The following is a 55,967-nucleotide window of genomic DNA, read 5'->3' as shown; positions in this document are numbered from 1 at the left end:
TAGATCTAACATAATTAAGCAAAATAGATTGCACGCCTAGAGATAGGGTGGCATAATTTTGCCGGATTAGGGTGAAACCTAATAAGGGAATCCATAGATCGAGTTAATACAACACTAGGGGTTTTAATTAGAAAGAGATTTCAATTAATCAACCTAGGGTTAGATGTTGTTAGTCTCGAGAGAGATAATAAAATAACTTAGGGATTTCTACGGATCAAGTCAAGTGAATAAATTGTCTGATTTAAAGTCAATAACAAGTGAAGTCTACGTGGATTTTTCCCTTAGGTATTGTCCAAATCATTCAGTTTTCCCAAAAGTTATTTCCTCAATTTACTTTTTGTGCATTCTTAGTTTAGTAATTAGTTTAGATAAAACAAACCCCTTTATTTTTAGGCTAGATAATAAAAAGAAAGTTAATACTAGTACTTTTAGTTCCTTTGGGTTCGACATCCCGGTCTTGCGATAAGCCATACTACTATTCGATAAGGTGCACTTGCCTTTGTCTTGATAATAGTTAGTTTTCAAGAACAGACATTCATAAATTATAAAACTTATCACGATTTACATCACATCACATCCTCACTAAAGATTCACTCAAATCACTCAAAGTATTTAAGGTTTAATAATTAAGTAGTCAATAGTCAAATGATCGCGTTATTTCGTGATAGGTTTTAAATATTTATAATTAATCATTCTTGAAACTAACTATTATCACGATGTAGGCAAGTGTACCTATCGAACAGTAGTATAGTTTTAGCAAGACCGGATTGTTGAACCCAAAGGAACTAAAAGTACTAGTAATGACTGTCTTTTTATTATCTAGCCTAAGAATAAAGAGGTATTGTTTTGACTAACTAATTATCTAAACTAAGAACTCATAGAGAATAGAATTGGGGAATTGCTTTTGGGAAAATCGATTGAATTAAGAAAATACCTAAGGAAAAATCTACCTAGACTGTACTTGTTATTCTGGCTCCAAATCGGACGATTTATTCATTTAACTTGTTCCGTGGAGATCCCTAAGTTATGTTATTATCCATATTCAAGACTAATAACGTCTAATCCCTAGATTGAATAATTGAGACTTTTCTTTAATTAACACCCTAGGGTTGCATTAACTTAATATATGGATCCCCTTATTAGGTTTCACCTTAATCCGGCAAAATCTTGTCACCCTATGTCTAGGCGCGCAAACAACTCTGCTTAATTATTTCAAAGGTACTCTTAGACAGGGTCTATTCCTCCTCTGTATAAGAGCTTATCTTGAATCAGTGTTCTGGGATATCAAAACAAGAATTAAGAACACATAATTAAGAACAAGTTAAATATTTATCAAACAATTCAGAAAATAATAACAAGATTCATCTTAGGTTTCATTCCCTTTTAGGTATTTAGGGGTTTTAGTTCATAACTAAATAAGAAAATATCTCAAAATAATAAAGAATACAAAACATAAAGAAAACCCAAAACTCCTGAAGGGGAAATTGAGGAAGGATCTTCAGTCTTGATGATGAATTCGACTTCTGAGATGGATCAATCGGCTTCCTTGGAGTAATTTCTTACTCCCTCCCTGTGTGTCCCTCTTTCTTCCTCCTCTAGGGTGTATTTATAAGCTTTGGAATGCCTAAGAGCCCTCAAAATTAACCTTTTCCAAATTGGACTCAACTTGGGCTCGGTAGGGACACGCCCGTGTACAATTACTTCAGGCCGCGCTCGAGCCTGCCAAATTGACACGGCCGTGTGGTCTACCCGTGTGAGGAGGTCCAGGCCGTGTTGATTTTGTACTTTGGCCCATTTTCTCCGTTTTTGGCCCGTTTCTCATTCTTTTTGCTCTCCTATGCTCTCCTAAGTATAAAACATGAAATTAAAGCATTAGGAGCATCGAATTTACCAATTCTAATAGGAAATCATCCATAAAATGCGTTAAACATGGGGTAAAAATATGTATAAATTACGGTTTATCATCGAACATGAAAAGTTATTACCATAGCCTTACATGAAGATCAAATATCTACCACTATAAATGAGATGAAACACAAATCAAAAGGTCTTTAACAGGGTTGTAATGGGGCTTTGGGTTAAAGGTGTGGATAAAGGCTGAAAAAGAGGGTTAGAATCGAGATTAATTTAATAAATTACCAAACTTAGAACAATAAAGCTAATTACTGAATTACAAACAAGTGCCAGAATTAAAACTATCCAAAGCTAATGAAGTGAGATTTTTCTCAATATAATAACTTTAACTTATCCAAGCTCTTTATAACATTATGTAATTATATGCATATGAATATAAGGTTTTTTTTTTAAGAATAAGAACAAGTACAATACGGAGAGTACATAATAAGAAATAATTCAGCAACTGAAATGAACGAATATAGTTAGGTAACTAATCAAATCAATTCTCGATAAAAAGGGAGTCAATAAAAAGGAAGAAATTCTTAACGAATCAGAAAAGGTTAAGTTATGGGTTAACCTTTAATGGGGAAATATCAAGAAATGGTGTTTTAGGCTCAAAAGGGTTCACTAAGGATCAATTATGTGGGTAGGCTTTTTATGGAATGAGTGGATTTAAAACCTAAGTGCCTTTATCATCTCAGTATATCAAATCAAAGGTGTGGTCTTGACATGCATAATCGAAGCAAGTTCTAGAATAACAAATCAATGTGACACACTCATAACCAATAAAATAAGTGAGCAAGAAAGATATATGCTCTAAAAAGCTCAAAATCTCGCGAAAATTATGGGTATTTGATGTCAATCTTGTAAATTCAAAACTTTAAGATAATACCTCAATTCAAGGAAACAACCTAGCAATTTTAATTCTCAAAAGTCAACTTATCATGCTTGATTCTCTATTGTCCTAAAGTTTAAATAATCAATGCACAATTACTTATGTTTTAATCCAAAACATATCACTAAAAAATCATAAATCAATCAAAATTCATTCTAATAGCAATATGTTAAAATTATTTGAGAATAAGATATAATTCAGGGATTTTCTGATAGCCATATAAATAACCTCCCTACACTTAAGATGTACATTATCCTCAATGTATAAAGATAAATAATAACAATATAAGCATAATATCATAAAAGAGCGGGAGAAGCAAAACTGCCCTGAATTTAGATGTAATCCTTAGAATAGCGAAAATGGATTTATAAACATTGGACATGAAGTGCATACGTAACTAGGCAAAGATGAAGGTGGGGTAGGATACTCCGGTGGTGGTAGAGGTTAAGTTCCACAATGACAGTGCCAAGTGAAGAGGTTATAGCGGTGGTTGGTGTTGTGGTGGCTATGGTCGTGGTCGAGCAGGACATGGCAGTCATGGATTATTTTTCCCCAGAGGATTGTTTGTATATTCTTGAGTAGCACCAATCGACCGAACCCTTTGAAACTGCGATATCACCAGTAATGTTTTAGGGAGTTATATTGATGGGGTTGTTATGGTTACTCAAAAAGGAATAGCCATATAAATAACGCGTTCAAAATATACTAGTAAAAGTCTTGTAGAACATGATAAATAAAAATAAAAATAAAAACAAAAGAAAAAGAAAAAGAAAAACAAAGTGAAAATAAAAAGACTCAAAAGTCCTCATCGGTAGCTAGATCGTGAGGTGGTGGTGTTGGAGGCAAAATGTGGAAATGCTGGCATGTAACACCCCTAACTCGTGGCCGACGCCGGTGTCGGACACGAGGGGTTAACGGCCAAACCCTCTCAAGATACCAACCAATTTGACATTACCAGTCAGGCTGGAAAACTGCGTCCCCGTCGCCTTAAAAATCATATCTCGAGTTTCAAAACTCGGAAACTGGTTTCGTAAATTTTCCCTGAATTTAGACTCATATACCCATCCATGGATTTATTTCTAGAATTTTTGGTCGGGCCAATTGGTACAGTTTATTAGTTAAAGTCACCCATGTTACAGGGATCGACTGCTCTGACCTTTGCGCGTTACAACTTGAATATCTCTCTGTACAGGGCTTTAATACTGGTTCTGTTTGATTCTAATGAAACTAGACTCAAAATGGAATCCGTACATATAAGGAATGACTCCTAATTCTTTCTGGATAATTTATGGTAAATTTTCAAAGTCGCGTCAGGGGACCCAGAAACCGTTCTGGCCCTGTCTCACGAGAACTTTAATATTTCTCAGTATACTGCTCATATGGTCGTTTCGTTTCATCCATATGAAAATAGATTCATCAAGGTTCAATTTCATAATTTACCCACTATTTAATTCTACTTCTACTATTTTTAGTGATTTTTCAATCTCATCTCACTGCTGCTGTCCGCGACAGTTACTGCAGTAGACTATGCCAATTTCATGAATCTTTCCTTGGCCTTAATCATCCATCATACATGACACAAATTGTGGCCACCTTATCAAAATTAGAGTTTCTAAGACTCGTGGCTATAGGTTCTAGCATCCCACTCGGCGACCACATAGGCCATTTTCACAGGGCTTAAAGTTTACAACCCACAATTCGACAAAATATAATAGCCTATACATGCCAAATGTTCTTCAACAACGAAAACAATACCACAAGATTTCAGCCGGTGTGATGACTTCAACGACGGTCCCGATCACGCAAGCAATACGAATCCGAGAGACCTAAAATGGGTGACAAGAAAAAAACACCGAGTGAGTTTACAACTCAGTAAGTCATAAGCATTCATCAATCCACTGATACAGTCACTACAACATGTACAAAGAAGCGAGGCTAGGTACTCATCCATATCGAATCTATACCATAATACCTCGGACCTTTCGGTCCAATCTCGTACCAAGTCATACATCCACATTTCATATTCTACACAACAAGATAATCGAAGCATTTTTACACATTAACTCATTTTCCAGCACAACCATACAATTTCAATCATCACATAGATTTAAGGCTTACCAATTCAACCCCAAGCATGGACGTATTTTCTATTCATCATGAGCTCGAGGTACTTACCCGATCCGCTGTCCGGGATTAACTCGATAATGTCGCACACTCAGTGCCAATTGTAATACAAGAGCATATAGTGAATCCGCACACTTAGTGCTATATATTTTCAGCTCGCACACTTAGTGCTATATAATTTTCAGCTCGCACACTTAGTGCTATATAATCAAACTCGCACACTTAGTGCTGTACAATTTTAAACCCGCACACTTAGTGCCAATCTTGTCACCGTGTCCATTTATACCCGCACACTTAGTGCCGAGACCAATACCTTATGCATTTTGCTGCCTTTATACATTCAACAATGGCATCATTCCATACACATACATTCCCATTTACACATCAATTCATTTAAACACAATTGTGTATATATTATGGTCATTTACATCAACACCAAATATATGCTTAATGACTTACCTTATATTGGATGAAACGATTTCCAATCGACTACTCGATTATCTTTCCTTTGCCTTTGCTTGATTCTCCACCTCTAGCTTCTTGAGCTAAATTTAACAAATAAATTGGTTTTATCATTTGAGCATCGGAAGAGGAATTCAAGATGCCTAGCCAATATATAAATATCTACTCATTAGGCATCAAAGTCGCATATGTACAAAATCATGAATCGAACTCAACACCTTAGTTAGTATTCCTCTTAGCCGAATTTTCTAAGCCAAGAATAGGCATCAATATGCTTGCCTCTAACCGAATGCATGCACACCAATTTCCCCTCATGTGGCGAATATGCATGTCCATGTTGAGGCCGATTATGCACTTAATACCACACAAAAACAGCATGCATTTTACTAACTAACGATTACATATTGTAGCTCAATACACATCTCTCATGTACTACATAACCGAAAACATCATCCCAAGCAAATATATACCTTGAAATAGTATATATGTCATACCAATTCATCATGTGCAAACACATATTCAAAGCTCAAATCTTACCTACCATGCAACATGCATGAATCATACTTGTGGATATACCATGACCGAATACATCACAACACCATCATTTTGGTCATGATTAAGCAAAGAACTTAATGTCTCACTCAAAATACTAAAAAGAAAGTCCAAGAGCCATCAATCCCCATCACATACACCATTAACAAGCTTCATATTTAACATGTAATGGCATTAACACAAAATCCACCTTGGCCAAATACCATTTCCATGGCATAACAAGGATTTGAACCATGGCTAACATGCACATCAAGTTAGCAACCAAAACAAGCATGAATCTCATGACACAACCTCAAACATACCTTAATCTTGATGCAAGTATAGCCAAATCTCCTTCTAGTTCTCTTCTAAACCAAGCATGAAGCAAAAATCCTCCCTTTTCCTTAGTATTTTCGGCCAAGAAGAGAAAATGGATGAACAAAATTTTTCTTTTCTCTTCCACAATGCACGGCAAGGGGGGGGGGTTTCACTCACACACACACATTTTTTTTCTTTCTTTATTACCCATACTCATTTGTTTATTGTTTCTCCCTAGTGCACCAACAAAACATGTTTCATGACATGTTTAGCCCATGATTCCTTGTCATGGCCGGCCACTTCATGTTAGGGGGGGAAATTTGACATGCAAATCCCTTATTTTTGCATGCATTATCAACTAGTCATCCCACATTTCCCCATCATACTTTCAATGTTTACTACTAGGCCCTTTCTAGTGAAATTCACATTTATAACTCTAAATCGAAACATCAAAAATGTCACACATGAATTAACACATATTATAGGCATCAAAATAAATTATAAATTATTTTTATGCCTCAGTTTTGTGGTCCCGAAACCACATCCCGACTAGGGTCAATTTTGGGATGTCACAACTCTCCCCCACTTAAGAAATTTTCGTCCCCGAAAATCTTACCGGTAAATAGGCTCGGGTATCGCTCTCTCATAGAGTCCTCAAGTTCCCAAGTGGCTTCTTCAATTCGTGTTTATGCCACAACACCTTCACTAATGGGATTTTCTTGTTTCGTAGGTCTTTTACTTCACGCATCGAATGCGAACCGCTCTTCTTCATAACTCAAATTAGGTGAACCTCGACCTCGGATGGAGGAATTACGTGCGTCGGGTCGAGACCTATATCGTCAAGCATCGAAACATGGAAAACGTTGTGAATCTTTTCGAGCTCGGGGTAAAATTAATCGATGCGCTCATCGCCCAATTCGTTCGAGATACTTCATACGGACCGATGAACCTCGGACTCAATTTGCCCTTATGGCCAAATCTAAGCACCTTCTTCCAGGTGAAACTTTGAGAAATACCTTGTCTCCAACCCGATATTCAATGTCTTTCCTTTTCAAATCCGCATACGACTTTTGGCGATCCGTAGCATCCTTCAAACTTTCACGAATCACTCGAACTTTTGCTTGGCATCCTTCACCAAATCAACCCGAAGAATTTACCTTCACTAAGTTCACCCGAAATAATGGGTGCGGCATTTACGAATCGTATAAAGCCTCGTAAGGCGCCATCTTAATACTTGATTGAAAGCTATTGTTGTAGCGAATTCAATCAAAGGCGATACCGCTTCCCATGAACCACTAAACTCAAGGATACAACATCTCAACATATCCTCGAGTATTTGAATTATCCGTTCGGATTGACCATCGGTTTGGGGTGAAAGCGGTCTTGAAATGCAACTTGGTACCCAAAGCTTCTTGAAATTTCTTCCAAAATCGCGAGGTAAATCTCGGATCTCTATCCGACACAATAGAAATCGGTACCCCGTGTAATCTCACAATCTGAGAAACGTACAATTCGGCTAGTTTATCCAATGAAAAATCCGTACACACGGGGATAAAGTGAGCCGACTTAGTCAGTCTATCAACAACAACCCAAATCGCATCCTTCTTACTAGCTGACAATGGCAGCCCGGACACAAAGTCCATTGTGACTCGATCCCATTTCCACTCGGGTATCGTGATCGGTGAAGCAATCTCAAGGCACTTGATGTTCCGCTTTCACTTGTTGACATATTAAACATCTCAAACAAAGTCGGAGATGTCCCGTTTCATACCATGCCACCAAAACCGACGTTTCAAATCGTTGTACATCTTCGTACTCCCCGGGTGGATTGCCATTCGGCTACAAAGGGGCTTCGTTCAAAATTATTGGAATAAGTTCTGAATTCTTTGGGACACACAGACGACTTCTGAACCTCAAACAATCGTCATCATCGATTTGAAATTCGAGTCCTTGTTCGAACACACTCATCCCGTTTGCAACCAACTCATCGTCGACTTTACGAGCTTCACGAATTTGACGTATCAATAATGGTTTGGCTTTCAATTCAGCTACTAACACATTGTCGGGTAGGATAGACAAGTGTACATTCATCGTCATAAAGCAAATAGTGATTTCGGCTTAAGGCATCCGCAACCACATTAGCCCTTCCCGGTGATAATCAATGACGAGCTCATAATCTTTTAACAACTCGAGCCATCGCCTTTGTCGCAGATTTAAGTCTCTTTGGGTCATCAAATATTTGAGACTTTTGTGATCCGAACACACATGGCACTTCTCACCAAATAAGTAATGTCGCCATATCTTTAAGGCGAATACGATGGCGACCAATTCGAGATCATGGGTCGGATAATTTTTCTCATGTGGCTTTAATTGCCTCGACGACAGGCCACAACTCGCCCTTCTTGCATCAATACGCAACCCAACCCAAGTAGGGATGCGTCACTATAAATGACAAACTCTTTGCCCGATTCGGGTTGCACTAGAATTGGGGCTTCATCAAATAAGCTTTCAGTTGATCGAAACTTTTCGACATTTCTCCGTCCATTCGAACTTAACATCCTTTTGGAGTAAGCCGTCATTGGCGTGGCTATCGTCGAGAAACCTTTACAAATCGTCGGTAATAACCGCAAGCCCCAAAAAGCTCCTAACTTCGTAACATTCCTTGGTGGTTTCCAATCGACTATGGCGAAATTTTGTTCGGGTCCACCGATACCGATCGCGGACACCACGTGCCCCAAAAAGCTAACCTCTCTCAACCAAAATTCACATTTACCGAACTTTGCGTATAATCGCTTATCTCGTAAGATTTGCAACACTAGCCTCGGTGTTCAAGATGCTCGGTTTCATCTCGAATAGACCAAAATGTCATCGATAAATACAACTACGAACCGATCCAAGTATGGCCTGAAAATTCTATTCATTAAATCCATAAACACCGTAGGGCATTAGTGAGCCCAAACGGCATCACCAAGAATTCAGAGTGACCGTACCTCGTTCTAAAAGCGGTTTTGGGTATGTCCGATTCTCGGACCCTCAACTGATAGTACCCCGACCTCAAATCTATCTTTGAAAACACCGAGGCTCCCTTTAATTGATCAAACAAATCGTCAATTCGTGGCAATGGATATTTATTCTTTATCGTCACTTTATTAAGTTGACGATAGTCGATGCACAACCTCATGGTTCCGTCCTTCTTCTTCACAAACAATACAAAAGCGCCCATGGAGAAAAACTTCGGTCGAGCGAAACCTCTATCCGTCAATTCTTGCAATTGAACCTTCAATTCCTTTAATTCCGTTAATGCCATACGATACGGGGCTATTGAAATCGGCGTAGTACCCGGTACAACTTCGATGCCGAATTCCACTTCTCGAACCGGTGGCAATCCCGGTAACTCCTCAGGAAAAACATCTGAATACTCACAAACCACTGGTACCGATTCGAGTTTCCTTTCCGTCTCTTTACTTCCAAACACATACGCAAGGTATGTTTCACACCCCTTTTTCACATACCTCCGAGCGGTCATAGAAGATATTATCGCTGGCGCTCCTTTTAAATCAGTAGACTCGACTCGGACTACCTCATTATTTGCACTCCTCAAATCAATGGTTTTCCTTTTGCGATCCACTCTCGCATCATGTACGGTCAGCCAATCCATACCAAGAATAACATCGAATTCATTAAATGGTAGAAGCATCAGATCGGCCGGAAAACAGGATTCTCGAATTATTAGGGGGCATCTCTTGCACACTTTATCAACGAGTACGTATCGACCCAAAGGGTTTGACACTCGAATTATGAACTCAGTAGACTCAACAGGTAGAGTCTTACCGGATGCTAAGGTTTCACATACATATGAATGAGTAGAGCCGGGTCAATCAATGCAATCACACTAGTATCAAAGAGAGTAAAAGTACCAAAGGATAACGTCGGGGAGGATGCCTCCTCTCGTCGCTGTGAATGGCATATGCTCTAGCAGAGTACGGGTCTCGGATCGGACAGCCAGATTAGAGGCTCCTCTCGATTACCACCCCTACCTCCAGAGATTCTCGGGGCCTACCTCCACCGTCGTTCCACTAGGTCTTGCACCTTGCGTCTTATTCCTCTCATCTAGCTCCGTGCAATCTCTAATGAAGTGGTCCTTGAACCGCATCCATAACAGCCCTATTAATGCAGACTTACCCCAACATTCACCTAGGTGTCGTCTTCCACATTGGGGGCATTCAGGTCTCTCTTGACGATTATTGCCCACACTAGCTATCAAGTAGCTCGGAGTCCGTCAATGGTCGGGCTCTAATGGAAATTCCCGCAATCGTCCTCGACTTCTGGTGTCCTCCCCGAACCTCTCTACATAGAGAACGGAGCTTTACTCGTCGATCTTTTACGGTAATCTCTTGCTTCAAATTCAGCCTTCTTCTTCTCCTTCCCAAGTTCTTCCGCCTTGCAGCTCGTTAGACTAGTGTCACGAACTCCTTTATCTCCAAAATTCCCACTAGTAACTTTAACTCTTCATTCAATCCTTCTTCAAATCTTTTGCACATCGCAACCTCATCAGCCACACACTCCCGAGCCTACCGATTAAGTCTTACGAACTCATGTTCAGATTCGAGATCTGATCATACGGCCTTGCTTGAGTTCCAAGAACTCCTTACGCTTCGATCAATGAACCGTTGACTAATATATTTCTTCCAAATTCGTTTGAAAGAAATCCCAAGTAACTTGTTCCTTTGGGACTATGGAAATCAAGGTCCTCCACCAATAGTAGGTGAGTCTCGCAACAAAGATATAGCACACTTAAGACATTCATCGGTGTGCATGACAATTCATCAAACACTCTAATGGTGTTATCAAGCGAACTTCGGCCCTTTCGGCATCGCTTCGGTAACTATGGCCTTAAACTCCTCGCCCCACGCTTCCTAATCAAGTCCACGGTGGTTTACTCAGCCTCACAGGATCGATGAATCGATGGCATTACGGGCTCTTGGGGTGGAGTATTTAAATTCGAAATGGTTGGACAGCCGGGTCGGTTCGGGCATATTGCGCGACCCACTCATTCATCATGGTGAAGAAGGCTTGTTTCGCCCTTCATTTTGATTATTCGCGGATGACCGAGGCTCAACAGGCGGTGTCCCTTGTGCGGAGCAGCCGCTACACCTTCAACGTCATCCGCCAAGGGTCTCTCTATCCGGGTTCCATTGCTATTTAAAATAAAAATTTCAACCGTCGAAGTCATCACATTATTCAGCACTAACAATTTGGCATGTATAGCTAGACTCACACGCGCTATGGTAGTCCTAGAACCGACTAAACCATAGCTCTGATACCAATAAAATTGTAACACCCTAACTCGTGGCCGACGCCGTTGTCGGACACGAGGGTTAACGCCAAACCCTCTCAAGATACCAACCAATTTGACATTACCAGTCAGGCTGGAAAACTGCGTCCCGTCGCCTTAAAAATCATATCTCGAGTTTCAAAACTCGGAAACTGGTTTCGTAAATTTTCCTGAATTTAGACTCATATACCCATCCATGGATTTATTTCTAGAATTTTGGTCGGGCCAATTGGTACAGTTTATTAGTTAAAGTCACCCATGTTACAGGGATCGACTGCTCTGACCTTTGCGCGTTACAACTTGAATATCTCTCTGTACAGGGCTTTAATACTGGTGCTGTTTGTTTCTAATGAAACCAGACTCAAAATGGAATCCGTACATATAAGGAATGACTCCTAATTCTTTCTGGATAATTTATGGTAAATTTTCAAAGTCGCGTCAGGGGACCCAGAAACCGTTCTGGCCCTGTCTCACGAGAACTTTAATATTTCTCAGTATACTGCTCATATGGTCGTTTCGTTTCATCCATATGAAAATAGATTCATCAAGGTTCAATTTCATAATTTACCCACTATTTAATTCTACTTCTACTATTTTTAGTGATTTTCAATCTCATCTCACTGCTGCTGTCCGCGACAGTTACTGCAGTAGACTATGCCAATTTCATGAATCTTTCCTTGGCCTTAATCATCCATCATACATGACACAAATTGTGGCCACCTTATCAAAATTAGAGTTTCTAAGACTCGTGGCTATAGGTTCTAGCATCCCACTCGACGACCACATAGGCCATTTTCACAGGGCTTAAAGTTTACAACCCACAATTCGACAAAATATAATAGCCTATACATGCCAAATGTTCTTCAACAACGAAAACAATACCACAAGATTTCAGCCGGTGTGATGACTTCAACGACGGTCCCGATCACGCAAGCAATACGAATCCGAGAGACCTAAAATGGGTGACAAGAAAAAACACCGAGTGAGTTTACAACTCAGTAAGTCATAAGCATTCATCAATCCACTAATAAAGTCACTACAACATGTACACAGCAAGCGAGGCTAGGTACTCATCCATATCGAATCTATACCATAATACCTCGGACCTTTCGGTCCAATCTCGTACCAAGTCATACATCCACATTTCATATTCTACACAACAAGATAATCGAAGCATTTTTACACATTAACTCATTTTCCAGCACAACCATACAATTTCAATCATCACATAGATTTAAGGCTTACCAATTCAACCCCAAGCATGGACGTATTTTCTATTCATCATGAGCTCGAGGTACTTACCCGATCCGCTGTCCGGATTAACTCGATAATGTCGCACACTCAGTGCCAATTGTAATACAAGAGCATATAGTGAATCCGCACACTTAGTGCTATATATTTTCAGCTCGCACACTTAGTGCTATATAATTTTCAGCTCGCACACTTAGTGCTATATAATCAAACTCGCACACTTAGTGCTGTACAATTTTAAACCCGCACACTTAGTGCCAATCTTGTCACCGTGTCCATTTATACCCGCACACTTAGTGCCGAGACCAATACCTTATGCATTTTGCTGCCTTTATACATTCAACAATGGCATCATTCCATACACATACATTCCCATTTACACATCAATTCATTTAAACACAATTGTGTATATATTATGGTCATTTACATCAACACCAAATATATGCTTAATGACTTACCTTATATTGGATGAAACGATTTCCAATCGACTACTCGATTATCTTTCCTTTGCCTTTGCTTGATTCTCCACCTCTAGCTTCTTGAGCTAAATTTAACAAATAAATTGGTTTTATCATTTGAGCATCGGAAGAGGAATTCAAGATGCCTAGCCAATATATAAATATCTACTCATTAGGCATCAAAGTCGCATATGTACAAAATCATGAATCGAACTCAACACCTTAGTTAGTATTCCTCTTAGCGAATTTTCTAAGCCAAGAATAGGCATCAATATGCTTGCCTCTAACCGAATGCATGCACACCAATTTCCCCTCATGTGGCGAATATGCATGTCCATGTTGAGGCCGATTATGCACTTAATACCACACAAAACAGCATGCATTTTACTAACTAACGATTACATATTGTAGCTCAATACACATCTCTCATGTACTACATAACCGAAAACATCATCCCAAGCAAATATATACCTTGAAATAGTATATATGTCATACCAATTCATCATGTGCAAACACATATTCAAAGCTCAAATCTTACCTACCATGCAACATGCATGAATCATACTTGTGGATATACCATGACCGAATACATCACAACACCATCATTTTGGTCATGATTAAGCAAAGAACTTAATGTCTCACTCAAAAATACTAAAAAGAAAGTCCAAGAGCCATCAATCCCCATCACATACACCATTAACAAGCTTCATATTTAACATGTAATGGCATTAACACAAAATCCACCTTGGCCAAATACCATTTCCATGGCATAACAAGGATTTGAACCATGGCTAACATGCACATCAAGTTAGCAACCAAAACAAGCATGAATCTCATGACACAACCTCAAACATACCTTAATCTTGATGCAAGTATAGCCAAATCTCCTTCTAGTTCTCTTCTAAACCAAGCATGAAGCAAAAATCCTCCTTTTCCTTAGTATTTTCGGCCAAAGAAGAGAAAATGGATGAACAAAATTTTCTTTTCTCTTCCACAATGCACGGCAAGGGGGGTTTCACTCACACACACACATTTTTTTTCTTTCTTTATTACCCATACTCATTTGTTTATTGTTTCTCCCTAGTGCACCAACAAAACATGTTTCATGACATGTTTAGCCCATGATTCCTTGTCATGGCGGCCACTTTATGTTAGGGGAAATTTGACATGCAAATCCCTTATTTTGCATGCATTATCAACTAGTCATCCCACATTTCCCATCATACTTTCAATGTTTACCACTAGGCCCTTTCTAGTGAAATTCACATTTATAACTCTAAATCGAAACATCAAAAATGTCACACATGAATTAACACATATTATAGGCATCAAAATAAATTATAAATTATTTTTATGCCTCAGTTTTGTGGTCCCGAAACCACATCCCGACTAGGGTCAATTTTGGGATGTCACATGGCAAATCTGTTGCAGAGTCACCTCTATACTGTCGAATCGTTGAGCAATGCTATTGAACTACTGAGTGAAGAATTGCTCGAATCAATTCAGGAGGTCAGAAATTTCTATCAATGAAGCAGCCGCATGAATTGGTCTATGACTTGGCGGTGGCTGAGAAGGTGGGTCCTCATGAAAGGAAAAGATATCGTCAATAATATCCTCGGGGTCATCCTGATCGGTGGCTTGTGCTAGTCGGTATTGAGGAGGATCGAACCCACGACGACGCTCTATCATTCTCATGTGGAGCATACTTGAGATGCCCTGTGGGGACATCCGACTGATGAGTGTGAGTGATGAGGATTGCACCGATGTGTTCAAGAGCCCAAAGTATAGAGCTGTACAAGTCACGTAATGGCCGATGCAGATGGCTCCCTTTCTGTGTCGTTCGGTCTGATGGCGAAAGACGAGGGCTATGAATTATGCGAGATCGAAAACATGACCTTGCCTCATGCTTCATAATAAGTATACGTCGTGAGTTTTAATGATGCCGGTGCTCTCTCGTCGCCTTGTTAAAGTGTGGGCAAGTAGTGCGTGAACGTATCATAAGGCTGAGGAGAGAGCTGATGCCTTCGAACGACTGAGATCATATGCTCCTACTGTAGGTGAGAGATCTTTCCAACAGGATGAGGGTGAATAATGAATCTAACGGTTAAGATGGGGAAAATTGTCAGCCTCCATAAATTTATTGGTATAAAGTCCCAAGGCCACGCTGAACTCTGGGACACTTAGTTGACGCACTAGACCGTCAAGTCAGAACTGAATGGTGTTTGGGTCGTCGAACTCTACCATGACTATCTGGAGGTGGAATATCAAGCACAATTCCAAAGTGATCTCCATATAAGTCGACTCTACGATGTCGAAGAAACGATCCAATAGAGCGGTAGTGAGAATGGCCTGAATTGAGTCAGCCAGGTGGACCTGCTCTAAGGCGGCCCAATCGATGCACCTGTCCACACCGAGGGGTCGGGCATGTAGAATCTGAAACAACTCCTCCTGGGATCCTGGTGGGAGATGTAGAAAGGGATGGCATATCTCAGTGGCCGTACTTGAGGATGTCGCTCCTGGACCCTTCTATTTTTTAGAAACGGGGACTGCAGACTTTTTACCACGAGTATTTGTCATGTGTTCCTGAAAGAAAGCAAAGAAACATCACTCAAGATGCATTAAGTCATAAAATATTAGAATCAAATGACACAAAGAATGTATGTAGACTCAAGTATGCTGAATACCTATAGTAACAATAGCGACAAAAAATACTGAAATAATATGGACAAACCAGGACATAGCAGAAAAAAAGTAATGAGAATCTAAAAATTAATCAAAGAATGCCTAAACACCTAAATAAACCAATAACATCAATAGTTAACCAAGAATCATGAAGTTTAGAAATAGGGCAACAAGCTATGTGAATCACAATGTTCATGAATTAGTACTCATCTTGAAATCAAGTCGTGAAAATAAATAAAGGGAAACCAGTGATAACTAAGAACATAGAAAATAAATAATGAATTAGAGAGTTATTAAGAATAAAATAGTAAAGGGAAAAAAGAAAATGAGGGAACTGATGGTGTTTTGTGTAGGAGTGACGATGGTAGTGCTGTTGACACGTCGAATGATGGGGGTGAACTCGTTGTGGGCGTGTACTGGTGGCTGGGTAGTTGAGGTTGGTGGCCGAAGTTGAGTTGTAAGTGAAAACTTGTGTGAGGGAAGGGGGATGGAGATAGTCAAAGGTTTGAAGAATGGTGAATGGGGGAGATGGAGCTTTGTGCATGGAGGAATCGGTCGCCGGTGGCTCATCGGGAAGTGGTGGCTGGAGTAAAGGCGGCAGCGGCAAGGGGGAATAGTAAAAAAAATGGGTGTGAATAGTAGGCTTAAATAGGGATGGAAGAATTTTAGGGTTAGGGTTTAAAGTAAAAAGGGGCCCACGGTCGTACAGGCCCCGTTTTGGACCACACGGCCGTGGCCCAAGCTTGTGTGTCTCCCTCCTAGCCCATGTTTTCCGTTAAATTTTCAATCAGTATCGTACACGGCCTTTTAGACACACCCGTGTACCCAGGCCTGTAGCACATATGGTCGCATTGTGACACCCTTAATCTGACCCTAGTTGAAAAGTGGTTTCGGGACCACGAAACCAAGTTTTATAAATAATTGAAAGTTATATTCTATGTTCATGATGTGAGTAAATGCATGTGTGAAAATTTCAAGCATTAATTTTGCCATTTGTATGTGAAATCTTGAAATAGGACTTATGTGAAACATTGGTAAAATAGGTTAGGTAAATATATGAAGTGATCTAATAGAGCATGCATTCAAAAATGTGGACTTGCATGTCAATTTGACCAACTTTGAATGTAAATGGCCGGCCAACACATGCATGTGATAATGTGTTCTCTTGTCTCCATTTTCAATTGGTGGGGATTATGTATAATAAGGATATAAATAAACATTGTATTATAAAATGATTTTTATATATTGAAATAATAAATTTATATTAGTAAATGGTGATAAAAACAAAGCTCCATCATCCTTTTTTCACTTGCCGAAACCATAAGGAAAAGAAAGGAAAAATGGAAGGAAGAACACCTAAGGCATTCGGCCATCTTGTGCTGGAAATTTAGGTATGATTTCATATGTTTTTCTTTGGATTTTGAGAAATTTAAATTGGTTTTAAAGCTCCTAAAATGACCCCCAGATATGATTTTGTGTTTGTGATGCATGAAGCATTCGGTATGAGCTCAATGGGTTACATTGTGTATGTTTTGATAATTTGTAAGGAGAAATGTTTCTAATTGAGTATAAACAAACTAAATTACTATGTGTGGCTCAAATGAGCTTGAGTAGTCGGCTAATGGAGTTAGTTGAGTTATAATACTTGCTCAATAATGAAACGAACATGAGCTTAATGCTCAAATAGCATTCGGTTTTGGACCAAGTTAAATTTAAGGTTTGTTAAATTTGCACTTATCATTGCCGAATGAGTTTAATGGCTAAAGAAAAATTGTTAAGTGCTTAGGTAATGTGCATTCGGTCATTAGGATGAGTATACATTTGATAATGTTTTGATACTTTGAAATGGAATTTAATTATTAAATGAGTTCTAAGCTTGTTGAATTTTGAGATGTGATTGGGAGTAAATTTGACATGAACATATTTTATTAATGACATATTGATAAATGATGAGTTATGATACCATGATATTATGATACCATGATATTAACTTAATTATCAAGCTGCCGAATGTACATATAAGTAAGTGAAGTTATGTTATAATTGAACTACGTGTGGCTAGTAAAGCCTATTTAGTCTTCTTGCTATGTTTGACCATAAATATGATAATGCTATAATGGTAGACTTAATTGGATTTCGGCATTTTGAGTGATGCGTTTGACTCTTGTGTCGATTTGGGACAATATGTGTACTATGTGAAACTAAATGATGTCTATGAAATCCTAATATGCAAGGTATTAAGCTAGTATTATGTTCGATGGGGCGTGAGTAGAGCATATGTATAATGCTTGAATAACTAGTTAATAAAATCATTCGCACTTAATTGTATAATATACATGTATTTAATCAAATAGCTAATTTGATAAGTTATTAAATAAGATCTATTTGTTTGAATCAAGCTCAAGAGCTAAGAGGGTCAAAATCAGATAAAGGAAAAGAAAAAGCAATCGAGTAGCCTATCCGCAACTATTCAAAATATCCGAGGTAAGTTTTAAGCGATTAATCGTTGAGTAAATTCAATCATAATAGGACATAATAAGTTGATTTGATAAGATATGATGTGGCCATGATATGTCTTAAACCCAAATGGTAAGTTCATAAGTGTTTGGACTTGGAAATTTAAGAGCAAATTGTAATAAATTGCTTGGACAGCAGCAGTAATGTGATTTTAGAAAATCACTATAAATTGTTGGTGTGGAATTATAGGCTGAATAAAATATGTAATCAAAGCTTAGTTGGTCTAGTTTCTTATAAAAGAGACCGTGGAAGCAAAGAAATTTCCTATAAAGAGATATTTAAAGTTGTGCGGGATAGTGTCGGAATGACTCCGAAATCCCCTATTCTGTTTTTGGAAAATCATTATAATTTGTACAAAAATGGTTATGAGATAAGATTTATATGCTTAGACTCCTTAATGAGTCTAGTTTCAAATGGAATCAAATAGAACACATTATGAATTCTGTACAATGAAAAATTTGATTCGTAGTGAAGAGTGGTCAGATTAGTCAAACAGTGAAACAGGGAAAACTTTAAGAAAAATCTGGTATTGATTGGCCACACCTAAAATTCTGAAAATTTCATGGATGAAAGATACATGAGTCTACATTCGGGGAAAATTAATGGCAATTGATTTTGAGTTTTGTAGCTCCAGTTATAAACAACTTAGTGACTGTTGTTCAGGAAAACTGCTTGTAGTGAATATGTGATTTTGTTGTAAACTTTGATGAAACTATTTGAGTTGCTTATAAGCTATTGCTGAAATTGATGTACAAGAAAAATATGAAATATGTATGATATACATATATGTGTGATAAGGCCTAATGGCCAATGTGATGAATGTGAAAGTGCATATGTGTGATAAGGCCGAATGGCCAATGTGATGAATGTGAAAGTGCATATATGTGATAAGGCCTAATGGCCAATGTGATGAATGTGAAAGTGCATATGTGTGATAAGGCCGAATGGCCGATGTGATGAATGTGAAAGTGTATATATGTGATAAGGCCCAATGTGATGAATGTGAAAGTGTATATATGGGATAAGGCCTAATGGCCGATGTGATGAATGTGAAAGTGCATATGTGTGATAAGGCCGAACGGCCAATGTGATGAATGTGAAAGTGTATATATGGGATAAGGCCTAATGGCCGATGTGATGAATGTGAAAGTGCATATGTGTGATAAGGCCGAATGGCCAATGTGATGAATATGAAAGTGTATATATGTGATAAGGCCTAATGGCCGATGTGATGAATGTGAAAGTGTATATATGTGATAAGGCCGAGTGGCCAATGTGATGGATGTGAAAGTGTATAAATGTGATAAGTCCCGAAGGGCATTTGTGTCAGTACTATATCCGGGTTAAAACCCCGCAGCTTTATGCGAGAATATTATCCGATTAATGTCCGAGGGCTCCGTGCTCGTACTATATCCGAGCTCTAAAGACCCGATGACTACGGTGGAGAATTTGTCCGTAAGCCCGAACTAAAGGTTTCATTGAAGATTCGAGTAAAGCGTAAGATTATACGACTTCACGGTAACAATTGGTAATAAATACATTCAATGCGATAAGTTGGTCAGGTATGTATTTTGAGATTATATTAAGCTAGATTTGGACTAAATCGCAAGGTCGTTATATGATGCATATGTGAGTAAAGTAATAAGACTGTTCTATGATTATTGTGCATTTGGTCGATGTGGAAAGTTAGGTGAAAATATGTAATGTACCTATGTTTACAAGAGATCACTATCAAGTGAGAATTTATCTGCCTATTATACATGATGAGATGTGCATATTCGGTAAAGGGATAGTATGCCCGAAGGAAGAGTGAAATAAAAATACGAACAACTATGTTGTAATTTGGTTGTTATCTGTTGACACTACTTAAAACTTACTAAGCATTGTAATGCTTACTCCGTTCTTTGAATCTCTGTTTTATAGATTTTGGTTCATCAGCTATCGGACTCGGGATCATTGAAGTCGAAGTCCTCCACACTATCAAAGCCCTTTTGGTACACTTTTGGTTGAACTCTGAAAATGGCATGTATAGGACTACTCTTTCGTTTGTTGGTCATAGACCCTTTGATTTTGTATAAATTTGGATAGCCATGCGAAAATGGCTTATATACACTTTGGCATGGTATCATAATCATTTTGTATGTTGTTCATTAAGAGATGTGGAAATGTTTGGAATTGATTAGCCCTTGGAATGGTTAACCATGATCATCTTTTGTGCCATGTATGCTAAAAGGGGCTAGTTGAATCAAGGAAATTATGAAGTAGGTAAAATCTACCTTAAAGACAGAGGTTGACGGCTGCAGTGATGTGGATGTGAAAAATCACAAAAAATCATATGAATGGAATTAAATAGTGAATAAATTGTGTAAATGAACCTTGATGAATCTATTTTCATAGGAAAGTAACGAAACGATCATATGAACAGTATGTTAAGAGATATTGAAGTTTTTGCAAGACAGGGCCAGAACAGTTTCTGGATTTCCTGTTCCGACTTTGGAAATTCATTGTAAATTAACCGGAGATAATTAGGAGTCATGCCATATATGTATAGATTCCTCTTTGAGTCTAGTTTCTATAGAAACAAATGACATCAGTATTGAAGCCCTGTACAGGGAGATATCCAAGTTGTAATGCGTGAAGGTCAGTGTAGTCGATCCCTGTAACATGGGAGACTTTAACTAATAAACTGTACTAATTGGCCCGACCAAAAATTCTAGAAACAAATTTTTAGATGCATATATGAGTCTAGTTTCAGGGAAAAATCACAAAACTGATTTTCGAGTTGTGGAACTCAAGATATGATTTTTAAGGTGACAGTGACACAGTTAGCCAGCTGGCTGGAAATTTTTTTTATGGACTGTGAAAACAATTAAGTTAAGTCTGTGTGCACCTTGTGTTCGACTCCGGTAACGGACTCGGGTATGGGGTGTTACACGCATTGGACGGCCGTGTGCTCTTTCGTTCGCTTTTTCCACACCCGTGTGAGTTCCAACACAACCATGTCTTAATTTGTGCTTGTGGTCTGATGATTTAAGTCAATGTCACCCACGGCCTGTGGACATGCCCTTGTGTCCAGGCTGTGTAGCGTACACGGCTGCATTGTGATAAACCGTAAATTATACATATTTTTACCCCATGCTTGCCATACTTATGAATGATTTTAGTGAATTTGATGTTCCTAATCCTTTAATTTCATGTTTTTATGCTCAGGAGAGCTTAGGATAGCAAAAAGAGCGAGAAATGGGCCAAAACAGACAAATTGGGTTTAAAACAGTGTTGCACATGGCCTAGGCACTTCCACACGGGTAGACCACACGCCCGTGTGAGGCACACAAGTAGACCACATGCCCGTGTGTCATGGCCGTGTCGACTAGAAACCAACTCAGAATTACACACGGTTTGAGCACTTGCACACGGGCGTGGCACACGGTCGTGTCCCTGTCGAGCCCAAGTCTAGTTCTACTCGGAAAAGGCCACTTTTGAGGGTTTGGAAGCATTCTAAAGATTATATAAACACCCTAGAAGAGGATTAGAGGGGACACATATAGTTGGAGGCAGAAAATACTCGAGAATAGCTATTGCAATCACCTCAGAGCCAGGATCTACATCAAGACTGAATATTTCCATCCAATTTCCTAGAAGTTCTTTGGGTTTCTTTATGTTTGGCTTTTTTTCCAAACTTTGAGATGTTTTCTATTAATATTATGAGCTAAACTCCCTAAAAACCTAAGGGAGATGAAACCTAAGACGAATCTTATTACTCTTTGATTTATATGATAAATACTTGTTCTTATTCTTAATTGTGAGTTTTAATTCTTGCTTTAATATTCCAGGATATTAATTCAGGTTCTTGATGTGCTTATTCAGTGGAGCAAAAGTCCCCATTTAAGACTAAGTCATTCATAATTAAGCGGAGTTGCATGCAATCCTAGAGATAGGATGTCATAAATCTACCGGATTAGAGTCAAATCTAATAAGGGAATCCATAGATCGAGTTAATGCGACAATAGGGGTTTTAATTAGAAAGAGGTTTGGATTAATCAACCTAGAGTTAGTTATTTTTAGTCTCGAAAGGGAAAATAATATAAATCAGGGATTTCTATGGAATAAGTCAAGTGAATAAATTGTCTAAGTCAAAGGTAATAAGTGAAGTCTAGGTGAATTCTTTCTCGGGTATTGTTTTCTCCATTGGTTTTTCTAAAGTATTTTCCAACTTTCATCTCTGTTGTAATCTTAGTTAAATTAGAGAATTAGTTTAGTTTAAAAACATATTTTAATTCTCAGGCTAGATAATAAAAAGATAGTAATTACTAGTACTTTTAGTCCTTGTGAATACAATATTTCTGATCTTACCATAACTATACTACTGTCCGATAGGTGCGCTTGCCTTAAGTCAAATTTTTAGTTAGTTTCACGACCGCCAAGTTTTTGGCGCCGTTGCCGGGGACTAAGATAATAGGAACACTTAATTTTTATTACTTTAGTCATTTTTTTTTTGCAATTTAATTTAATTTTTGCTTAAATTACTAAATTTTCTTTTATTTACTTCTGGCAGGTTTTTATAGTTTATGACTAGAAGAAACCCATCAGGACCCCTACTTTTTGATAATGAGATCGAAAGCACAGCTTGCAAAAACCGAAGAGAGATAAGGCGAAGCCTACGATACATAGAGGAAGGGCAAGAGGACAATATTCAAACCACAACTGAGGAGATGGCTAATAATCAAAATAATCTGCTACCTTCTGTGGCTATTGCGAACCCAGTAAATCAGGATCCTGCTCCTCGTACTATGTATGATTATGCTAAACCAACTTTAACAGGAGCTAAATCGAGTATAATTAGACCTGCTATTGCTGTAAATAATTTTGAACTGAAACCTAACACGATTCAAATGATACAACAGTTTGTTTAGTTTGATGGTTTGCAGGACTATGATCCAAACACTCATTTGGCAAATTTTCTAGAATTTTGCGACACTTTTAAGATCAATGGCATTTCTGACGATGTCATTTGCCTTCGGTTGTTTCCATTCTCATTGAGGAACAAAGCTAAACAGTGTTTAAACTCGTTACCACGAGGGCCAATCACTACTTCGGAGCAAATGACCGAGAAATTTTTACTTAAATATTTTCCGCCGGCTAAAACTGCTAAATTAAGAAATGATATCTCTTCTTTTGTACAGATGGATTTAGAAACTCTTTATGATGCATGGGAGAGATACAATGACCTATTGAGAAGGTGCCCTCACCATGGGTTACCTCTATGGTTGCAGGTTCAGGCTTTTTACAACAGTGTGAACCTTTGAACAAGGCAACTTATCGACGCAGTCGCCGGTGGAACGCTAAATAATAAAACACCTGAAGAGGCTTACAAATTTATTGAAGATATGTCACTGAATAACTATCAATGGCAAGTCATGAGAACGAAGCCGATGAAAGCTGCTGGTGTTTTCAACCTCAAAGCGATTACTATGCTATCTAACCAAGTAGAACTTTTAAATAAAAAGATTGATGGCTTGTATGGTTCTACTCAGGTACATCCAATGATGAGGTGTGATTCAAGTGGAGGAGGAGTACACACAGATTACCAACCTTCAACCTTAGCACCGAGGAGGAACAAGTTCAATATATGGGTAATAATAATTCTAGACCTCAAAATAACCCATACAGTAACACTTATAATGTAGGTTGGAAGAACGATCCTAATTTCTCGTGGGGTGGTCAAGGAAATCAAAGGCCACAACATCCCCCAGGTTTTCAACAACCACCTTACCAGCAGGAAAAGAAGCCTAACCTTGAATAGATGCTAACGAAATTCATCTCAGTGTAAAAAACTTGTTTTCAGAACACCGAGACAACTCTTAAAAATCAACAAGCGTCAATTCAAGGGCTCGAAACTCAAATAGGACAGCTTGCTAAGTTGATTTTCGAATAACCACAAAGTAGTTTGCCGAGCAATACCGAAACTAACCTAAGGGAGTAGCTTAATGTGATTACTATTTGAAATGAATAAGGGTTAGCTGAACCTGAACTAGAACCAGAACCGAGGCAAGGAATTGTGGTAAGTAAAGATAAGGATAAGGTGGACCACAATGAGCAAAAATCAGTAAGTAGAGAATATAAACCTCGTGTGCCATACTCCAGTGCGACAAGGAAAGACCACACAGACGAACAATTTGGTAAATTCTTTAAATTATAAAAGAAATTACATGTTAACTTACCGTTTATTGAAGCACTTTCGCAGATGCCAAACGTAGTTAAATTTGTAAAGAAGCTTTTAGCAAATAAGCGAAAGTTGGATGAGGTGTCGCATGTGGAGTTGAACGCAGCTTGCTCAGCCATTCTACAGAATAAGCTACCCAACAAGTTAAAAGATCCAGGGAGTTTTACGATTCCTTATTTAATTGGTAGTCTAAATGTTAACAATGCTTTGGCTGATTTAAGGGCAAATATTAATGTTATGCCTTATAAAATGTTTAAACAACTTGGTCTTAGGAAACCCAAACAAACTAGGATGAGCATTCAATTGGCAGATAAAACAATCAGATTTCCTAAGGGTATTATTGAAGATGTGCTTGTTAAAATTGATAAATTTATATTCCCAATTGATTTTGTTGTTCTAGACATGGAAGAGGATAGTGACGTGCCTTTAATTTTAGGAAGGCCTTTTTTAGCAACTGCTAGAACTATTATAGATGTGGGCATAGGTGAATTGATACTTCGTGTAGGCAATGACACGATTACTCTCTAAGCTCATGATCCTGCTAAAATATCTAGCAATCGAGATGATTCAGTTAACTTAAATAATGTTACAACTCAAACTTCTTTGCAGGAGTCCCCTAGGAAGAACGTGATGGAGCCTCATTCTAATCCATGCCACAAAAATAGAGTGACTCATGAAGAACGAAGGCTTCAGATCGATGAACTAGATGAATGGTGAACACATGTCAAGGAGAAATCAAAAGCACACAATGAATCCAAGGGACACCATGATGAGCGTAGGGATGAAACAACACAATTTAAGGTCGAGGACAGTTTTTAGAGAAAAAGGACCCCCGATTTGATACTTTAGAGTACAATATAGAGGGAGTGACTCCGTTCACGGTAATGAACATCTCCCACACGGTACAGTCGAGGTAACACATACTAAATTTAGAACTTTTAAGGTAAATAATACTCGACTCAGACCTTATTTTGATAAAATTGATAACAGAAGTGAGGAGTTTCAACTCCTCAATCCATCGTAATCATGCGAATGAGAGGTAAGTGGAGCTTAGACTCTAAATAAGCTTTTCTCGGGAGGCAACCCAAGCAATAATAACACTAACTAGTCTATCTTCGCTATTTTTAGTGTTTTTGTGCAGGTACAGTGGCCCACACGGGCGTGTCTTTGGCTGTGTGGAAACAGGGCTAAAAATTCCCCAAGTATCGAGCCACACGGTCATAAATTCAATCCACACGGTCGTGCGACATGGCCGTGTGAAAAATAGAGCTTAAATTTCAAATTTTAATTAAGTCAAGGAGCCACACGGGTGAGACACACGACCGTGTGTTCGGACACACGGGCGTGTGAGGTACAACACAGGCGTGGGAGAAGCGAAGAACCTACTACACAGGCGTGCGACGCGACTGTGTGCACCACACAGGCTGACCACACGAACGTGTCCCCAGTCCAAGTGAAAATTAGATATTAAAATTTCACGATAAACACGGGCTGGGCGTGAGCTACATGCCCGTGTGACACGGTCGTGTGGCCCAACACGGGTCTCACACAGCCATGCCCCTTTTTAAAACCCCCTAAACCCTAATTTGGTTTCTTCTTCTTCTTCCCCAAATTCTTCCAACCATAGCAGCCGGCCACACTACAGCAACCTCCTCCTCATTTTCCCCCTTTCCCGTTTACCCGCACAGCCCTAAAACGCCAACATCAATAGCCCTTTCCAACCATTCCCACTGAGCACTGTACGGTTTTGCCCACCCCACCACCATCACAGCGTTACCGAGCTCCTACTGCCACTTTGATAGATTTATCCGAGTGCTTCACTTGCTTTGAGCAGCAGTGCTTCGAGTGATTCGACAGCATCGACGCCACTCTCCGACAGATTTGCCACCACGTCCATATCTCTTCTCCAGCCCCACCAGCTCACGACTCTGATGATGAGGACCTTTGAGTCCCTTTTATTATTTTATTATTTTTATTTTTCTTTATTTATTTTTTATGACTTATGTTTTATGTTTTAAACTCTGGTTATCTTTATGGTTATTATTGAATTATCCCTTAATTATCTTCCACAGTGGTGTTTATTTTCTTATTAGTAGCTCAGAATCTTGCCTTTCATTAGCCTTACCTACAATTCTCGCACTCTCTAATCCGAGGATTTCATCCACAAACTCAGGGCAGTTTCACTTCTCTCCCTCTCTTTTGATATTATATTTATATTGCTATTATATATCTTTATACATTAAGGATAATGTACATCTTAAGTGTGGGGAGGTTATTTACGTGATTATCAGAAATCCCTGAATTTTTATCTTGTTCTCAAATAATTTTCTCATATCATTATTGGAGTAAATTTTGATTGATCTATGATTTTTATTGATATGTTCTAAATTAAATCATAGGTAATTATGCATTGATTGTTTAAACTTTAAGATATTATAGAATCAAGTATGATAAGTTGAAATTTTTTAGAATTAAAATTGCTAGGTTGTTTACCTGGATTGAGGTATTATCTTGAAGTTTTGAATTTACAGGATTGACATCAAATACCCATAATTTTTGTGAGATTTTAAGCCTTTTAAGAGCATATATCTTTCTTGCTTACTGATTTTATTGATTATGAGTGTGTCAACATTGAATTGTTATTCTAGAACTTGCATCGATTATACATGTCAAGACCACACCTTTGATTTGATATACTAAAATGATAAAGGCACTTAGGTTTTAACCTATTTACCCCATAAAAAAACCTACCTTCATAATTAACCCTTAATGAACCTCTTTGAGCTTAACAAACTATTTTTTGTTAAATTTAACCTAAATTTTAACCCATATATCATACTTTTTGATTCGTTGAGAATTTTTCCTAATTTATTGAGTCCCTTTTTGTCGAGATTTGATTTGGTTAATTGCCTAACCACTTTCTTTCATTCGAATCTTATAATTTTCTCTAATAAAATTACTTATTCTTATTCATAAAAAAAAAACATACATATTGGTAGTAATTATTTGTTTTTGAGCTTAAGTATTTAATTTCATATTCTGAGATGAAGCTCATGTTTATTCAAGTGATTAGTTATTTTTTCAGTTAGGTAATTTATCAAGTTAATCTCGATTCTAATTGTTTCTTTTTCAGCCTTTATCCATACTTTAACCCAAAGCCCCGTTACAACCCTTCAAAGACCATTTGATTTGTGTATCTTCTCATTTATAGTGGTGGAGATTTGATTTTCATGCAAGCCTATGGTAATAACTTTTCATATTTGACTAATGAGTGCTTAATCATTGAACCTTAAACACATTGAGTAATTTGAGTGAACCTTTAGTGAGGATGTCAACCATTGTCAATTTGGAATTAAAGATAATTACTTAGATAAAGGGGGATGCCTATTGATTCGTGATATTCGCGACAGGTTTTAAAAATTTATAATTAATCATTCTTGAAACTAACTATTATCACGATGAAGGCAAGTGTACCTATCGAACAGTAGTATAGTTTTAGCAAGACCGGATTTTCGAACCCAAAGGAACCAAGAGCACTAGTAATTACTTTCTTTTTATTATCTAGCCTAAAATTTAAGGGATTCGTTTATCTAAACTAATTAACAAAACTAAGGGTGCATAGAAAGAAAATTGGGGAAAATACTCTTTAGAAAATTCGATTGATTAAAACAATACCCAAGAAAAAATCCACCTAGACTTCACTTGTTATTTGACTCTGAATCAGACGATTTATTCATTTGACTTGATCCGTAGAAATACCTAAGTTATATTATTATCTCTCTCAAGACTAATAATGTCTAAACCTAGGTTGATTAATTGAAATCTCTTTCTAATTAACGCCCTAGTGTTGAATTAACTCGATCTATGGATCCCCTCATTAGGTTTCACCCTCATCTGGTAAAATCTTGTCACCCTATCTCTAGGCGTGCAATCAACTACGCTTAATTATGACAAATTTACTCTTAGACATGGACTTTTTCTCCTCTGAATAAGCGCATTGACTCGAATCAATATCCTGGAATATTAAGACAAGAATTAAGAACATATAATTAAGAACAAGTCAAATATTTATCATACAATTCAGATAATAATAACAAGATCCGTCTTAGGTTTCATTCCCCTTAGGTATTTAGGGGGTTTAGTTCATAATTATAAAAGAAAACATCTCAACAGTATAAAGATAACAAAACATAAAGAAAACCCAAAACTCCTGAAGGAAATTGAAGGGAGATCTTCAGTCTTGACGATGAATCTGGCTTCTGAGATGGATCAATCGGCTTCCCTTGAGTAATTCCTGGCCTCCTGCTCTGTGTGTATGTTCTAAGTGTATCCTTAGGTGTTTAAATAGGCTTTAGAATACCTAAGAGCCCTCAAAAGTGGCATTTTCTGAATAGAACTATACTTACGCTCGACCGGGACACGTCCGTGTGCGATTGCTCCAACCCGTGGTCAAGGTTGTTAAATACGCACGGACGTGTAGTCTACCCATGTAAGTCGTGCTTCGATCCTACCAAATGGATACGACCATGTGGCTTACCCATGTGAGGAAGTCCAGGCCGTGTTGATTTCCCATGTGGGTCTATTTTCTCCGTTTTTGGCCCATTTCTCGCTCTTTTTACTCTTCTATGCTCACCTAAGTATACAATACGAAGAATTAGGAGCATCGAATTAACCAAATCTAAGGAGAAACCATCCATAAATGTGCAAATCATAGGATAAAAGTATGTATAAAATACGGTTTATCAAATACCCCCACACTTAGGCGTTTGCTTGTCCTCAAGCAAAATCCTCAACTCACAATCAAAATAAATTCTTCTCAATTTATAATCCCTATCAATAATATCTCAAAATAATCCATAAGTAATCATACATTGGAAATTCAACTAAAAGTACATCAAAGTTTCAAACATTCCAAGTTGAGCATTTTATCACGAAAACATAGGTGTCCCTCCTCATCTAAGTAATCACCTTTGATCAAAATATCACAGAGTTTAACATCCTCACTAAAGATTCACTCAAATCACTCGAGGTGTTTAAGGACATCAAATAAAGCACTCATTAGTCAATATGAAAAGTTATTACCATAGGCTTGCATGAAAATCAAATCTCCACCACTATATATTGAGATGATACATCAATCAAAAAGGTCTTTAGAGGGTTGTAACATGGCTTTGGTTAGGGGGTGTGGTCACAAGCTGAAAGAAAAGGTTAGAATCGAGATTGAATTGAAAAAAATCACCTAACTAGAAAAATAACTAATTATCAGTTGAATACAAGTGAGCTTCTTCTCAGAAATGATGAATTACTACTAATATGTATATAAGTATTGTTGTTTTTTTCTAAAACAAGTCAAATAACATAGAAATTAATTATTGCAACGAAGAATAAAACATAGCTAAGCAATTAATTCAAATCAAATCTCGACAAAAAATAGGGATCAAATTAGGGGATTTCAACAATAATGGGTTATGGGTTAATATTGAGGGTAAATCAATTAATGGCTTGTTAGGCTCAAAGGGGTTCACTAAGGGTTAATTATGAAGGTGGGCTTTTGAGGAGTGAGTGGGTTAAACCTAAGTGCCTTTATCATCTCGATGTATCAAATCAAATGGTGTAGTCTTGACATGCATAATCAAGCAAGTTCTAGAATAACAAATCAATATTGACACACTCATTATTAATAATAACAGTGAGCATGTAAGAAATAATATATGCTCTAAAGGCTCAAGATCTCACAGAAATTATGGCTTTTTGATGTTAACCCTGTGAATTTTAACTCGAGGTAATACCTAATCTTGGGGAAACAACCTAAAAATTTTTAATTCTCAAAAATCAACTTATCCTGCTTGACTCTCTAATTCCTTAAAGTTTAAACAATCAGTACATGAATGCCTATGTTTTAATTCAAGACATATCAATAAAAATCATAACTTAATCAAAATTCATTCTAATAGTGGTATGAGAAGATCACATGAGAACAAGACCAAATTCAGGGATTTCTGATAATGATATAAAAGACCCCCCACACTTAAGATGTACATTGCCCTCAATGTACAAAGATAGATATATTGACAAATATAGATATATAATCATAAGATAGGGAGAGAAGTGAAACTTTCTGAATGATGAATGAACTCCTTGAATTGGAGTTATGGAAAATAATCAGCCAAGGCAATGATGAGAGTGGAGGAGGATACTCCGGTGGTGGTAGAGGTTGGGTTTTACAACCACAGTGTCCAGCGAAGAGGTTATCGTGGTGGTCGGGAAGGACTTGGCAGTCGTGGAGAACCTTTTCCAATAGAGTTGCAAGTTCTTAAGTAATAGTGAGCTTTGAAGCTCCTTATAACTACGATAGAATTAGAAACTTTTTAGGAAAGAAGCATAATTACTCGTAAAGACATAGCCGAATAAAAATTATAAAATCTCAAGATAAAATAGTATTAAAAGGAAATAAAAAGTAATTTAAAAATATAAAGATAAAAATAAAATAAATAATAGGTGTTTATAAAGAAATTGAGGCATGCCCATGTGCCCTCATTTCAGCCCGTGCATTTCGTGGTTTTCAAAATTGGGCTCATTGGTGCATACTGCCATGTTGCGCGGCTGTGTCAATCTTTATTTGCTTCTCTCACGCCCTTGTATGTAGGCGGAAGCTCGTGTTATTTTGATAGGCTCGACCACAGTAGGTGGGCACGGTCATGTCACACGCCCGTATTAATTTGGCAAGATTGCCTACGGCCATGTTGCACGGCCGTGGCAACTTATCGGATCTCGTGTTGGGGAAACGTTTTTGCTCTATTTTCACACGACCGTATCACACGACCGTGTTGCCTCCTGTGGTATGTGCACGGCCTACGGCACGCCCGTGTGTCTGGCCGTGTGGTTCTGGAAATCCTGTGTTTAGTGACTCAGTTAGTGAATTAAATGTTAAAGACTAAAATTTAAAGAAGTTAACACCGTTAGTGCTCGGATTGCCTCCCGAGAAGTACTTATTTATAGTCTAAGCTGAACTCTACCTTGTGGGTATATTTAGGCAACTTCGTGGAGTCGTAGCTCCTCTTTATCGTCTTTGAGATTCTCACCATTATAAATTTTGAGACGATGTCTATTTACCTTAAAAGTGCCTTGTGATGGATGACTTACCTCTATTGTGCCATATGGAAACACAGTTTGAACTACGAAAAGACTTGACCGTCGTGATTTAAGCTTTCCAGGAAACAATTTGATCCTTGAGTTATATAACAGGACAAGATCTCCAACTTCAAATTGCCTTCGTTGCTTCAAACGGGTGTCGTGGCGGTGCTTCGTCGCTTCCTTGTATAGGTACGAATTTTCATATGCATTTGCTCGCCACTCATCTAACTTGTTCAACTGTATCAACCTGTTTTCACCTGCAAGTTTGGGGTCAAGGTTTAGAAATTTTATAGTCCAGAATGCCTTGTGTTCTAACTCAAACAGTAGATGACAACTTTTTCGATAAACAAGTCTGTAAGGTGATGTTCCTATGGGAGTCTTAAAAGTAGTTCTATAAGCCCATAAAGCATCATCTACTTTCATTGCCCAATCCTTCCTGTTTAATTCTACTGTCTTTTCTAGCATACGTTTAAGCTCTCAGTTCGCTACTTCGACTTGGCCACCAGTTTGAGGGTGATAAGGGGTAGTTGTTCTGTGATGATTTCTTAAGGGTCTTGTCAAATTGGGCGTTACAAAAATGAGTACCCCTATCACTGATAATTGCTCTAGGTGTACCAAATTGAGAGAAAAGTTTCTTAAGGAATCGTACTACTACTCTAGCATCATTAGTAGGTAAAGCTTGGGCTTCAACCCATTTGGACATATAATCAACAGCTACCGAGATGTATTTATTCCCGAACGAACTAGGGAATGGACCCATGAAGTCGATACCCCAAACGTCAAATATTTCACATGAGAGCATATATGTCTGAGGCATTTCATCATGTTTGGATATATTACTTGTCCTTTGACATTTGTCACAAGAAGTAACATACCTGTTGGCGTCTTTGAATAGAGTGGGCCAATAAAAACCTGATTTGAAGACGTTATGTACGGTCTTATTTCCACCGTAATGTCCTCCAGTCGGTCCTGAGTGGCAATGTTCCAAGATTTTCAATGCTTCTGTCCTTATAACACATCTCCTAATGATTTGATCTACACATTTATGGAAAAGAAAAGGTTCTTCCCAAAAGTAGTTTTTCACATCAATGAAGAATCGCTTCTTTTGCTGATGTGTCAACCCTTTTGGGATAATATTAGCAGCTAAAAAATTTGCAATATCTGCAAACCAAGGTGCCTCAGACTCAGATATAGCAAAAAATTATTCTTCAGGGAATGAATCATTTATTTCAATGTCATTTGGTTCTTTGGTACTTGAGTTTTCAAGCATGGAGAGATAGTCAGCCGCGAGATTTTCAGCTCCTTTCTTATCCTTAATCTCCAAGTCAAATTCCTACAATAATAAGATCTATCAAATGAGTCGAGGTTTTGCATCAGTTTTAGTCAAAAGGTGGCGAAGAGTGAAATGGTTAGTATAAACGACAACTTTAGACAATATTAAATATGACCTAAATTTATCGAATGCAAAAAACATAGCTAGCAGCTCTTTCTCCGTAGTGGTGTAGTTTTCTTGTGCTGCTGTCAAAGTTCTGCTAGCATAATAGATAAGTTGAAAATGTTTATCTTTTCGCTGTCCCAAAACTGCACCTATTGCAAGATCACTCGCATCGCACATTAGTTCAAAATGTGAATTCCAATCAGGTGCAATTATAATTGGAGCTTTAGTCAGTTTATCCTTTAAAGTATTCAATGCTTCTAAACACTCCTGATCAAAATTAAAACACACATCTTTTTCTAGTAATTTAGTCAAAGGCTTAGCAATTTTAGAAAAGTCTTTAATAAATCTTCTATAAAACCCAGCATGTCCTAAAAAGCTTCTAATAGCCTTAACCGAATTAGGGGGAGGTAGTTTTTCAATGGTTTCAATTTTAGAATTATCAACTTCAATCCCTTTACTAGAAATTTTATGTCCTAACACAATACCTTCTTGAACCATAAAGTGACATTTTTCCCAGTTAAGCACAAGGTTTGTTTCCTCACATCTTATTAACACTCGTTTTAAATTTTTAAGGCAAAGATGGAAAGAGTTATCGAAAATCGAGAAATCATCCATAAATACCTCCATGACGTCTTCTATGAGTTCTTCAAAAATGGCCGTCATGCAGCGCTGAAAAGTAGCAAGAGCATTACATAATCCAAAAGGCATTCTACGATAAGCAAACATACCGTATGGACATCTAAATGTCGTCTTTTCTTGATCTTCATGAGTTATTGGGATTTGGAAATAGCCAGAGAGTCTGTCTAAAAAGTAGTAGTACATGTGCCCTGACAATCTTTCCAACATTTGGTCAATGAATGGAAGGGGGAAGTGATCTTTTCTCGTGGCATCATTTAGCTTCCTATAATCAATGCACACTCTCTAACCTGTGACTATCCTTGTTGGGATTAATTCATTTTTCTTATTGGCTACAATAGTCATGCTTCCTTTCTTAGGAACAACCTGCACTGGACTCACCTAAGAACTGTCAGAAATAGGATAAATAATTCCAACATCTAGGAGTTTAATTACCTCAGCTTTAACAACTTCCTTCATGTTGGGGTTCAGTCATCTTTGGGCTTGCACGCATGGTTTATATTCATCTTCCATTAAAATTTTGTGGGTGCAAAAAGAAGGGCTGATCCCTTTAATGTCAAAAATTTTCCAAGCTATGGCCCTTTTATGCTCTCTTAATACTTGGAATAATTCCTCTTTCTCTTTGGGTTACAAGTTGGATGCAATAATTACCGGTAATGTAGAATTATTTCCAAGGAATGCATATTCCAAGTGATTCGACAATTGTTTAAGTTCCAGTTTGGGAGGTTCTTCAATAGAGGGTTTTTGCTGAAGTTCAGCTTTTACCTTAATTCCCTCATATTCTGCTAGTTTTGGGAAGGTTTCATTGGAGTTTAGTTTGGTTCTTATCTTAGAATCATTATCTACCCCCTCTCCTTGGGTGAGGCACAGTTCCATCGTGTCCTTGTGTACAATTTCCTGAAAAGAATCTTGAGTAGCATGATCAATAGAGTCGATAAAATAACATGAGTCATCCTGTTCCCTAGAAAATCTCATGGCATCATAAATTTTAAAAATAATCTCTTCGTCACCTACTCTAAGTACCAATTTACCATCACCCATATCAATTATAGCCCTAGCAGTGGCTAAAAATGGCCGACCTAAGATTAAAGGCACCTCAACATCTTCATCCATGTCAAGCACAACAAAATCAACAGGGAATATAAGTTTATCTACTTTTACAAGTACGTCCTCTATAATTCCCCTAGGATATTTAACAGATCTATTAGCTAATTGAATACTCATCCTAGTGGGTTTAGGTTCCCCAAGACCAAGTTGTTTAAACATTTTTTATGGTATCAAATTAACGCTGGCGCCTAAATCAGCTAGTGCTTTATCAACATTCAAACTACCAATTAAGCAGGGAATAGTAAAACTTCTTAGATCTTTCAGTTTGGTTGGCAGTTTATTTTGGAGTACGGCTGAGCACTCCTCATGAAGTTCCACTGTAGATAAGTCTTCAAACTTCCTTTTATTTGTTAGAAGCTCCTTTAAAAATTTTGCATATGTAGGCATCTGTGATATAGCTTCAAAAAAATGTAAGTTAATATGCAGTTGTTTAAAAAGTTCAAGAAATTTACCCAATTGTGCATCCATGCGGTCTTTCTTCAACTTTCTTGGGTATGGGATTGGTGATTTATATTCTTTTGGCATTATATTGTCATTGTTTTCATGTTCGACCTCCTTTCTATTAGCTTTTTGTGGTGGTTTCTTTTCAGATTCAGCTAACACTTTCCCACTCCTTAGTGTAACTGCTTTCATGTGCTCTTTTGGGTTGGGTTCAGTGTTACTAGGTAGACTTCCTAGTGGTCTTTCAGAAAATAGTTTGGCGAGTTGTCCTATCTGAGTTTCGAGTCCTTGGATCGTCACTTGTTGATTCTTAAGTGATGTCTCAGTATTCTAAAAATGAGTTTCTGACACTGAGATGAATTTTGTTAGCATCTCCTCAAGGTTCGACTTTTTCTCTTGTTGGTAGGGTGGTTGTTGGTAGCTTGGAGGTGGTGGTCTCTGATTCCCTTGGCCTCCCCATGAGAAATTTGGGTGGTTCCTCCATCCTGCATTTTAAGTATTACTATAAGGATTATTTTGAGATTGAAGGTTATTACCCATATAATTTAATTGCTCATTCTCCATGTTGTGGCCATAAGGTGGGTATTCTGAATTGCTCGATCCTCCTCCATTTGCTTCGCATTGCATTACTGGGTGAACGTTAAAAATGCCTGCTACTTTCGTCAGCTTTGTCCTCATGACTTGCCACTGATAGTATTCAGTGACGTCTCTTCTATGAGTTCATAAGCATTCTCAGGTGTCTTATTATTGATAGTTCCTCTAGCAGCTATGTCAATCATCTGTCTAGTCAAAGGATTCAGGCCATTGTGAAATGTTTGAACCTGTAGCCAGAGTGGTAACCCATGGTGAGGGCATTTTCTTAAAAGGTCCTTGTATCTCTCCCATGCATCATAGAGTGTTTCTAAATCTATCTGCACAAAAGAAGAAATATCATTACGTAATTCGGCTGTTTTAGTCGGCCAAAAATATTTTAATAGAATTTTTTGGTCATTTGTTCCCAAGTAGTGATTGACCCTCGTGGTAACGAGTTCAACCATTGTTTAGCCTTATTCCTCAACGAAAAGGGAAACAACTGAAGGTGAATGGCATCATAAAAAATGCCATTGATTTTAAGAGTGTCGCAAAACTCTAAGAAATTCGCCAAATGAGCGTTTGGGTCCTCGTCCTGCAAACCATCAAACTGTGCAAACTATTGGATCATTTGAATGGTGTTAGGTTTCTGTTCAAAATTATTTGCAGCAATAGTAGGCCTAACTATGCTCAATTCAGTTCCTGTTAAAGAAGGTTTAGCATAATCATACATAGTACGTAGAGTAGGATTTTGATTAGTAGCAATCGTAGGAGGTAGCGGATTTTCTTGGTTTTCAGCCATCTCCTCGGCTGTAGTGTGAATATCGTCCTCTTGCTCTTCCTCTATGTATCTTAGGCTTCGCCTTATTTCTCTTCAGTTTTTGTGAACTATGCGATTGATCTCACTATCAAACAGTAATGGTCCCGATGAGTTTCTTCTAGTCATACACTATAAAAACCTGCCAAGAGCGAATAAAAGAAAAATTAGAAAAGAAAATAAAAATTTAAATTGCAAATAAAGTAAAATGGCTAAAGTAATAAAAATTGAGTGTTCCTAATATCTTAGTTCCCTGGCAACGATGCCAAAAACTTGATTCGCGATATTCGCGATAGGTTTTAAAAATTTATAATTAATCGTTCTTGAAACTAACTATTATCACGATGAAGGCAAGTGTACCTATCGAACAGTAGTATAGCTTTAACAAGACCAGGTCATCGAACCCAAAGGAACCAAGAGTACTAGTAATTACTTTATTTTTATTATCTAGCCTAAAAATTAAGGGATTCATTTATCTAAACTAATTAACTAAACTACGGGTGCACAGAAAGAAAATTGAGGAAAATACTTTTTAGAAAATTCAATTGGTTAAGACAATACCCAAGGAAAAATCCACCTAGACTTCACTTGTTATTTGACTCTGAATCAGACGATTTATTCATTTGACTTGATCCCTAGAAATCCTTAAGTTATATTAGTATCTCTCTCGAGACTAATAACGTCTAACCCTAGGTTGATTAATTAAAATCTCTTTTAATTAACACCCTAGTGTTGCATTAACTCGATTTATGGATCCCCTTATTAGGTTTCACCCTAATCCAGAAAAATCTTGTCACCCTATCTCTAGGTGTGCAATCAACTCTGCTTAATTATGACAAATTTACTCATAGACAAGGACTGTTGCTCCTCTGAATATGCGCATTAACTTGAATCAATATCCTGGAATATTAAGACAAGAATTAAGAACAAGTCAAATATTTATCATACAATTCAGATAATAATAACAAGATCTGTCTTAGGTTTCATTCCCCTTAGGTATTTAGGGCTTTTTAGTTCATAATTATAAAAGAAAACATCTCAAAAGTATAAAGATAACAAAACATAAAGAAAACCCAAAACTCCTGAAGGAAATTGAAGGGAGATCTTCAGTCTTGATGATGAATCCGGCTTCTGAGATGGATCAATCGGCTTCCCTTGAGTAATTCCTTGCCTCATACTCTGTGTGTGTGTTTTAAGTGCCTCTTCAGGTGTTTAAATAGGCTTTGGAATGCCTAAGATCCCTCAAAAGTGGCCTTTTCTGAATAGGACTATACTTGGGCTCGACAGGGACACGCCCGTGTGCGATTGCTCCAGTCCATGGTCAAGGCTATTAAATAGGCACGGGCGTGTAGTTTACCTGTGTAAGTCATGCTTCGATCCTGCCAAATGGACACGATCGTCTGGCTTACCCATGTGAGGAAGTCCAGGCCGTGTTGATTTTCTATGTAGGTCCATTTTCTCCATTTTCAGCCCATTTCTCGCTTTTTTTACTCTCTTATGCTCACCTAAGTATAAAACATGAAATTAATGAATTAGGAGCATCGAATTCACCAAATCTAAGGAGAAACCATCCATAAATGTGCTAAGCATGGGATAAAAATATGTATAAATTACGATTTATCACCTATAATTTTATGATTAAAATGCTCAACTTTGATTATTTGAAACTTTAATGTTCTTTTAGTTAAATTTTCAATGTATGATTACGTGTGAATTATTTAGAACATTATTGATGAGAATTATAAGTTGAGAAAAATTTATTTTGATTGTGAGTTGAGGATTTTGCCTGAGGACAAGCAAATGCTTAAGTGTAGGGATATTTGATAAACTGTAAATTATACATATTTTTATCCCATACTTGGCATACTTATAAATGATTTTGCTTTGGTTTTAGTGAATTTGATGCTCCTAATCCTTTAATTTCATGTTTTTATACTCAGGAGAGTTTAGGATAGCAAAAAGAGTGAGAAACGGGCTAAAAACGGACAAATTGGGCTTAAAATAGTGTTGCACACGGCCTAGGCACTTCCACACAAGTAGACCACACTCCCGTGTAAGGCACACGGGCAGATCACACTCCCGTGTGTCATGGCCATGTCGACTAGAAACCAACTCAGAATTACACGCGGTTTAAGCACTTGCACACTGGCGTGGCACACGGCCGTGTCCCTGTCGAGCCCAAGTCTAGTTCTACTCAGAAAAGGCCACTTTTGAGGGTTTAAAAGCATTCTAAAGCCTATATAAACACCCTAGAAGAGGATTAGAGGGGACACACGGAGTTGGAGGCATACTCGAGAATAGCCATCTGAAGCACCTCGGAGCCAGGATCTACATCAAGATTGAAGATTTGCATCCAATTTCCTAGAAGTTCTTTGGGTTTCTTTATGTTTTGTTGTTTTCCAAACTTTGAGATGTTTTCTATTAATATTATAAACTAAACTCCCTAAATACCTAAGGGAGATGAAACCTAAGATGAATCTTATTACTCTTTGATTTATATGATAAATACTTGTTCTTATTCTTAATTGTGAGTTTTAATTCTTACTTTAGTATTCTAGGATATTAATTCAGGTTCTTGATGTGCTTATCAGTGGAGCAAAAGTCCCTGTTTAATAGTAGATCATTCATAATTAAGCGGAGTTGGCAATCCTAGAGATAGGACGACATAAATCTACCAGATTAGAGTCAAATCTAATAAGGGAATCCATAGATCGAGTTAATGCGACAATAGGTGTTTTAATTAGAAAGATATTTTGATTAATCAACCTAAAGTCAGTTTTTTTTAGTCTCGAAGGGGATAATAACATAAATCAGGGATTTCTACGGAATAAGTCAAGTGAATAAATCGTCTAAGGCAAAGGTAATAAGTGAAGTCTAGGTGGATTCTTTCTTGGGTATTGTCTTCTCCATTGGTTTTTCTAAAGTATTTTCCAACTTTCATCTCTGTCGTAATCTTAGTTAAATTAGAAAATTAGTTTAATTTAAAAACATCCTTTAATTCTTAAGCTAGATAATAAAAAGATAGTAATTACTAGTACTTTTAGTCCTCGTGGATACGATATTTTCGGTCTTACCATAACTATACTACTGTTCGATAGGTGCGCTTGCCTTAAGTCAAATTTTTAGTTAGTTTCAGACCATCACATCACACGGCCATGTGTGCTTTCATTCGCTTCTCCCACACCCGTGCGAGTTCCAACATGCCCGTGTTCTATAGTCAGGATTGCCTACGGCTTTTGCAAACGGTCGTGGGTTATACCCCTTTTCCATTCTGACTTGTTGCCAATTTCAAAGTGTGTGCTCAGGTTCCCACATGGCCTCAGGCACGCCCATGTTTCATGACCCTGTAGGTTACACGGCCGTATCACACGGCCATGGTGATTTAATGCATTTCGTGCCTCTGCCAATTTTTGGGAAATTGAAGTGCAATTTTACCACGGCCTTAGGAACCCCCGTGTCCCTCAGTCGTGTGGTTCGCACGGCCGTATCGCACGGCCGTGGCTAGTTATCGTAGCCCCTATGTCACTTTGACTTGGGAAAATGTTTGTCCTATTTTAACACGACCTTGGACACGCCCGTGTGTCCAGGCTGTGCTCGCCATTGTCGGATGCCAATACTAAAGCTTTAAGAGTTTACACGGTTCAAAGCATGCCCATGTCTCCAACCCATCGTGAGCACACGGCCTAGGACACGCCCGTGTGTCAAGCCGTGTGTGTCAGAAATATCTGCATTTAAACTATGAAAAATGAAAGAAAAATAAACTTATTTAGTGGGTTTAGTGCTCGGGTTACCTCCCGAAGAGCGCTTATTTAAAGTCTAAGCTTGACTTTACCTTGTGGGAATATTTAGGCAGGTCCGCAGAGCCGTAGCTCCTCTCTATAATCTTTAAAATCCTCACTATTATAAAGTTTAAGATGATGTCCATTTACCTTGAAGGTGTCATGGATAATTGGATGACTTACCTCTACTGTGCCATATGGAAAAATGGTTTGGACTATGAATGGACCTAACATTATGATTTTAACTTCCCAAGAAATAATTTGAGCATTGAGTTCTATAGCAGGATAAGATCCCTGGCTTCAAATTACTTATGTTGCTTTAAACGGGCATCATGGCAGTGCTTCGTTGCTTCCTTGTATAATCGTGAATTCTCATATGTATTAGCTCGCCATTCATTTAGCTCATTCAACTGCATCAACATTTTCTCACCTGCAAGTTTGAGATCAAAGTTTAGAAACTTTATAGCCCAAAATGCTTTTTGTTCTAGTTCAAATGGTAAATAACAACTTTTCCCATAAACAAGTCTATAAGGAGATGTTCCTATGGGGGGTCTTAAAAACAGTTCTATAGGCCCATAAAGCATCATCTACTTTCATTACCCAATCCTTCCTATTTGACTCTACAGTCTTTTCTAGGATACGTTTACTTCGACTTGTCCACTAGTTTGAGGATGGTAAGGGGTAGCTGTTCTGTGGTAAACTCCATATTTCTTAAGGGTTTTATCAAATTGAGCATTACAAAAATGAGTACCCCTATCACTGATAATTGCTCTAAGTGTTCCAAATCGAGAGAAGAGTTTCTTAAGGAACCTTACCACCACTCTAGCATCATTAGTAGGTAAAGCTTAAGCTTCCACCCATTTGGACATATAATCAATGACTACTAAGATGTATTTATTCCCAAATGATCTAGGGAATGGACCCATAAAATCAATACTCCATACATCAAATATTTCACAAGAAAGTATATACATTTGAGGCATTTCGTCATGTTTAGAGATATTACCTATTTGTTGGCATTTATAACAAGAAGTAACAAACCTGTTGGCGTCTTTAAATAGTGTGGGCCAATAAAAATCTGATTCGAGCGCTTTATGTGCGGTCCTAGTCCCACTGTAATGTCCTTCAGTCCGTCCTGAGTGGCAATGTTCCAAGATTTTAATTGCTTCTGACTTTGTAACGCATCTTCTAATGACTTGATCTGTACATATACGGAAAAGAAAAGGATCTTCCCAGAAGTATTTTTTAACATCAGTAAAGAATCGCTTCTTTTGCTGATGTGTCAACCTTTTTGGTGTAACATTAACAGCTAAATAATTCGCAGTGTCCGCAAACCATGGTACCTCAAAGTTAGATATAGCAAAGAGCTGTTCTTCAGGGAATGATTCATTTATCTCATGTTCATCAAGCTCCTTAAGATTTGGGTTTTCTATTCTAGACAAATGATCTGCTGCACGATTCTCTGCTCCCTTTTTATCTTGAATTTCTAAATCGAATTCCTACAACAATAATATCCATCTAATTAGTCGAGGTTTTGCATCTGATTTAGAAAGGAGATATCAAAGAGCTGAATGGTTAGTGTATACGACAACTTTAGATAATATTAAATATGGTTTAAATTTATCGAATGCAAAAACCATAACCAATAATTCTTTCTCAGTCATCATATAGTTTTCTTGTATGGCTGTCAATGTCTTGCTAGCATAATAGATCGGTTGAAAATACTTGTCTCTTCGCTGTCCAAGAACCGCACCTATTGCAAAATCACTCGCATCACACATTAGTTCAAAGGGTAAATTCCAAACAGGTGCAACTCCAATCGGAGCTTTAATTAATTTATCTTTTAGAGTGTTAAATGCTTCTAAACATTCCTGATTGAAATTAAAAGACACATCCTTTTCTAGTAAGTTTGTTAAAGGCTTAGCTATTTTAGAAAAATCCTTAATAAATCTTCTATAAAATCCAGCATGTCCTAAAAAGCTTCGAATAGCCTTAACTGTACTAGAGGGAGGTAGTTTCTCAATAGTTTCAATTTTCGATTTGTCAACCTCGATCCCTTTACTAGAAATTTTGTGGTCTAACACAATCCCTTCACGAACCATGAAATGACATTTTTCCCAATTTAGTACAAGGTTTGTTTCCTCACATCTCATTAGGACTCGTTTTAAATATTTAAGGCAAAGATGGAAAGAGTTACCAAATACCGAGAAGTCGTCCATAAATACCTCCATAATGTATTCTACAAGTTCATAAAAATTGGCCAACATGCATCGTTGAAAAGTAGTAGGAGCATTACATAATCCAAAAGGCATTCGTCAATAAGCAAACGTACCGTATGGACATGTAAATGTCATTTTCTCTTGGTCCTCATGAGCTATTGAGATTTGGAAGTAACCAGAGAGTCTATCTAGGAAGCAATAATACATATGCCCAGATAATCTTTCCAACATTTGATCAATGAATGGTAAAGGAAAGTGATATATTCTCGTGGCATCATTCAACTTCCTATAGTCGATGCAAACTCTCCATCCCATGATTGTACGTGTTGGGATCAATTCGTTCTTCTCATTAGCCACAACAGTCATGCCTCCTTTCTTAGGGACAACCTGCACAAGACTCACCCAAGAACTGTTAGAAATATGATAAATAACTCCAGCATCTAGAAGTTTAATTACCTCTACTTTTATGACTTCTTTCATGTTAGGATTCAGTCGTATTTGAGCTTGCACACATGTTTATATTCATCTTTCATTAAAATTTTATGTGTGTAAAAAAGAAGGACTGATCCCTCTTATGTCAGAAATCTTCAAAGCTATAGCTCTTTTAGGCTCCTTCAATAGTTGAAATAACTCGTCCTTTTTGGTTGGTTGTAAATCTGAAGCAATAATCACTGGTAATGTGAAATTATTTCCAAGAAACACATATTCTAGGTGATTTGGTAGTTGCTTTAATTTCAATTTAGGAGGTTCCTCAACAGAGGGTTTTAATTTTAATTCATTGTTTACCTCAATACCCTCATAATTTTTCTGCCTTAGTGAAGACTCATTTAATTCAGCTTTTGTCTTACCTAATATAGAATCATCGTCATTTACCTCCTCTTCTTGTATAAGATACAGTTCCAACGTATCCTTACGAATGATTTCTTGTAACGAATCTTGAGTAGCATGATCAATAGAATCAATAAAATAACAGGAGTCATCTTGTTCTCTAGAAAATATCATGGCATCATAAATTTTGAAAATAGTCATTTCGCCACCTACCCTAAGCACAAATTTACTGTCACCCACATCAATAACAGCCCTAGCAGTGGCTAAAAATGGGAGACCTAAAATTAAAGGCACCTCAACATCCTCATCTATGTCAAGCACAAAAAAATCAACAGGAAATATAAATTTATCTACTTTTACTAGTACATCTTCAATAATACCCCTAGGATATTTAATAGATCTATCAGCTAGTTGAATACTCATCCTAGTAGGTCTTGGTTCCCCAATGCCAAGTTGCTTGAACATTTTGTAAGGCATCAAATTTTTGCTAGCACCTAAATCAGCTAGTGCCTTCTCAACATTTAAACTACCAATTAAGCAGGGAATAGTAAAACTTCCTAGATCTTTCAGTTTGGTTTACAGTTTATTTTGGAGTATGGCTGAGCACTTTTTGTTCAGTTCTACTGTAGGCAGCTCTTCAAACTTCCTTTTATTTGTTAGAAGCTTCTTAAAAAATTTTGCATATGTAGGCATCTGCGAGATAGCTTTAACAAAAGGTAAGTTAATATGCAACTATTTAAAAAGTTAAAGAAATTTACCGAACTGTGCATCCATGCGGTCTTTCGTCAACCTTTCTAGATATAGGATTGGTGGTTTATATTCCTTTAGCACTGATTTTTCACTGATTCCCTTAGCACTGATTTTTCACTGATTTTGGGTTTTACCTTCTCATCCTCTTTCCTATCAGCTTCTTGTGGCAGCTTTTTTTCAGATTCAGTTAACACTTTCCTACTCCTTAGGGTAACTGCTTTCACATGCTCTTTTGGGTTGGGTTCGGTGTTACTAGGCAGGCTCCCTTGTGGTCTCTATGGAATCATCTTAGCCAACTGTCCTATTTGATTCTCAAGCCCTTGAATCGATGCTTGTTTATTTTTAAGTGTAGTTTCAGTGTTTTGAAAATGGGTTTCCGCCACTGAAATAAACTTCGTCATCATCTCTTCAAGGTTCAACTTTTTCTCTTGCTGGTAAGGCTGTTGTTGGAAACTTGGAGGGGGTGGTGGTCTCTGATTTCCTTGGCCTCTCCATGAGAAGTTTGGGTGGTTCCTCCAACCTGCATTATAAGTGTTACTATAAGGATTACTTTGAGGTCAAGGATTATTACCCATGTAATTTATTTGCTCGTTCTCCATACTGGGGACGAAGGGTAAATATTTTGAATTGCCCATTTCGCCTCCACTCGTGTCACACTGAATCACTGGATGAACCTACGTAGAACTATATAGACCGTCAATCTTTTTATTCAAGAGTTCTACCTGGTTTAATAACATGGTGACTGCATCTAGGTTGAAAACACCGACTGATTTCGTTGGTTTTGTTCTGATGACTTGCCACTCATAGTTATTTAGTGACATCTCTTTAATGAACTCAAAAGCCTCATCAGGTGTTTTGTTATTTATGGTTCCACCGACTGCTGCATCGATCATCTGTCTAGTTGAAGGGTTCAAACCATTGTGGAAAGTTTGAACCTGTAGCCATAAAGGTAACCCATGGTGAGGGCACCTTCTCAATAAATCCTTGTATCTCTCCCATGCATCGTATAGTTTTTCTAAATCCATCTACACAAAAGAAGAGATATCATTCCTCAATTTAGCCATTGAAAAATGTTTGAGTAAAAATTTTTGGTCATTTGTTCCCAAGTAGTGATTGATCCTCGTGGTAAAGAATTTAACCATTGTTTAGCCTTATTCCTTAATGAAAAGGGAAACAACCAAAGGCGAACGGCATCGTTAGAAATGCCATTGATCTTAAAGGTGTCGCAGAATTCCAGAAAATTTGCTAAATGATTGTTTGGATCCTCGTCCTGAAAATCATCAAACTGAACAAACTGTTGTATCATTTGAATAGTGTTAGGTTTTAGTTCAAAATTATTTGCAGCAACAACAGGTCAAACAATACTCGATTTAGTTCTTGTTAAAGTAGGCTTAGTATAATCATACATAGTACGAGGAGCAAGATTCTGATTTACTAGATTTGCAGCAACCACAGGGGGTAGCGGATTATTCTGATTATCAGCCATCTCCTTGGTTGTAGTATGGATATCGTCCTCTCGCTCTTCCTCTATGTATTGTAGGCTTCACCTTATTTCTCTTCAGTTTTTACGAGCTGTGCTCTCAATCTCACTGTCAAAAAGCAATGTCCTGACGGGTTCCTCCTAGTCATAAATTAGACACACCTGTCAGAAGCAAACAAAAGAAAAATTAGAAAAGAAAAATTAAACTAAAAGGAAAAAGTAAATTGTAATAAAAGTAAAAATGGCTAAAGTAATAAAATCAAATGTTCTTAATATCTTAGTCCCCGGCAACGGTGCCAAAAACTTGATGGTCACTAAACTAACTAAAAATTTGACTAAGGCAGGCGCACCTATCGAACAGTAGTATAGTTGTGGTAAGACCAAAAATATCGTATCCACAATGACTAAAAAAAGTACTAGTACTTACTATCTTTTTATTATCTAGCCTAAGAAATAAAAGGATGTTTTTAACTAAAATTAACTATTTAATTAACTAAGAACACGATAAAAATAAAAGTTGGAGAATACTGTTGGAAAACCTATGGAAAAGACAATACCCAAGGAAGAATCCACCTAGACTTCACTTATTACTTCTGAATTAGACGATTTATTCACTTGATTTAATCCGTTAAAATCCCTGATTTATGTTAATATCTCTCTCGAGACTAAAAACAATTTACTCTAGGTTGATAAATCTCTTTCTAATTAAAACCCCTATTGTCGCATTAACTTGATCTATGAATTCCCTTATTAGATTTTACTTTAATCCGGTAGATTTACGTCATTCTATGTCTAGGATTGCATTCGACTCTGCTTAATTATGCTATATCTACTCTTAAACAAGAATTTTTGCTCCACTGAGTAAGCACATCAGACTTGAGTTAATATTTTGAAATATTAAAGCAAGAACTAAGAACACATAATTAAGAATAAGAACAAGTATTTATCATATAATTCAAATAGTAATAAGATCTATCTTAAGTTTCATCTCCCTTAGGTATTTAGGGAGTTTAGTTCATAACGATGGGGGAAAACATCTCAAAATTTGGAAAACAACAAAACATAAAGAAACCCAAAGAACTTCTAAGGAAATTGAATGGAGATCTTCAATCTTGAAGTAGATCCTGCTTTCGAGTTGATTCTGATGATTGTCTTTGAGCATTCTCTGCCTTCTACTCTCTGTGTCTCTCCCTTAATCCTCTTCTAGGGTGTTTATATAGACTTTAGAATGCCCAAAATAGCCCAAATTAGCCTTTTCCGAATAGAATTAGACTTGGGCTAGACAAGGACACGGTCGTGTGCCACGCCTGTGTGAAGGTGCTTAGGTTGTGTGCAATTCTGACGTGGTTTAATGTCGACACGGTCATGACACACGGATGTGTGGCCTGCCCGTATAGAACACTGAAAACAGCCTATTTTGTCCATTTTTGGCTCGTTTCTTGCTCTTTTCACTTTCCTATGCTCTCCTGAGTATAAAACATGAAATTAAAAGATTAGGAGCATCGAATTCAATAAAACTAATGATAAATCATCCACAAGCATGGGATAAAAATATGTATATATTATGGTTTATTAGTTTATCTCATGTTATATGTTGTTTGGATTGCCTGGGAATGCCTTGATTGTGTTTTGGAACTTTTAGGTATCATATGGTTGAGATTAAGAAATGACATGTATGTTGTGTGTTAGGCATAAATGTTTATACATGCATTTGACCATTTAGGTAACTTTTGGAAGTGATATTGGTATGATTTTGAATGGCTAGTTGTATGCTTTTAAGTGGTCAAGTGAATGTATGGATAGTGCATACTATGGACTTGGAATTGGTTAGTCATGAATGCTTATTTATGTCATGATTGCATGTACATTGTTTGGCTTAGGTTGGTACCACATTGAGTGAGAAATATAACTTGGAAAATGGCCTATTTTTGTCTATACAGGCATAGACATGGGTGTGTATCTCAGCTGTGTATGACACACAGCCAAGTGGCATGGTCGTCTGTGCCCTGATACATTTGAAAAACAAGTCAGTAGCTTCACACGGCCTAGTACACAGGCATGTGGCTTGGCCATGTGGCACAAGTCAATATACCCTCAAGTTTTCACACGATCTAGTACACGGCCTGGCACACGGGTGTGTGAGGCCCTTTCGAAGGGTACATGGCCAGGTATATGGACGTCTGGTCTGGCCATGTGACCCAAGTCAATGACTTACACGCGGTCAGAGACGGGGTCAGACACGGGTTGGGACACGATCATGAGATCCCATTTCAAATGTCCACACGGCCTGTGACATGGGCTTGTCTCTTGCCATGTGAGACACACAGCCTAGCCACACGAGCGTGTGTCCCCTACACTTTGAAAAAATTTCATGTTTTTCTAAGAATCACCTAAGTACTCGGTTTAGTCCTGAACCACTTCTAATGCTTGTTTTAGGCCTTGAGGGTTAATGTTAAGGACTATATGATTAAACTTGAATAACTTTTATTTGGATATGAGAAATGAATATGAAATGTATGATTATTTAATTGATAAGTCTGGTAATGCTCTGTAACCCTATTCCAGCAACGAATACGGGGTAAGGGTATTATATTTATTGGTATCAGAGCTACGGTCTAGCTATACATGCCATTGTTAACCTGTAATAGTGTGATATCTTCTGACAGTTTTAAATCATGTTTTCATATAGCAATAGATTCCAATCGAGCAGACTTCGATGATGTAGAAAGTAATGTGCCAGCCTCCGTTCATGGAGTAGCGTCGTCTGGATCGAGACCCGTATCTGAGGGTCGTGGAGGAGAGGCCAAGGAAGCCTTTTTCCAAATGATAAATGAGTGGTTCACTGAGTTTTTCTGAACAAATCTAGTTGCTCAGCAACCTCCACCCCTAACTATTCCCCAATTGATTTCGATAGCTTCTCAAGTCCTGGAACCCGTACATTTAAGCAAATCGCCTGTGCATAAAATTTGAAAGTTTGGGCTGAAGAGTTTAAAGCTACAGCTGATGATGATTCAGAGATAACCGAGTTTTGGCTTGAGAATATGATTCGGGTTTTTGATGATTTGTCTTGCACACTTTCTAAGTGTGTTAAATGTGTTGTGTCTCTTCTAAGAGATTCAGCTTATCAGTGGTAGAATACATTGATATCTGTTTTACCGAGAGAGTGGGTCATGTGGGAATTCTTTCAGACTGAGTTAAGGAAAAAGTACATAATTCAACGATTTCTCAATAAAAAATGCAAGGAATTTCTAGAGTTGAAATAGGGTCGTATGAAAGTAACTGAGTATGAAAGAGAATTAGTGAGACTGAGTAAGTATGCCCGAGAGTGCATCTCAACTGAAGAAATTATGTGTAAACAGTTTGAAGACGGGTTGAATGAATACATTAAGCTTCGAGTAGGAATTCTTGAACTGGAAAAATTCGTTGTGTTAGTTGATAGAGCACACAAAGCCAAGGAGCTTAGCAAAGAAAAGAGAAGAGCTGATTGTGAGTCTACAGATTTGAGAAAGAGATCAATGGGTAAATCATACCATTCATCGTCAAAGAAATCAAGGGATTCTTATAACTATTCGACTACTTTAGTGGGGTATTCTAACAGAGATCATGGGAAGCAACACAAGAGTCCAAAAGCTTAAGTCACTTCAGTATTGAGCGTTGGTAGTGTCAAAGACAACATACCTGAGTGTCAACAATGTGGAAGACGACATTTTGGAGATTGTTGGATGAATAATAAAGCCTGTTTCAGATGTTGCTCACAAGAGCATTTTATTCGTGATTGTCTCGAGTTGCTTGAGAAAGACAAAATTCCGACTACAAGGCTAAGTAATACAGTTGCCAGAGGGAAACCACCTCGAAATACTGGAAATGTGAATAGTAGCAAAGGTGCAACAAAGGATTCAACTGTGAGATCTAAGGCTCGAGCACTAGCCAGAGCTTACACTATTCGTGCTCGCGAGGATGCATCGGCACCAGATGTTATCATCGATACTTTTTCTCTTTATGACACTAATGTAAGTGCTTTGATTGATCCTGGATTGACCTATTCATATGTCTGTACGAATTTAGTGTCTAGTAATAATTTGTCTGTTGAGTCAACTGAATTTGTGGTTAAAGTATCGAACACCTTAGGCCAGTATGTTCTAGTTGATAAAGTTTGTAAGAATTGTCTTTTGATGACTCGAGGTTATTGTTTTTCGGCCGATTTAATGCTTTTACTGTTTGATGAATTTGATGTAGTCTTGGGTATGGATTGGTTAACTCTACATAATGCTGTTGTAAACTGTAGACAAAAGACTATTGAGTTGAAATGTCAGAATAGTGAAATTCTTTGTATTGAATCTGATGAGTCGAATAGGTTGCCTATTGTGATATTGGCTATGTTTGCGTAGAAATATGTAAGAAAGGGTTGTAATGCTTACCTTGCTTACGTACTTGATGAAAAGGTGTCTGAATTGAAGATTGAATCAGTACCAGTGGTTTGTGGATATCCAGATGTTTTTCCAGAGGAGTTACTCGGGTTACCACCGATGAAACGACTCGATAGTCGGGTAATCAGAAAGTGCATTTTCGGGTTACCGTTTTGGTAAAATGAATTTATAAATACTTATTAAAAATATTTACGAAGTTTATTGTGTGATTAATTAGGATTTGGCTAGGTGAATTTGTTTGAATTAAGGTCAATTAGGTATAAGGATTAAATTGAATGAAGTGTAAAAGCTTAATTATAGGATAGAGAAAAGTAAAGGGACTAAATAAATAAATAAACCATATGTAACACTTATATAGTAAAAAGTAAATACAAGTGTATGGTAAGTGTAAAATACATGTGGAAAAATATTATACATATGTATAAAATACTAATATATATATATATACTTAATATTTAAGAATATAATATAATATTATATTATTATAATAATTAAAGTAAATAAAAGAAACAAAAGATAGGAAAAGAAACAAAATTGGGAATGAAACAGGGGAAAGAAGAAGAAGAAAGAAAGAAAGAAAGAAAAAAAAAAGGGAAAAACTAGGGTTTTAAGGTTCAAGCTTAAATTTGGTAAGTCAAATTAGTCATTTTTCTTGAAATTTTTATGTTTTTAGAATCCTAGAGTAAAATACTACTTGATTTATATTGAAAATTTGAAAGTTAGTGAATTTTTAGATGATGTTTATGTTGAATAAATTGAAGAATTAGGGGTTAAATTGATAGGATTTCAAGTTAGAAGTGAAAAAGGGATTGAATTGTAAAATAAATAATAAATTTTAAGTAATAGGGACTAAATTGAGAGAATTTTGAAATTAGAGATTTATGGTGAAATTAGAGTGTTAAATTTAGTTTCAAGGAGTAGTTGAATGAAAATAAAGAATAATATTTTGAAGAAAATAAGGTTAGATTTGATTAAGGATTAAATTGGAATTTATGTAAAAGTTGAATATAAATTGAAATATTCAATGTGAAATTGTGTGTATTGATGATTTTTAATTGTTTCAACTCCGTAGCTAATGTTGTGCCAGAGATCTCGGCTAAGAAAGGAAAAGAGAAATTTGACGAGGAGTGACTCAGGAAGTTATGGTTTGTATTTCTATAATCCGAATCTAGCAATTATTATTTATTATATTTTAATTTAATGATTGTGGTAAGTGAATAAGGTAAGTAAATAGCATAATGAGATTGAATTGAATGAATGTGGATTTGTGATTAATATGTGATTATTTGAATTGAAATGTATGTTGCTTAGAAATTGAAAATGTGATTGAAAAACCCTATTAACTATATCGAGCTAAGTCAGATATAGTTGGCATGCCATAGGATTAGAAGTGTTTAGGGATACTTCGACTACGAGTCGATGAGACACTGGGTGTCATATTATTACTTCAGATAAATTCGATAAGGTACTAGTACCAACTTACTTCGGCATGGCCGATGAGACACTGGGTGTCAATCTAATACTTCGAATTATCTGATAAGGCACTGGATGCCATAGTGATGTGTTCTAGTTGAATCCATGTATCCGCCAAAGTCTGAGCTGTGTTAATAGGGGTAAATGAATGAATTGATAATAAGTTTGATATTGATTGACATTGTATGTGAAATGGAATGGATAATGAATTGAATTGTACAAGTGAGAAACATGAATCATGGAATTCATGAAAAGGAAATAGATATTGAAAAATGAATATGAAATCATAGTTGAGAAAAGCTATTGAGATAGTTATTGATGAAAATTGAATGCGTGATAATGATTTATATATGAATTTATTTGATTAATATATGTAAAATAATTATATTATTATATTAATTAGGTTTTAGATTGATGAATTTGGCATGTATTAAAGGTATTTGAATGTGTTTTGAATAGGTTGAATGATTGGTTTTTGTTTTGCTTGTGGTTCAAAGTTTGCAGGTTTGGTATATTTGATGTTAAAGGCTCATTTTGAGTTCACACGGCTTGGCACACGGGCGTGTGACCAGACCGTGTGATACACATGACTTATACATGGGCATGCTAGTAGGCTGTGTGTCCTCTATAATTTAAAGATTCAAAACAGAATGCCTAGGAATTTCCACATGGGCAGAGACACGGGTGTGTGTCTCATCCGTGTGAGGCACACGACCTAGCACATGGGCATGTGTTCTGGCTGTGTGAAAACTACATTTAATTTTTGTTTAAGTCAGAGAGTTACATGGGGTTAAACACAGCCTGAAGCATGGGCGTGTTTAGGGTCACACGAGCATGTCCCTGAACCACACGGGCGTGTGAGCTCTGTACTTAGGAAAAATTTTGAAATTTCACGAAAATTTTTTTAAACTTCTGATTAAGTCCTAATTTATTTCTGACACGTGATTTGAGCCTCGAAGGCTCAATAAAGGGACACTATGACTAAATTATGATGCGTATATTGTAATATTATATAATAGTTCGTATTTTTTCTGAAATGTCTGGTAATACTCCGTAACCCTGTTTCGGTGATGGAAAAGGGTTATGGGGTGTTACATTTAGTGGTATCAAAGCTATTCAGGTTTAGTCGATTCTCAGATTAAATCAAGATCGGAACTAAGTCTAGAGGTGCATGCCATAATTGAGCCGATTAAGTCGAGATTGGATGCAAATATATTTGTTTGTTTCTGTTTTATAGTTAAAGATGTCGAAAGAATATATTGCTGATACTGATCAAGAAATGTATACTGGAGATGATAAATCACATGAAAGGTATTGAGGGCTTGTTTTAGGCCTTGAGGGCTCTTGTTAAAAACTATATGATTGAATTTGAATGACTTTTGTTTGGATATGAGAAATGAATATGAAATGTATGATTGTTTAATTGATAAGTCTGGTAATGCTCCGTAACCCTATTTCGGTTATGGATACGGGGTAGGGGTGTTATATTTATTAGTATTAGAGCTACAGTTTAGTCAATTCTTGGACTAATGTAGCGTGTGTGAAATCGTTCGACTGCTTTAGTGGGGTATTCCAATAGAAATCATGGGAAGCAACACACGAATCCAAAAGCTCAAGCCACTTCAATATCGAACGTTGGTAGTGACAAAGCTAACAAACCTAAGTGTCAACAATGCGGAAGACAACGTTTTGGAGATTGTTGGATGAATAATAAAGCCTGTTTCAGATGTGGCTCGCAAGAGCATTTTATTGTGATTGTCCTGAGTTTCCTGAGAAAGACAAAATTCTGACTACAAGGTTGAGTAATACATTTATTAGAGGGAGACCACCTTGAAATACTGGAAATGTGAATAGTAGCAAAGGTGCAACAAAGGATTCAACTGTGAGATCTAAGGCTCGAGCACCAGCCAGAGCTTATGCTATTCGTGCTCGCAAGGATGCATCGGCAGAAGATGTTATCACCAGTACTTTTTCTCTTTATGACACTGATGTAACTGTTTTAATTGATCCTGGATCAACCTATTCATATGTCTGTACGAATTTAGTGTCTAGTAAGAGCTTGCTTGTTGAGTCTATTGAATTTGTGGTTAAAGTATCGAACCCCTTAGGCCAGTATGTTCTAGTTAATAAAGTTTTCAAGGATTGTCCTTTGATGACTTGAGGTTATTATTTTCCAGCCAATTTGATGCTTTTACTGTTTAATGAATTCGGTGTGATCTTGGGTATGGATTGGTTGACTCTACATAATGCTGTTGTAAACTATAGACAAAAGACTATTGAGTTAAAATGTTAGAATGGTGAAATTATTTGTATTGAATCCAATGAGTCGAATGGGTTGCCTATTGTGATATTGGCTATGTTAGCACAGAAATATGTAAGAAAGGGTTGTAATGCTTATCTTGCTTACGTACTTGATGAAAAGGTGCCTGAATTGAAGATTGAATCAGTACCAGTGGATTGTGGATATCCAGATGTCTTTACAGAGGATTTACCTAGGTTACCACCAATCAGAGAGGTTGAATTTGCTATTGAGTTAGTACTGGGAACATCACCGATATCAATAGCTTCGTACAAAATGGCTCCGACAGATTTAAAAGAGTTGAAAGCTCAGTTGCAAGAGTTAACGGATAGAGGTTTTGTACGACCTAGTTTCTCGCCCTGGGGTGCACCGGTTTTGTTTGTAATGAAGAAAGATAGATCAATGAGACTGTGTATCGACTATCATCAACTTAACAAGGTTACAATTAAGAATAAGTATCCTTTGTCGAGAATTGATGATTTGTGTGATCAATTGGAAGGAGCAACACTATTTTCAAAGATTGATTTGCGATCTGGCTATTATCAGTTGTGGGTTAAAGATTCGGATGTGCCAAAAATTGAATTCAAGACCAGATACGTGCATTATGAATTTCTTGTTATGCCATTTCGGTTAACTAATGCTCCGGCAGTATTCATGGATTTGATGAATTAAATCTTTAGACTACAATTGGACAGATTTGTTGTTATGTTCATTGATGATATATTGATATATTCTTGAGACGAATCTGAGCATGCCGAGCATTTGAAAATTGTATTGTTGACTCTGTGAGATAAAAAACTATTTGCTAAATTTAGCAAGTACGAGTTTTGGCTCTGAGAAGTTGGATTTCTAGGACTTATTGCTTCAGCGGAAGGCATCAGAGTTGATCTAAGTAAAATCTCAACAACTATTGACTAGAAACCACTAAGAAACGTATCCTAAGTTAGAAGTTTTCTGGGATTAGCTAGATATTATTGGCATTTTGTAAAAGGATTCTTGATGATTGCTACACTGATGACTCAATTGTTACAGAAGATGTGAACAGAGTTTTAATAAGTTGAAAGCACTGTTAACCGAAGCACCAGTTTTAGTTCAGCCTGAGTCAGGTAAAGAGTTTGTGATTTTCAGTGATGCATTATTGAATGGTTTGGGATGTGTTTTAATGCAAAAAGGTAAAGTGATAGCGTATGCTTCTAGACAATTAAAGATGCACGAGAAGAATTATCCGACACATAACTTGGAGTTGGCTGCGATTGTGTTTGCATTGAAGATTTGGAGACACCATTTATTTGGTAAAATATGCCATATTTTTCCTAATCACGAGAGTTTGAAGTATTTGATGTCTTAGAAAGATTTGAATTGGAAACAACAAATATGGCTCGAATTGTTGAAAGATTATGAGTTAATAGTTGATTATCACCTGGGAAAAGAAAATGTTGTCGCGGATGCTTTGAGTAAAAAATCCTTGTTTGCTCTGAGAGCGATGAATACACGGTTGACTTTGTCTGATGATGGTTCAATTTTAGCTGAATTAAAAGCTAGACCAATGTTTTTACAACAAATTTGTAGAGCTCAGAAATGTGATAATGAATTGCAAGCTAGAAGAATACAATGCGAGTCAACTACTGATTCAGATTTTTAGATCAAATCTGATGATGTTCCAATGTAGAGTGTGTGTACCAAAGAATACTGAGCTTGTACAGAAAATTTTACTCGAAGCACATAGTGGTAGCTTGTCTATTCATCCAGGGAGTACTAAGATGTTTAGTGATTTGAAACAGATGTACTAGTGGTCGGGTATGAAACATGACATTTCTAATTTTGTGTCGAGATGCGTGATTTGTCAACTGGTTAAAGTCAATCATCAAGTGCTTTCA

At 37.3% G+C, this 55,967-nt stretch overlaps 1 long non-coding RNA gene and 3 other non-coding genes across 4 annotated transcripts; 2 read left to right on the top strand and 2 right to left on the bottom strand.

The window, feature by feature from the left end:
* Positions 1-12,222: 12,222 nt before the first annotated feature.
* LOC128291539 (uncharacterized) lies at positions 12,223-13,351 on the bottom strand. The gene is made up of 2 exons (XR_008281376.1): positions 13,271-13,351; positions 12,223-12,514 (listed from the first exon to the last, which is right to left on the bottom strand). It is a non-coding gene; the product is annotated as an uncharacterized LOC128291539 (long non-coding RNA).
* Positions 13,352-23,619: 10,268 nt separating this feature from the next.
* On the bottom strand, positions 23,620-23,726 carry LOC128292298 (small nucleolar RNA R71). The gene has a single exon (XR_008282283.1). It is a non-coding gene; the product is annotated as a small nucleolar RNA R71 (small nucleolar RNA).
* A 12,559-nt stretch (positions 23,727-36,285) lies between these two features.
* LOC128292107 (small nucleolar RNA R71) lies at positions 36,286-36,396 on the top strand. The gene has a single exon (XR_008282092.1). It is a non-coding gene; the product is annotated as a small nucleolar RNA R71 (small nucleolar RNA).
* An 8,966-nt stretch (positions 36,397-45,362) lies between these two features.
* On the top strand, positions 45,363-45,469 carry LOC128292151 (small nucleolar RNA R71). The gene has a single exon (XR_008282136.1). It is a non-coding gene; the product is annotated as a small nucleolar RNA R71 (small nucleolar RNA).
* The last annotated feature ends 10,498 nt before the right edge of the window (positions 45,470-55,967 follow it).

Source organism: Gossypium arboreum, chromosome 4 (genome assembly GCF_025698485.1).
Source record: "Gossypium arboreum isolate Shixiya-1 chromosome 4, ASM2569848v2, whole genome shotgun sequence".
In the NCBI taxonomy this organism is placed as follows: Eukaryota; Viridiplantae; Streptophyta; class Magnoliopsida; order Malvales; family Malvaceae; genus Gossypium; species Gossypium arboreum.
This window is presented reverse-complemented; position numbering and strand designations above follow the sequence as displayed.